We start from the raw sequence: 72,089 nt of genomic DNA on the forward strand, positions 1-72,089 counted from the left end.
AGATATTTACAATAAGCAGACCTCAGTGCAAGAAAGAGTCTTTCCAACACTGAAATGCACAAAGGCCGACTTTAACATTAAAATGTGTAAAAACAACTACAAGATATTTACAATAAGCAGACCTCAGTGCAAGAAAGAGTCTTTCCAACACTGAAAAGCACAAAGGCCGACTTTAACATTAAAAGGTGTAAAAACAAGTACAAGATATTTACAATAAGCAGACCTCAGTGCAAGAAAGAGTCTTTCCAACACTGAAAAGCACAAAGGCCGACTTTAACATTAAAAGGTGTTCAAACAAGTACAAGATATTTACAATAAGCAGACCTCAGTGCAAGAAAGACTCTTTCCAACACTGAAAAGCACAGAGGCTGACTTTAACATTAAAAGGTGTTCAAACAAGTACAAGATATTTACAATAAGCAGACCTCAGTGCAAGAAAGAGTCTTTCCAACACTGAAATGCACAAAGGCCGACTTTAACATTAAAAGGTGTTCAAACAAGTACAAGATATTTACAATAAGCAGACCTCAGTGCAAGAAAGAGTCTTTCCAACACTGAAAAGCACAAAGGCTGACTCTAACATTAAAAGGTGTTCAAACAAGTACAAGATATTTACAATAAGCAGACCTCAGTGCAAGAAAGACACTTTCCAACACTGAAATGCACAAAGGCCGACTTTAACATTAAAAGGTGTAAAAACAAGTACAAGATATTTACAATAAGCAGACCTCAGTGCAAGAAAGAGTCTTTCCAACACTGAAATGAACAAAGGAAAAAATTAACATTAAAAGATGTAAAAACAAGTACAAGATATTTACAATAAGCAGACCTCAGTGCAAGAAAGAGTCTTTCCAACACTGAAATGCACAAAGGCCGACTTTAACATTAAAATGTGTAAAAACAACTACAAGATATTTACAATAAGCAGACCTCAGTGCAAGAAAGAGTCTTTCCAACACTGAAAAGCACAAAGGCCGACTTTAACATTAAAAGGTGTAAAAACAAGTACAAGATATTTACAATAAGCAGACCTCAGTGCAAGAAAGAGTCTTTCCAACACTGAAATGAACAGAGGCCGACTTTAACATTAAAAGGTGTTCAAACAAGTACAAGATATTTACAATAAGCAGACCTCAGTGCAAGAAAGACTCTTTCCAACACTGAAATGCACAAAGGCCGACTTTAACATTAAAAGGTGTTCAAACAAGTACAAGATATTTACAATAAGCAGACCTCAGTGCAAGAAAGAGTCTTTCCAACACTGAAAAGCACAAAGGCTGACTCTAACATTAAAAGGTGTTCAAACAAGTACAAGATATTTACAATAAGCAGACCTCAGTGCAAGAAAGACACTTTTCAACACTGAAAAGCACAAAGGCCGACTTTAACATTAAAAGGTGTAAAAACAAGTACAAGATATTTACAATAAGTAGACCTCAGTGCAAGAAAGACTCTTTCCAACACTGAAAAGCACAAAGGCCGACTTTAACATTAAAAGGTGTTCAAACAAGTACAAGATATTTACAATAATCAGACCTCAGTGCAAGAAAGAGTCTTTCCAACACTGAAAAGCACAAAGGCCGACTTTAACATTAAAAGGTGTTCAAACAAGTACAAGATATTTACAATAAGCAGACCTAAGTGCAAGAAAGAGTTTTTCCAACACTGAAAAGCACACAGGCCGACTTTAACATTAAAAGCTGTAAAAACAACTACAAGATATTTACAATAAGCAGACCTCAGTGCAAGAAAGACTCTTTCCAACACTGAAAAGCACAAAGGCCGACTTTAACATTAAAAGGTGTAAAAACAAGTACAAGATATTTACAATAAGCAGACCTCAGTGCAAGAAAGAGTCTTTCCAACACTGAAAAGCACAAAGGCCGACTTTAACATTAAAAGGTGTAAAAACAAGTACAAGATATTTACAATAAGCAGACCTCAGTGCAAGAAAGAGTCTTTCCAACACTGAAAAGCACAAAGGCCGACTTTAACATTAAAAGGTGTAAAAACAAGTACAAGATATTTACAATAAGTAGACCTCAGTGCAAGAAAGACTCTTTCCAACACTGAAAAGCACAAAGGCCGACTTTAACATTAAAAGGTGTTCAAACAAGTACAAGATATTTACAATAATCAGACCTCAGTGCAAGAAAGAGTCTTTCCAACACTGAAATGAACAGAGGCCGACTTTAACATTAAAAGGTGTAAAAACAAGTACAAGATATTTACAATAAGCAGACCTCAGTGCAGGAAAGACTCTTTCCAACACTGAAATGAACAGAGGCCGACTTTAACATTAAAAGGTGTTCAAACAAGTACAAGATATTTACAATAAGTAGACCTCAGTGCAAGAAAGAGTCTTTCCAACACTGAAAAGCACAAAGGCCGACTTTAACATTAAAAGGTGTTCAAACAAGTACAAGATATTTACAATAAGCAGACCTCAGTGCAAGAAAGAGTTTTTCCAACACTGAAAAGCACACAGGCCGACTTTAACATTAAAAGGTGTTCAAACAAGTACAAGATATTTACAATAAGCAGACCTCAGTGCAAGAAAGAGTCTTTCCAACACTGAAAAGCACAAAGGCCGACTTTAACATTAAAAGGTGTAAAAACAAGTACAAGATATTTACAATAAGCAGACCTCAGTGCAAGAAAGACTCTTTCCAACACTGAAAAGCACAAAGGCTGACTCTAACATTAAAAGGTGTAAAAACAAGTACAAGATATTTACAATAAGCAGACCTCAGTGCAAGAAAGACTCTTTCCAACACTGAAATGCACAAAGGCCGACTTTAACATTAAAAGGTGTTCAAACAAGTACAAGATATTTACAATAAGCAGACCTCAGTGCAAGAAAGAGTCTCTCCAACACTAAAAAAAAAAAAGTCCGACTTTAACATTAAAATGTGTTCAAACAAGTACAAGATATTTACAATAAGCAGACCTCAGTGCAAGAAAGAGTCTCTCCAACACTAAAAAAAAAAAAACGCCGACTTTAACATTAAAAGGTGTAAAAACAACTACAAGATATTTACAATAAGCAGACCTCAGTGCAAGAAAGAGTCTTTCCAACACTGAAATGAACAGAGGCCGACTTTAACATTAAAAGGTGTTCAAACAAGTACAAGATATTTACAATAAGCAGACCTCAGTGCAAGAAAGACTCTTTCCAACACTGAAATGCACAAAGGCCGACTTTAACATTAAAAGGTGTAAAAACAACTACAAGATATTTACAATAAGCAGACCTCAGTGCAAGAAAGACTCTTTCCAACACTGAAATGCACAAAGGCCGACTTTAACATTAAAAGGTGTTCAAACAAGTACAAGATATTTACAATAAGCAGACCTCAGTGCAAGAAAGAGTCTTTCCAACAATGAAAAGCACAAAGGCCGACTTTAACATTAAAAGGTGTTCAAACAAGTACAAGATATTTACAATAAGCAGACCTCAGTGCAAGAAAGACTCTTTCCAACACTGAAAAGCACAGAGGCTGACTTTAACATTAAAAGGTGTTCAAACAAGTACAAGATATTTACAATAAGCAGACCTCAGTGCAAGAAAGACTCTTTCCAACACTGAAAAGCACAGAGGCTGACTTTAACATTAAAAGGTGTTCAAACAAGTACAAGATATTTACAATAAGCAGACCTCAGTGCAAGAAAGAGTCTTTCCAACACTGAAAAGCACAAAGGCTGACTCTAACATTAAAAGGTGTTCAAACAAGTACAAGATATTTACAATAAGCAGACCTCAGTGCAAGAAAGAGTCTTTCCAACAATGAAAAGCACAAAGGCCGACTTTAACATTAAAAGGTGTTCAAACAAGTACAAGATATTTACAATAAGCAGACCTCAGTGCAAGAAAGAGTCTTTCCAACACTGAAATGAACAAAGGAAAAAATTAACATTAAAAGATGTAAAAACAAGTACAAGATATTTACAATAAGCAGACCTCAGTGCAAGAAAGCGTCTTTCCAACACTGAAATGCACAAAGGCCGACTTTAACATTAAAATGTGTAAAAACAACTACAAGATATTTACAATAAGCAGACCTCAGTGCAAGAAAGAGTCTTTCCAACACTGAAAAGCACAAAGGCCGACTTTAACATTAAAAGGTGTAAAAACAAGTACAAGATATTTACAATAAGCAGACCTCAGTGCAAGAAAGAGTCTTTCCAACACTGAAATGAACAGAGGCCGACTTTAACATTAAAAGGTGTTCAAACAAGTACAAGATATTTACAATAAGCAGACCTCAGTGCAAGAAAGACTCTTTCCAACACTGAAATGCACAAAGGCCGACTTTAACATTAAAAGGTGTTCAAACAAGTACAAGATATTTACAATAAGCAGACCTCAGTGCAAGAAAGAGTCTTTCCAACACTGAAAAGCACAAAGGCTGACTCTAACATTAAAAGGTGTTCAAACAAGTACAAGATATTTACAATAAGCAGACCTCAGTGCAAGAAAGACACTTTCCAACACTGAAATGCACAAAGGCCGACTTTAACATTAAAAGGTGTAAAAACAAGTACAAGATATTTACAATAAGCAGACGTCAGTGCAAGAAAGACTCTTTCCAACACTGAAAAGCACAAAGGCCGACTTTAACATTAAAAGGTGTAAAAACAAGTACAAGATATTTACAATAAGCAGACGTCAGTGCAAGAAAGACTCTTTCCAACACTGAAAAGCACAAAGGCCGACTTTAACATTAAAAGGTGTAAAAACAAGTACAAGATATTTACAATAAGCAGACCTCAGTGCAAGAAAGAGTCTTTCCAACACTGAAAAGCACAAAGGCCGACTTTAACATTAAAAGGTGTAAAAACAACTACAAGATATTTACAATAAGCAGACCTCAGTGCAAGAAAGAGTCTTTCCAACACTGAAAAGCACAAAGGCCGACTTTAACATTAAAAGGTGTTCAAACAAGTACAAGATATTTACAATAATCAGACCTCAGTGCAAGAAAGAGTCTTTCCAACACTGAAATGAACAGAGGCCGACTTTAACATTAAAAGGTGTAAAAACAAGTACAAGATATTTACAATAAGCAGACCTCAGTGCAGGAAAGACTCTTTCCAACACTGAAATGAACAGAGGCCGACTTTAACATTAAAAGGTGTTCAAACAAGTACAAGATATTTACAATAAGTAGACCTCAGTGCAAGAAAGAGTCTTTCCAACACTGAAAAGCACAAAGGCCGACTTTAACATTAAAAGGTGTTCAAACAAGTACAAGATATTTACAATAAGCAGACCTCAGTGCAAGAAAGAGTTTTTCCAACACTGAAAAGCACACAGGCCGACTTTAACATTAAAAGGTGTTCAAACAAGTACAAGATATTTACAATAAGCAGACCTCAGTGCAAGAAAGAGTCTTTCCAACACTGAAAAGCACAAAGGCCGACTTTAACATTAAAAGGTGTTCAAACAAGTACAAGATATTTACAATAAGCAGACCTCAGTGCAAGAAAGAGTCTTTCCAACACTGAAAAGCACAAAGGCCGACTTTAACATTAAAAGGTGTAAAAACAAGTACAAGATATTTACAATAAGCAGACCTCAGTGCAAGAAAGACTCTTTCCAACACTGAAAAGCACAAAGGCTGACTCTAACATTAAAAGGTGTAAAAACAAGTACAAGATATTTACAATAAGCAGACCTCAGTGCAAGAAAGACTCTTTCCAACACTGAAATGCACAAAGGCCGACTTTAACATTAAAAGGTGTTCAAACAAGTACAAGATATTTACAATAAGCAGACCTCAGTGCAAGAAAGAGTCTCTCCAACACTAAAAAAAAAAAAGTCCGACTTTAACATTAAAATGTGTTCAAACAAGTACAAGATATTTACAATAAGCAGACCTCAGTGCAAGAAAGAGTCTCTCCAACACTAAAAAAAAAAAAACGCCAACTTTAACATTAAAAGGTGTAAAAACAACTACAAGATATTTACAATAAGCAGACCTCAGTGCAAGAAAGAGTCTTTCCAACACTGAAATGAACAGAGGCCGACTTTAACATTAAAAGGTGTTCAAACAACTACAAGATATTTACAATAAGCAGACCTCAGTGCAAGAAAGACTCTTTCCAACACTGAAATGCACAAAGGCCGACTTTAACATTAAAAGGTGTTCAAACAAGTACAAGATATTTACAATAAGCAGACCTCAGTGCAAGAAAGAGTCTTTCCAACAATGAAAAGCACAAAGGCCGACTTTAACATTAAAAGGTGTTCAAACAAGTACAAGATATTTACAATAAGCAGACCTCAGTGCAAGAAAGAGTCTTTCCAACACTGAAATGAACAAAGGAAAAAATTAACATTAAAAGATGTAAAAACAAGTACAAGATATTTACAATAAGCAGACCTCAGTGCAAGAAAGCGTCTTTCCAACACTGAAATGCACAAAGGCCGACTTTAACATTAAAATGTGTAAAAACAACTACAAGATATTTACAATAAGCAGACCTCAGTGCAAGAAAGAGTCTTTCCAACACTGAAAAGCACAAAGGCCGACTTTAACATTAAAAGGTGTAAAAACAAGTACAAGATATTTACAATAAGCAGACCTCAGTGCAAGAAAGAGTCTTTCCAACACTGAAATGAACAGAGGCCGACTTTAACATTAAAAGGTGTTCAAACAAGTACAAGATATTTACAATAAGCAGACCTCAGTGCAAGAAAGACTCTTTCCAACACTGAAATGCACAAAGGCCGACTTTAACATTAAAAGGTGTTCAAACAAGTACAAGATATTTACAATAAGCAGACCTCAGTGCAAGAAAGAGTCTTTCCAACACTGAAAAGCACAAAGGCTGACTCTAACATTAAAAGGTGTTCAAACAAGTACAAGATATTTACAATAAGCAGACCTCAGTGCAAGAAAGACACTTTCCAACACTGAAATGCACAAAGGCCGACTTTAACATTAAAAGGTGTAAAAACAAGTACAAGATATTTACAATAAGCAGATGTCAGTGCAAGAAAGACTCTTTCCAACACTGAAAAGCACAAAGGCCGACTTTAACATTAAAAGGTGTAAAAACAAGTACAAGATATTTACAATAAGCAGACGTCAGTGCAAGAAAGACTCTTTCCAACACTGAAAAGCACAAAGGCCGACTTTAACATTAAAAGGTGTAAAAACAAGTACAAGATATTTACAATAAGCAGACCTCAGTGCAAGAAAGAGTCTTTCCAACACTGAAAAGCACAAAGGCCGACTTTAACATTAAAAGGTGTAAAAACAAGTACAAGATATTTACAATAAGCAGACCTCAGTGCAAGAAAGAGTCTTTCCAACACTGAAAAGCACAAAGGCCGACTTTAACATTAAAAGGTGTAAAAACAAGTACAAGATATTTACAATAAGTAGACCTCAGTGCAAGAAAGACTCTTTCCAACACTGAAAAGCACAAAGGCCGACTTTAACATTAAAAGGTGTTCAAACAAGTACAAGATATTTACAATAATCAGACCTCAGTGCAAGAAAGAGTCTTTCCAACACTGAAATGAACAGAGGCCGACTTTAACATTAAAAGGTGTAAAAACAAGTACATGATATTTACAATAAGCAGACCTCAGTGCAGGAAAGACTCTTTCCAACACTGAAATGAACAGAGGCCGACTTTAACATTAAAAGGTGTTCAAACAAGTACAAGATATTTACAATAAGTAGACCTCAGTGCAAGAAAGAGTCTTTCCAACACTGAAAAGCACAAAGGCCGACTTTAACATTAAAAGGTGTTCAAACAAGTACAAGATATTTACAATAAGCAGACCTCAGTGCAAGAAAGAGTTTTTCCAACACTGAAAAGCACACAGGCCGACTTTAACATTAAAAGGTGTTCAAACAAGTACAAGATATTTACAATAAGCAGACCTCAGTGCAAGAAAGAGTCTTTCCAACACTGAAAAGCACAAAGGCCGACTTTAACATTAAAAGGTGTTCAAACAAGTACAAGATATTTACAATAAGCAGACCTCAGTGCAAGAAAGAGTCTTTCCAACACTGAAAAGCACAAAGGCCGACTTTAACATTAAAAGGTGTAAAAACAAGTACAAGATATTTACAATAAGCAGACCTCAGTGCAAGAAAGACTCTTTCCAACACTGAAATGCACAAAGGCCGACTTTAACATTAAAAGGTGTTCAAACAAGTACAAGATATTTACAATAAGCAGACCTCAGTGCAAGAAAGAGTCTCTCCAACACTAAAAAAAAAAAAGTCCGACTTTAACATTAAAATGTGTTCAAACAAGTACAAGATATTTACAATAAGCAGACCTCAGTGCAAGAAAGAGTCTCTCCAACACTAAAAAAAAAAAAACGCCGACTTTAACATTAAAAGGTGTAAAAACAACTACAAGATATTTACAATAAGCAGACCTCAGTGCAAGAAAGAGTCTTTCCAACACTGAAATGAACAGAGGCCGACTTTAACATTAAAAGGTGTTCAAACAAGTACAAGATATTTACAATAAGCAGACCTCAGTGCAAGAAAGACTCTTTCCAACACTGAAATGCACAAAGGCCGACTTTAACATTAAAAGGTGTAAAAACAACTACAAGATATTTACAATAAGCAGACCTCAGTGCAAGAAAGACTCTTTCCAACACTGAAATGCACAAAGGCCGACTTTAACATTAAAAGGTGTTCAAACAAGTACAAGATATTTACAATAAGCAGACCTCAGTGCAAGAAAGAGTCTTTCCAACACTGAAATGAACAGAAGCCGACTTTAACATTAAAAGGTGTTCAAACAAGTACAAGATATTTACAATAAGCAGACCTCAGTGCAAGAAAGAGTCTTTCCAACACTGAAATGAACAGAGGCCGACTTTAACATTAAAAGGTGTTCAAACAAGTACAAGATATTTACAATAAGCAGACCTCAGTGCAAGAAAGAGTCTTTCCAACACTGAAATGAACAGAGGCCGACTTTAACATTAAAAGGTGAAAAAACAAGTACAAGATATTTACAATAAGCAGACCTCAGTGCAAGAAAGAGTCTTTCCAACACTGAAATGAACAGAAGCCGACTTTAACATTAAAAGGTGTTCAAACAAGTACAAGATATTTACAATAAGCAGACCTCAGTGCAAGAAAGAGTCTTTCCAACACTGAAATGAACAGAGGCCGACTTTAACATTAAAAGGTGTTCAAACAAGTACAAGATATTTACAATAAGTAGACCTCAGTGCAGGAAAGACTCTTTCCAACACTGAAAAGCACAGAGGCTGACTTTAACATTAAAAGGTGTTCAAACAAGTACAAGATATTTACAATAAGCAGACCTCAGTGCAAGAAAGAGTCTTTCCAACACTGAAAAGCACAAAGGCCGACTTTAACATTAAAAGGTGTTCAAACAAGTACAAGATATTTACAATAAGCAGACCTCAGTGCAAGAAAGAGTCTTTCCAACACTGAAATGCACAAAGGCCGACTTTAACATTAAAAGGTGTTCAAACAAGTACAAGATATTTACAATAAGCAGACCTCAGTGCAAGAAAGAGTCTTTCCAACACTGAAAAGCACAAAGGCCGACTTTAACATTAAAAGGTGTAAAAACAACTACAAGATATTTACAATAAGCAGACCTCAGTGCAAGAAAGAGTCTTTCCAACACTGAAAAGCACAAAGTCCGACTTTAACCTTAAAAGGTGTTCAAACAAGTACAAGATATTTACAATAAGCAGACCTCAGTGCAAGAAAGAGTCTTTCCAACACTGAAATGCACAAAGGCCGACTTTAACATTAAAAGGTGTTCAAACAAGTACAAGATATTTACAATAAGCAGACCTCAGTAGAAGAAAGAGTCTTTCCAACACTGAAAAGCACAGAGGCCGACTTTAACATTAAAAGGTGTAAAAACAAGTACAAGATATTTACAATAAGCAGACCTCAGTGCAAGAAAGAGTCTTTCCAACACTGAAATGAACAGAAGCCGACTTTAACATTAAAAGGTGTTCAAACAAGTACAAGATATTTACAATAAGCAGACCTCAGTGCAAGAAAGAGTCTTTCCAACACTGAAATGAACAGAGGCCGACTTTAACATTAAAAGGTGTTCAAACAAGTACAAGATATTTACAATAAGCAGACCTCAGTGCAAGAAAGAGTCTTTCCAACACTGAAATGAACAAAGGAAAAAATTAACATTAAAAGATGTAAAAACAAGTACAAGATATTTACAATAAGCAGACCTCAGTGCAAGAAAGCGTCTTTCCAACACTGAAATGCACAAAGGCCGACTTTAACATTAAAATGTGTAAAAACAACTACAAGATATTTACAATAAGCAGACCTCAGTGCAAGAAAGAGTCTTTCCAACACTGAAAAGCACAAAGGCCGACTTTAACATTAAAAGGTGTAAAAACAAGTACAAGATATTTACAATAAGCAGACCTCAGTGCAAGAAAGAGTCTTTCCAACACTGAAATGAACAGAGGCCGACTTTAACATTAAAAGGTGTTCAAACAAGTACAAGATATTTACAATAAGCAGACCTCAGTGCAAGAAAGACTCTTTCCAACACTGAAATGCACAAAGGCCGACTTTAACATTAAAAGGTGTTCAAACAAGTACAAGATATTTACAATAAGCAGACCTCAGTGCAAGAAAGAGTCTTTCCAACACTGAAAAGCACAAAGGCTGACTCTAACATTAAAAGGTGTTCAAACAAGTACAAGATATTTACAATAAGCAGACCTCAGTGCAAGAAAGACACTTTCCAACACTGAAATGCACAAAGGCCGACTTTAACATTAAAAGGTGTAAAAACAAGTACAAGATATTTACAATAAGCAGACGTCAGTGCAAGAAAGACTCTTTCCAACACTGAAAAGCACAAAGGCCGACTTTAACATTAAAAGGTGTAAAAACAAGTACAAGATATTTACAATAAGCAGACGTCAGTGCAAGAAAGACTCTTTCCAACACTGAAAAGCACAAAGGCCGACTTTAACATTAAAAGGTGTAAAAACAAGTACAAGATATTTACAATAAGCAGACCTCAGTGCAAGAAAGAGTCTTTCCAACACTGAAAAGCACAAAGGCCGACTTTAACATTAAAAGGTGTAAAAACAAGTACAAGATATTTACAATAAGCAGACCTCAGTGCAAGAAAGAGTCTTTCCAACACTGAAAAGCACAAAGGCCGACTTTAACATTAAAAGGTGTAAAAACAAGTACAAGATATTTACAATAATCAGACCTCAGTGCAAGAAAGAGTCTTTCCAACACTGAAATGAACAGAGGCCGACTTTAACATTAAAAGGTGTAAAAACAAGTACATGATATTTACAATAAGCAGACCTCAGTGCAGGAAAGACTCTTTCCAACACTGAAATGAACAGAGGCCGACTTTAACATTAAAAGGTGTTCAAACAAGTACAAGATATTTACAATAAGTAGACCTCAGTGCAAGAAAGAGTCTTTCCAACACTGAAAAGCACAAAGGCCGACTTTAACATTAAAAGGTGTTCAAACAAGTACAAGATATTTACAATAAGCAGACCTCAGTGCAAGAAAGAGTTTTTCCAACACTGAAAAGCACACAGGCCGACTTTAACATTAAAAGGTGTTCAAACAAGTACAAGATATTTACAATAAGCAGACCTCAGTGCAAGAAAGAGTCTTTCCAACACTGAAAAGCACAAAGGCCGACTTTAACATTAAAAGGTGTTCAAACAAGTACAAGATATTTACAATAAGCAGACCTCAGTGCAAGAAAGAGTCTTTCCAACACTGAAAAGCACAAAGGCCGACTTTAACATTAAAAGGTGTAAAAACAAGTACAAGATATTTACAATAAGCAGACCTCAGTGCAAGAAAGAGTCTTTCCAACACTGAAAAGCACAAAGGCCGACTTTAACATTAAAAGGTGTTCAAACAAGTACAAGATATTTACAATAAGCAGACCTCAGTGCAAGAAAGAGTCTCTCCAACACTAAAAAAAAAAAAGTCCGACTTTAACATTAAAATGTGTTCAAACAAGTACAAGATATTTACAATAAGCAGACCTCAGTGCAAGAAAGAGTCTCTCCAACACTAAAAAAAAAAAAACGCCGACTTTAACATTAAAAGGTGTAAAAACAACTACAAGATATTTACAATAAGCAGACCTCAGTGCAAGAAAGAGTCTTTCCAACACTGAAATGAACAGAGGCCGACTTTAACATTAAAAGGTGTTCAAACAAGTACAAGATATTTACAATAAGCAGACCTCAGTGCAAGAAAGACTCTTTCCAACACTGAAATGCACAAAGGCCGACTTTAACATTAAAAGGTGTAAAAACAACTACAAGATATTTACAATAAGCAGACCTCAGTGCAAGAAAGACTCTTTCCAACACTGAAATGCACAAAGGCCGACTTTAACATTAAAAGGTGAAAAAACAAGTACAAGATATTTACAATAAGCAGACCTCAGTGCAAGAAAGAGTCTTTCCAACACTGAAATGAACAGAAGCCGACTTTAACATTAAAAGGTGTTCAAACAAGTACAAGATATTTACAATAAGCAGACCTCAGTGCAAGAAAGAGTCTTTCCAACACTGAAATGAACAGAGGCCGACTTTAACATTAAAAGGTGTTCAAACAAGTACAAGATATTTACAATAAGCAGACCTCAGTGCAAGAAAGAGTCTTTCCAACACTGAAATGAACAGAGGCCGACTTTAACATTAAAAGGTGAAAAAACAAGTACAAGATATTTACAATAAGCAGACCTCAGTGCAAGAAAGAGTCTTTCCAACACTGAAATGAACAGAAGCCGACTTTAACATTAAAAGGTGTTCAAACAAGTACAAGATATTTACAATAAGCAGACCTCAGTGCAAGAAAGAGTCTTTCCAACACTGAAATGAACAGAGGCCGACTTTAACATTAAAAGGTGTTCAAACAAGTACAAGATATTTACAATAAGTAGACCTCAGTGCAGGAAAGACTCTTTCCAACACTGAAAAGCACAGAGGCTGACTTTAACATTAAAAGGTGTTCAAACAAGTACAAGATATTTACAATAAGCAGACCTCAGTGCAAGAAAGAGTCTTTCCAACACTGAAAAGCACAAAGGCCGACTTTAACATTAAAAGGTGTTCAAACAAGTACAAGATATTTACAATAAGCAGACCTCAGTGCAAGAAAGAGTCTTTCCAACACTGAAATGCACAAAGGCCGACTTTAACATTAAAAGGTGTTCAAACAAGTACAAGATATTTACAATAAGCAGACCTCAGTGCAAGAAAGAGTCTTTCCAACACTGAAAAGCACAAAGGCCGACTTTAACATTAAAAGGTGTAAAAACAACTACAAGATATTTACAATAAGCAGACCTCAGTGCAAGAAAGAGTCTTTCCAACACTGAAAAGCACAAAGGCTGACTTTAACATTAAAAGGTGTTCAAACAAGTACAAGATATTTACAATAAGCAGACCTCAGTGCAAGAAAGACTCTTTCCAACACTGAAAAGCACAAAGGCCGACTTTAACATTAAAAGGTGTTCAAACAAGTACAAGATATTTACAATAAGCAGACCTCAGTAAAAGAAAGACTCTTTCCAACACTGAAATGAACAGAGGCCGACTTTAACATTAAAAGGTGTAAAAACAAGTACAAGATATTTACAATAAGCAGACCTCAGTGCAAGAAAGAGTCTTTCCAACACTGAAAAGCACAAAGTCCGACTTTAACCTTAAAAGGTGTTCAAACAAGTACAAGATATTTACAATAAGCAGACCTCAGTGCAAGAAAGAGTCTTTCCAACACTGAAATGCACAAAGGCCGACTTTAACATTAAAAGGTGTTCAAACAAGTACAAGATATTTACAATAAGCAGACCTCAGTAGAAGAAAGAGTCTTTCCAACACTGAAAAGCACAGAGGCCGACTTTAACATTAAAAGGTGTAAAAACAAGTACAAGATATTTACAATAAGCAGACCTCAGTGCAAGAAAGAGTCTTTCCAACACTGAAATGAACAGAAGCCGACTTTAACATTAAAAGGTGTTCAAACAAGTACAAGATATTTACAATAAGCAGACCTCAGTGCAAGAAAGAGTCTTTCCAACACTGAAATGAACAGAGGCCGACTTTAACATTAAAAGGTGTTCAAACAAGTACAAGATATTTACAATAAGCAGACCTCAGTGCAAGAAAGAGTCTTTCCAACACTGAAATGAACAGAGGCCGACTTTAACATTAAAAGGTGAAAAAACAAGTACAAGATATTTACAATAAGCAGACCTCAGTGCAAGAAAGAGTCTTTCCAACACTGAAATGAACAGAGGCCGACTTTAACATTAAAAGGTGTTCAAACAAGTACAAGATATTTACAATAAGCAGACCTCAGTGCAAGAAAGAGTCTTTCCAACACTGAAATGAACAGAGGCCGACTTTAACATTAAAAGGTGTTCAAACAAGTACAAGATATTTACAATAAGCAGACCTCAGTGCAAGAAAGAGTCTTTCCAACACTGAAATGAACAGAGGCCGACTTTAACATTAAAAGGTGAAAAAACAAGTACAAGATATTTACAATAAGCAGACCTCAGTGCAAGAAAGAGTCTTTCCAACACTGAAATGAACAGAGGCCGACTTTAACATTAAAAGGTGTTCAAACAAGTACAAGATATTTACAATAAGTAGACCTCAGTGCAAGAAAGACTCTTTCCAACACTGAAAAGCACAGAGGCTGACTTTAACATTAAAAGGTGTTCAAACAAGTACAAGATATTTACAATAAGCAGACCTCAGTGCAAGAAAGAGTCTTTCCAACACTGAAAAGCACAAAGGCCGACTTTAACATTAAAAGGTGTTCAAACAAGTACAAGATATTTACAATAAGCAGACCTCAGTGCAAGAAAGAGTCTTTCCAACACTGAAATGCACAAAGGCCGACTTTAACATTAAAAGGTGTTCAAACAAGTACAAGATATTTACAATAAGCAGACCTCAGTGCAAGAAAGAGTCTTTCCAACACTGAAAAGCACAAAGGCCGACTTTAACATTAAAAGGTGTAAAAACAAGTACAAGATATTTACAATAAGCAGACCTCAGTGCAAGAAAGAGTCTTTCCAACACTGAAAAGCACAAAGTCCGACTTTAACCTTAAAAGGTGTTCAAACAAGTACAAGATATTTACAATAAGCAGACCTCAGTGCAAGAAAGAGTCTTTCCAACACTGAAATGCACAAAGGCCGACTTTAACATTAAAAGGTGTTCAAACAAGTACAAGATATTTACAATAAGCAGACCTCAGTGCAAGAAAGAGTCTTTCCAACACTGAAATGCACAAAGGCTGACTTTAACATTAAAAGGTGTAAAAACAAGTACAAGATATTTACAATAAGCAGACCTCAGTGCAAGAAAGAGTCTTTCCAACACTGAAATGAACAGAAGCCGACTTTAACATTAAAAGGTGTTCAAACAAGTACAAGATATTTACAATAAGCAGACCTCAGTGCAAGAAAGAGTCTTTCCAACACTGAAATGCACAAAGGCCGACTTTAACATTAAAAGGTGTAAAAACAAGTACAAGATATTTACAATAAGCAGACCTCAGTGCAAGAAAGACTCTTTCCAACACTGAAATGCACAAAGGCCGACTTTAACATTAAAAGGTGTTCAAACAAGTACAAGATATTTACAATAAGCAGACCTCAGTGCAAGAAAGAGTCTTTCCAACACTGAAAAGCACACAGGCCGACTTTAACATTAAAAGGTGTAAAAACAACTACAAGATATTTACAATAAGCAGACCTCAGTGCAAGAAAGACTCTTTCCAACACTGAAAAGCACAGAGGCTGACTTTAACATTAAAAGGTGTAAAAACAAGTACAAGATATTTACAATAAGCAGACCTCAGTGCAAGAAAGAGTCTTTCCAACACTGAAATGAACAGAAGCCGACTTTAACATTAAAAGGTGTAAAAACAACTACAAGATATTTACAATAAGCAGACCTCAGTGCAAGAAAGACTCTTTCCAACACTGAAATGCACAAAGGCCGACTTTAACATTAAAAGGTGTTCAAACAAGTACAAGATATTTACAATAAGCAGACCTCAGTGCAAGAAAGAGTCTTTCCAACACTGAAAAGCACACAGGCCGACTTTAACATTAAAAGGTGTAAAAACAACTACAAGATATTTACAATAAGCAGACCTCAGTGCAAGAAAGACTCTTTCCAACACTGAAAAGCACAGAGGCTGACTTTAACATTAAAAGGTGTAAAAACAAGTACAAGATATTTACAATAAGCAGACCTCAGTGCAAGAAAGAGTCTTTCCAACACTGAAATGAACAGAAGCCGACTTTAACATTAAAAGGTGTTCAAACAAGTACAAGATATTTACAATAAGCAGACCTCAGTGCAAGAAAGAGTCTTTCCAACACTGAAATGAACAGAGGCCGACTTTAACATTAAAAGGTGAAAAAACAAGTACAAGATATTTACAATAAGCACACCTCAGTACAAGAAAGCATCTTTCCAACACTGAAATGCACAAAGGAAAAATTTAACATTAAAAGGTGTTCAAACAAGTACAAGATATTTACAATAAGCAGACCTCAGTGCAAGAAAGAGTCTTTCCAACACTGAAAAGCACACAGGCCGACTTTAACATTAAAAGGTGTAAAAACAACTACAAGATATTTACAATAAGCAGACCTCAGTGCAAGAAAGACTCTTTCCAACACTGAAAAGCACAGAGGCTGACTTTAACATTAAAAGGTGTAAAAACAAGTACAAGATATTTACAATAAGCAGACCTCAGTGCAAGAAAGAGTCTTTCCAACACTGAAATGAACAGAAGCCGACTTTAACATTAAAAGGTGTAAAAACAACTACAAGATATTTACAATAAGCAGACCTCAGTGCAAGAAAGACTCTTTCCAACACTGAAATGCACAAAGGCCGACTTTAACATTAAAAGGTGTTCAAACAAGTACAAGATATTTACAATAAGCAGACCTCAGTGCAAGAAAGAGTCTTTCCAACACTGAAAAGCACACAGGCCGACTTTAAGATTAAAAGGTGTAAAAACAACTACAAGATATTTACAATAAGCAGACCTCAGTGCAAGAAAGACTCTTTCCAACACTGAAAAGCACAGAGGCTGACTTTAACATTAAAAGGTGTAAAAACAAGTACAAGATATTTACAATAAGCAGACCTCAGTGCAAGAAAGAGTCTTTCCAACACTGAAATGAACAGAAGCCGACTTTAACATTAAAAGGTGTTCAAACAAGTACAAGATATTTACAATAAGCAGACCTCAGTGCAAGAAAGAGTCTTTCCAACACTGAAATGAACAGAGGCCGACTTTAACATTAAAAGGTGAAAAAACAAGTACAAGATATTTACAATAAGCACACCTCAGTACAAGAAAGCATCTTTCCAACACTGAAATGCACAAAGGAAAAATTTAACATTAAAAGGTGTTCAAACAAGTACAAGATATTTACAATAAGCAGACCTCAGTGCAAGAAAGAGTCTTTCCAACACTGAAAAGCACACAGGCCGACTTTAAGATTAAAAGGTGTAAAAACAACTACAAGATATTTACAATAAGCAGACCTCAGTGCAAGAAAGACTCTTTCCAACACTGAAAAGCACAGAGGCTGACTTTAACATTAAAATGTGTTCAAACAAGTACAAGATATTTACAACAAGCAGACGTCAGTGCAAGAAAGAGTCTTTCCAACACTAAAAAAAACAAAGTCCGACTTTAACATTAAAATGTGTTCAAACAAGTACAAGATATTTACAACAAGCAGACGTCAGTGCAAGAAAGAGTCTTTCCAACACTGAAAAGTACAAAGGCCGACTTTAACATTAAAAGGTGAAAAAACAAGTACAAGATATTTACAATAAGCACACCTCAGTACAAGAAAGCGTCTTTCCAACACTGAAATGCACAAAGGAAAAATTTAACATTAAAAGGTGTTCAAACAAGTACAAGATATTTACAATAAGCAGACCTCAGTGCAAGAAAGAGTCTTTCCAACACTGAAATGCACAAAGGCCGACTTTAACATTAAAAGGTGTTCAAACAAGTACAAGATATTTACAATAAGCAGACCTCAGTGCAAGAAAGAGTCTTTCCAACACTGAAAAGCACACAGGCCGACTTTAAGATTAAAAGGTGTAAAAACAACTACAAGATATTTACAATAAGCAGACCTCAGTGCAAGAAAGAGTCTTTCCAACACTAAAAAAAACAAAGTCCGACTTTAACATTAAAATGTGTTCAAACAAGTACAAGATATTTACAACAAGCAGACGTCAGTGCAAGAAAGAGTCTTTCCAACACTGAAAAGTACAAAGGCCGACTTTAACATTAAAGGGTGTAAAAACAAGTACAAGATATTTACAATAAGCAGACCTCAGTGCAAGAAAGAGTCTTTCCAACACTGAAATGAACAAAGGAAAAAATTAACATTAAAAGGTGTTCAAACAAGTACAAGATATTTACAATAAGCAGACCTCAGTGCAAGAAAGAGTCTTTCCAACACTGAAATGAACAGAAGCCGACTTTAACATTAAAAGGTGTTCAAACAAGTACAAGATATTTACAATAAGCAGACCTCAGTGCAAGAAAGAGTCTTTCCAACACTGAAATGAACAGAAGCCGACTTTAACATTAAAAGGTGTTCAAACAAGTACAAGATATTTACAATAAGCAGACCTCAGTGCAAGAAAGAGTCTTTCCAACACTGAAATGAACAGAGGCCAACTTTAACATTAAAAGGTGTTCAAACAAGTACAAGATATTTACAATAAGTAGACCTCAGTGCAAGAAAGACTCTTTCCAACACTGAAAAGCACAGAGGCTGACTTTAACATTAAAAGGTGTTCAAACAAGTACAAGATATTTACAATAAGCAGACCTCAGTGCAAGAAAGAGTCTTTCCAACACTGAAATGCACAAAGGCCGACTTTAACATTAAAAGGTGTTCAAACAAGTACAAGATATTTACAATAAGCAGACCTCAGTGCAAGAAAGAGTCTTTCCAACACTGAAAAGCACAAAGGCCGACTTTAACATTAAGAGGTGTTCAAACAAGTACAAGATATTTACAATAAGCAGACCTCAGTAAAAGAAAGACTCTTTCCAACACTGAAATGAACAGAGGCCGACTTTAACATTAAAAGGTGTAAAAACAAGTAAAAGATATTTACAATAAGCAGACCTCAGTGCAAGAAAGACTCTTTCCAACACTGAAAAGCACAAAGGCCGACTTTAACATTAAAAGGTGTAAAAACAAGTACAAGATATTTACAATAAGCAGACCTCAGTGCAAGAAAGAGTCTTTCCAACACTGAAAAGCACAAAGTCCGACTTTAACCTTAAAAGGTGTTCAAACAAGTACAAGATATTTACAATAAGCAGACCTCAGTGCAAGAAAGAGTCTTTCCAACACTGAAATGCACAAAGGCCGACTTTAACATTAAAAGGTGTTCAAACAAGTACAAGATATTTACAATAAGCACACCTCAGTGCAAGAAAGCGTCTTTCCAACACTGAAATGCACAAAGGAAAAATTTAACATTAAAAGGTGTTCAAACAAGTACAAGATATTTACAATAAGCAGACCTCAGTGCAAGAAAGAGTCTTTCCAACACTGAAATGCACAAAGGCCGACTTTAACATTAAAAGGTGTTCAAACAAGTACAAGATATTTACAATAAGCAGACCTCAGTAGAAGAAAGAGTCTTTCCAACACTGAAAAGCACAGAGGTCGACTTTAACATTAAAAGGTGTAAAAACAAGTACAAGATATTTACAATAAGCAGACCTCAGTGCAAGAAAGAGTCTTTCCAACACTGAAATGAACAGAAGCCGACTTTAACATTAAAAGGTGTTCAAACAAGTACAAGATATTTACAATAAGCAGACCTCAGTGCAAGAAAGAGTCTTTCCAACACTGAAATGAACAGAGGCCGACTTTAACATTAAAAGGTGAAAAAACAAGTACAAGATATTTACAATAAGCACACCTCAGTACAAGAAAGCGTCTTTCCAACACTGAGATGCACAAAGGAAAAATTTAACATTAAAAGGTGTTCAAACAAGTACAAGATATTTACAATAAGCAGACCTCAGTGCAAGAAAGAGTCTTTCCAACACTGAAATGCACAAAGGCCGACTTTAACATTAAAAGGTGTTCAAACAAGTACAAGATATTTACAATAAGCAGACCTCAGTGCAAGAAAGAGTCTTTCCAACACTGAAAAGCACACAGGCCGACTTTAAGATTAAAAGGTGTAAAAACAACTACAAGATATTTACAATAAGCAGACCTCAGTGCAAGAAAGACTCTTTCCAACACTGAAAAGCACAGAGGCTGACTTTAACATTAAAATGTGTTCAAACAAGTACAAGATATTTACAACAAGCAGACGTCAGTGCAAGAAAGAGTCTCTCCAACACTAAAAAAAACAAAGTCCGACTTTAACATTAAAATGTGTTCAAACAAGTACAAGATATTTACAACAAGCAGACGTCAGTGCAAGAAAGAGTCTTTCCAACACTGAAAAGTACAAAGGCCGACTTTAACATTAAAGGGTGTAAAAACAAGTACAAGATATTTACAATAAGCAGACCTCAGTGCAAGAAAGAGTCTTTCCAACACTGAAATGAACAAAGGAAAAAATTAACATTAAAAGATGTAAAAACAAGTACAAGATATTTACAATAAGCAGACCTCAGTGCAAGAAAGCGTCTTTCCAACACTGAAATGCACAAAGGAAAAATTTAACATTAAAAGGTGTTCAAACAAGTACAAGATATTTACAATAAGCAGACCTCAGTGCAAGAAAGAGTCTTTCCAACACTGAAAAGCACACAGGCCGACTTTAAGATTAAAAGGTGTAAAAACAACTACAAGATATTTACAATAAGCAGACCTCAGTGCAAGAAAGACTCTTTCCAACACTGAAAAGCACAGAGGCTGACTTTAACATTAAAATGTGTTCAAACAAGTACAAGATATTTACAACAAGCAGACGTCAGTGCAAGAAAGAGTCTCTCCAACACTAAAAAAAACAAAGTCCGACTTTAACATTAAAATGTGTTCAAACAAGTACAAGATATTTACAACAAGCAGACGTCAGTGCAAGAAAGAGTCTTTCCAACACTGAAAAGTACAAAGGCCGACTTTAACATTAAAGGGTGTAAAAACAAGTACAAGATATTTACAATAAGCAGACCTCAGTGCAAGAAAGAGTCTTTCCAACACTGAAATGAACAAAGGAAAAAATTAACATTAAAAGATGTAAAAACAAGTACAAGATATTTACAATAAGCAGACCTCAGTGCAAGAAAGCGTCTTTCCAACACTGAAATGCACAAAGGAAAAATTTAACATTAAAAGGTGTTCAAACAAGTACAAGATATTTACAATAAGCAGACCTCAGTGCAAGAAAGCGTCTTTCCAACACTGAAAAGCACAAAGGCCGGCTTTAACATTAAAAGGTGTTCAAACAAGTACAAGACATTTACAACAAGCAGACCTCAGTGCAAGAAAGAGTCTTTCCAACACTGAAAAGCACAAAGGCCGACTTTAACATTAAAAGGTGTTCAAACAAGTACAAGATATTTACAATAAGCAAACCTCAGTACAAGAAAGAGTCTTTCCAACACTGAAAACACAGAGGCCGACTTTAACATTAAAAGGTGTTCAAACAAGTACAAGATATTTACAATAAGCAGACCTCAGTGCAAGAAAGAGTCTTTCCAACACTGAAATGCACAAAGGAAAAATTTAACATTAAAAGGTGTAAAAACAAGTACAAGATATTTACAATAAGCAGACCTCAGTGCAAGAAAGAGTCTTTCCAACACTGAAAACACAGAGGCCGACTTTAACATTAAAAGGTGTTCAAACAAGTACAAGATATTTACAATAAGCAGACCTCAGTGCAAGAAAGAGTCTTTCCAACACTGAAAAGCACAAAGGCCGACTTTAACATTAAAAGGTGTAAAAACAAGTACAAGATATTTACAATAAGCAGACCTCAGTGCAAGAAAGAGTCTTTCCAACACTGAAAACACAGAGGCCGACTTTAACATTAAAAGGTGTAAAAACAAGTACAAGATATTTACAATAAGCAGACCTCAGTGCAAGAAAGAGTCTTTCCAACACTGAAAACACAAAGGCCGACTTTAACATTAAAAGGTGTAAAAACAAGTACAAGATATTTACAATAAGCAGACCTCAGTGCAAGAAAGAGTCTTTCCAACACTGAAAAGCACAAAGGCCGACTTTAACATTAAAAGGTGTTCAAACAAGTACAAGATATTTACAATAAGCAGACCTCAGTGCAAGAAAGAGTCTTTCCAACACTGAAAACACAGAGGCCGACTTTAACATTAAAAGGTGTAAAAACAAGTACAAGATATTTACAATAAGCAGACCTCAGTGCAAGAAAGAGTCTTTCCAACACTGAAAAGCACAAAGGCCGACTTTAACATTAAAAGGTGTTCAAACAAGTACAAGATATTTACAATAAGCAGACCTCAGTAGAAGAAAGAGTCTTTCCAAGACTAAAAAAAAACAAAGTCCGGCTTTAACATTAAAAGGTGTAAAAACAAGTACAAGACATTTACAATAAGCAGACCTCAGTGCAAGAAAGAGTCTTTCCAACACTGAAAAGCACAAAGGCCGACTTTAACATTAAAAGGTGTTCAAACAAGTACAAGATATTTACAACAAGCAGACCTCAGTGCAAGAAATAGTCTTTCCAACACTGAAATGAACAGAGGCCGACTTTAACATTAAAAGGTGTAAAAACAAGTACAAGATATTTACAATAAGCAGACCTCAGTAGAAGAAAGAGTCTTTCCAACACTGAAAAGCACAAAGGAAAAATTTAACATTAAAAGGTGTTCAAACAAGTACAAGATATTTACAACAAGCAGACCTCAGTGCAAGAAAGAGTCTTTCCAACACTGAAAAGTACAAAGGCCGACTTTAACATTAAAAGGTGTTCAAACAAGTACAAGATATTTACAACAAGCAGACCTCAGTGCAAGAAAGAGTCTTTCCAACACTGAAAAGCACAAAGGCCGACTTTAACATTAAAAGGTGTTCAAACAAGTACAAGATATTTACAACAAGCAGACCTCAGTGCAAGAAAGAGTCTTTCCAACACTGAAAAGTACAAAGGCCGACTTTAACATTAAAAGGTGTTCAAACAAGTACAAGATATTTACAATAAGCAGACCTCAGTGCAAGAAAGACTCTTTCCAAGACTAAAAAAAAACAAAGTCCGGCTTTAACATTAAAAGGTGTAAAAACAAGTACAAGATATTTACAACAAGCAGACCTCAGTGCAAGAAAGAGTCTTTCCAACACTGAAAAGTACAAAGGCCGACTTAAACATTAAAATGTGTTCAAACAAGTACAAGATATTTACAATAAGCAGACCTCAGTGCAAGAAAGAGTCTTTCCAACACTGAAAAGTACAAAGGCCGACTTTAACATTAAAAGGTGTAAAAACAACTACAAGATATTTACAATAAGCAGACCTCAGTGCAAGAAAGAGTCTTTCCAACACTGAAAAGTACAAAGGCCGACTTTAACATTAAAAGGTGTTCAAACAACTACAAGATATTTACAATAAGCAGACCTCAGTGCAAGAAAGAGTCTTTCCAACACTGAAAAGTACAAAGGCCGACTTTAACATTAAAAGGTGTAAAAACAACTACAAGATATTTACAATAAGCAGACCTCAGTGCAAGAAAGAGTCTTTCCAACACTGAAAACACAGAGGCCGACTTTAACATTAAAAGGTGTAAAAACAAGTACAAGATATTTACAATAAGCAGACCTCAGTGCAAGAACGCGTCTCTCCAACACTAAAAAAAACAAAGTCCGGCTTTAACATTAAAATGTGTTCAAACAAGTAAAAGATATTTACAACAAGCAGACGTCAGTGCAAGAAAGAGTCTTTCCAACACTGAAAAGTACAGAGGCCGACTTTAACATTAAAAGGTGTAAAAACAAGTACAAGATATTTACAATAAGCAGACGTCAGTGCAAGAAAGAGTCTTTCCAACACTGAAAAGTACAAAGGCCGACTTTAACATTAAAAGGTGTAAAAACAAGTACAAGATATTTACAATAAGCAGACCTCAGTAGAAGAAAGAGTCTTTCCAACACTGAAAAGTACAAAGGCCGACTTTAACATTAAAAGGTGTAAAAACAACTACAAGATATTTACAATAAGCAGACCTCAGTGCAAGAAAGAGTCTTTCCAACACTGAAAAGCACAGAGGCCGACTTTAACATTAAAAGGTGTTCAAATAAGGACAAGATATTTACAACAAGCAGACCTCAGTGCAAGAAAGAGTCTTTCCAACACTGAAAAGTACAAAGGCTGACTTTAACATTAAAAGGTGTAAAAACAAGTACAAGATATTTACAATAAGCAGACCTCAGTGCAAGAAAGAGTCTTTCCAACACTGAAAACACAGAGGCCGACTTTAACATTAAAAGGTGTTCAAACAAGTACAAGATATTTACAATAAGCAGACCTCAGTGCAAGAAAGAGTCTTTCCAACACTGAAAAGCACAGAGGCCGACTTTAACATTAAAAGGTGTTCAAACAAGTACAAGATATTTACAATAAGCAGACCTCAGTAGAAGAAAGAGTCTTTCCAACACTGAAAAAAAACAAAGTCCGGCTTTAACATTAAAAGGTGTAAAAACAAGTACAAGATATTTACAATAAGCAGACCTCAGTGCAAGAAAGACTCTTTCCAAGACTAAAAAAAAACAAAGTCCGGCTTTAACATTAAAAGGTGTAAAAACAAGTACAAGATATTTACAATAAGCAGACCTCAGTGCAAGAAAGACTCTTTCCAAGACTAAAAAAAAACAAAGTCCGGCTTTAACATTAAAAGGTGTTCAAACAAGTACAAGATATTTACAATAAGCAGACCTCAGTGCAAGAAAGACTCTTTCCAAGACTAAAAAAAAACAAAGTCCGGCTTTAACATTAAAAGGTGTAAAAACAAGTACAAGATATTTACAATAAGCAGACCTCAGTGCAAGAAAGAGTCTTTCCAACACTGAAAAGCACAAAGTCCGGCTTTAACATTAAAAGGTGTTCAAACAAGTACAAGATATTTACAATAAGCAGACCTCAGTGCAAGAAAGACTCTTTCCAAGACTAAAAAAAAACAAAGTCCGGCTTTAACATTAAAAGGTGTAAAAACAAGTACAAGATATTTACAATAAGCAGACCTCAGTGCAAGAAAGAGTCTTTCCAACACTGAAAAGCACAAAGGCCGACTTTAACATTAAAAGGTGTAAAAACAACTACAAGATATTTACAATAAGCAGACCTCAGTGCAAGAAAGACTCTTTCCAAGACTAAAAAAAAACAAAGTCCGGCTTTAACATTAAAAGGTGTAAAAACAAGTACAAGATATTTACAATAAGCAGACCTCAGTACAAGAAAGTGTCTCTCCAACACTAAAAAAAACAAAGTTCGACTTTAACATTAAAAGGTGTTCAAACAAGTACAAGATATTTACAATAAGCAGACCTCAGTGCAAGAAAGAGTCTTTCCAACACTAAAAAAAAACAAAGGCCGACTTTAACATTAACAGGTAATGTTAAATGGTAAATGGCCTGCATTTGTATAGCGCTTTACTCAGTCCCTAAGAACCCCAAAGCGCTTCACACTACATTCAGTCATTCACCCATTCACACACACATTCACACACTGGCGACGGCAAGCTACATTGTAGCCACAGCTGCCCTGGGGCGCACTGACAGAGGCGAGGCTGCCGGACACTGGCGCCACCGGGCCAGTGTGTTCAAACAAGTACAAGATATTTACAATAAGCAGACCTCACCTCAGTTTAAGAAAGGGAATTTGGGGGGGGGGGGGAATCACCTTCCACTTCCCTGACCTGCTTCACCATCCAGTTCTTCATGAGAAGAGGGGGAGGGTGAGAGGACGATGTACTCACCTTTACTGACACGCTCGGTATCAGTGTCCCATGCTTCATCAGAAGAGATGGCACTCAGGGGACTGTCATCAAGGATCTTGATGACTTCAGAAATGCTTCGTTCACGGGACGTTCAACAATGTAGTCAAGATAGCCTGTAAGGAAACGAGTTTAAAATAACATTAGTAAACACCCAGTGCTAAAGCTACAGGCTTCATTTATGTCAGACTGAATGACACTTTACTTGTTCATGTGAGAAGAAAACAAGATTTCAACTATGTCCACAATCATTAAGTGAAGATCCATTTTTTAAAGAAGAGCACCAAATCTCTGCCAAGGCAGCTCACTCTGCGCACACTACACTTTTAAGGTGACAGCATTGTATTTTGTGTTCATTTTGTTTATTTGTTCTCTTTAAACCTTTATGCAAACACTACGTTGGAGTAGGGTAATGGATAATAGGTAGTGATTTGTAAAGAACTGGACATGAATAGCTTATTATATAAATATAGTATAGTAAATTTATAACTAACTTCGCAGCTCATTCCCTTATTTTTTTTTTAAAATTCTTTCATTAACGATGTAAAATATAACGCAACATTTAAACTCCCCATGTACCAATTCCATGTCCTAAATATTGCAATACAAAAAAGGCAGTAGAACTCCAAGCACAATTTTAAAAATAAAACACATTTTTGTAACAGTTTCAGTATTATTTTTTTTTATCATCGCATTATGTAGCTGGGAAAAAGTTATAGTTTATTTAAATGAAGCCTTTGATCCAGAGAAGAAAATGATGTTAGGACCTACAGGGGACCTGGTATGTTCACTCCTATATGTTCTACCATTGTGAGGATATGCTGTTACCATAGAAACCGATATACACATATATATGTATATTTGGGGGAGGGGGGCATTTTACGAATTTTAAGCTAATTTTAACCATTGCACTGGAAAAAAGTGTCAAATTTGAAGGCTTCAAATCAAAGTAACACCTTTTTTCACATTCATACACCAGTCGGGAATAAATTATACACCTCTCCTGGAAAATTTAAAGCATACAAGCAATTTACCGGAAAAGTCTTGGAATACACTTATTTTGATCACATTAAAACTTGATATTCAAACTGGAACTTGTTAAATTATTATAGTCATCTAGTGACTCTTAAAATAACTGAAGAAATTTTGAAATGTACCTGGTGACTGTCGACGACTGGGGGTCCACGACGAGCCATCTTCAAGCTTTGCTGTTATGATGAAACACAAGTACAAAAGATCCAAAGATGCAGTAGTTGTTGTCGCTTTCTAGTAAAAATCCGCTTTCTGTAGAAATATTCTCCAAACGTTGTCTATCCACAAGCTGAGCTTGGAGCAGGTCAAGACAAGTCCAAGAGCAAGTGTAAAGGGACGACAGGAACGGTTCCACTGGAACCTTGTGCAGCATTCATATAGCTACAGCGGGCCTTAGTTACGGTTGCTAACATGCATGTGCACGTGATAGAACTATATGAATTGAGCCCATCGCAGTGTAATTTACAGTAAAGTTATGGTCATTTGTAGTTACTGCCTTTGTCACCCTTTATGTGGGATGTCTAATAACCATGTAGGTATATCCAGAAATAAACACAGATATTAGAAAGCAGTAAGTCAGTGCCTGAGATGTTTGCTTGAGTGAAAATCATTAGCATAGCTCATGCTAATATTACATTTTCACATTTTTCTTTTCAAAGGTAACAAAAACTTAGCGTTCTCGCTACTTACCATGCTGTAATACAGGTATATCCTAGCAATGACAACATTTAACAAATGTATTTTAAAATGCTAGCCCTGCTAATTAGCCTTAGGATTGCTTGAGGTCTTGTTTCCAGCTGACAAAAATCCTTAGAACCTAGAAACTATTATTCTTACCACTGTGCTGTGTTTATGTCATAGCAAGAACCTATAAAGATTATTGACATTTGGGCTACGTCCACACATACACGGGTATTTTTGGAAACGGAGATTTTCCGTTTTCGTTTTAAAAAATAATCCCATCCACACGTAAAGGCAGAAATTAAGGAAAACGCTGCTAGGAACATGGGAAAGCAACAGGTGGCGATATATTCCTAACCGTGCAGAAATGTTGGCCAATCAGAAGTCTAGAAGCCTCAGTGGGAAAAAGTAAACAAAGCTGGGGCATTGAAGCAGAACCTAGTTGTATGTGTGGAGGGACAGTAACTGTGTGTGTATATGTAAGCATTCAAACACTGCAGAGAGTACAATTAACAGTAATAGTATTGTAGAAATTAATTTCACCGAAACAATAATGTGGAGCACAGTGTGACGTCAAAAAATGCGCACACCTTTGACACTGCATTTTCTGGGTTTTTCTCGTCCACACCTAAACGCAAAAACTGAGTTTTCAAAAATATCCACCCTGGCCGGAGTTTTTAAAAATCTCCATGTTCAGTGACCAAAAACGCCGTTTATGTGTGGACGAAAGGTGGTAAACGCATAGAAAAATCTGCGTTTTCAAAAATAACCGGGTACGTGTGGATGTAGCCTGTATGATTACAGCAGCTGTGTGTTATGTCGTGGCATGTTTTAAAAATGCCACCTGAAATTTATGCAACCAGTGCAAGGAGGGGGGTTCTTGAGAGTTTTGTACTTTCATCTGATAACACATACTGTTTATGTATATTTAACACAACAGGCAAGGGATTGTGGTATAATTATAATTAACACAGATTGTGTAGTCTTTAAATAGACGAGCATTTTTAAAAGCACATATTATTTGAACACTTCAGTAACTTATTTTTAGTTTTGCTGCATATAAGTTGAATGCAACTAAATCACATTACCTTAACTTATTTCTAATTCAACACGTAATATAAACACTGTATGCTTATTTTGAAAAATAATAATTAAAACACTCCTTGTAATGCGTTGAAATCAGCCCAACTTTTATTTTTTAATTTAAATAAAGCATTTCAGCCAACATATTGGACACTGTTCTGCTGAACAACACACATATTTCCAATATTGTAGCTGGTGTTACTTAATAATTGATTATTTTATTTGTCACACAATTTAAAACTTTAATAACCTTTCAATAAAACAAAGTCTCAGATTTAATTATTCTGAAACTAAGTTCAAGCTTCCCATAACTTTTTATTGCAAGTTACATTACTAATATAATAAATATAAATGTTTTTATTGTTCATCCACAAGTGTAGTCTCTGGCTCAAACAACACAGAAGCTTGGTATGTTCGTTTGTCAGTCGAGGCATTACTGCTTGAATGCCTGTCATGAATTTAGCTCATCAAAATGCAATTGTCTGAAGAAAGTCTTTAACACTGTCCCAACTTCCCTTAAGTACAGTGGCAGTAGATGTGGGCTGGAGATGCAATGAACCTGCAGGTGACCACACCATCTGTGATCGAGAGCTCATCTCTCCTGGTGTCCTGCAAGGAAACAACAATATTCTTTAGAACACCAAGTTATATTTGGTCTACTTATTTCATTTATCTGTGGCCGGGTTGTGGGAGCAGCAGCCTAAGCAGAGAACTCCAGACCTCCTTCTCCACATCCAGCTTATCTACGGGAACTCCATCATGTCTTGGGTCTGATTCAGGGCCTCCTCTTGGTGGGAGACGGCCAGTACACCTCACCTGGGAAACGCCCAGGAGGAATCCTTGTCAGATGCCAGAACCACTTTAACTGGCTCCTTTCGATGTGGATGAGAGAAAAAAACAAAAAACAAAACATGTTCTGTCTGTATATATAGACTGTATATATAAGACATCAACAGGGCGTTTTTACCTAGAGAACTGATGATCACTGGATTCTTTTTCTCATTTTCAGATCATTGTAAGTACAAATGATTGTGCGTGAAAATTCAAAGATCATCAGTTTGTGAAATAGTCAGAACAGCCCGTCTGTTTATGTTTTTTTAAACATAATGTGTGTGTGTGTGTGTGTGTGTGTGTGTGTGTGTGTGTTTGCAAAATATATACAATGTGCAGGGGTTCAGGGCTCCAAAGGAAGGAAATTGCACACAACCACACTCTCTTCTGTTTACACACACTGCTCTTCTGCCACTGACTCCTTCTCACTCCATGGCACTCAGCCGAACTCGGGAATCTGGGACAGGTTACAGGGGCAGGTCCAGGGAATCTATTTACAGAGACAAATAGTTAGAAAAAAGCTAGAGAATCACAAGGAAATAAGATGAGGAATTTGCCGGGGCTACACAAACTCAGGTTGTACAACGATCCAGCATTGAGACGCTCTGAGTCACAAGTAGTTGCTAGGGAAACTAGGTCAATGACCAGCAGTTGGTGATAATCAGTCCAGGTGCGTGGGCCAAGGGCAGGAGCCCATAATGAGCTCTGCCCAGACAGACAGGAGGCAGTGAGAGAGAGAGCAAGAGAGGAAACAAAAAAACAACAAACACGTCCAAGAGTGAGCTAGCTGGGGAGAAACAGGGATCCAGAACATTATCATTCCCAACGTGTAAAATACTGGGATTTGTCGCACCCCTAGGGGTCTCATACTGAAGCAAAGGGTACCTTTCCACGTCCTTATTATCTGCTCTGGGTTCTCAATTGACTCCAATATAAACCCACCGGCGGTAATTTTAGCAGCCTCAAGTAGTAGTAGGATTGCGAAATGGACATCATTCAGCCCTGGAAATGGCCATTTTGTTGAGACCAAATTTCCAACTTATTAGTTTACCTGTAACAGGTTCTATTACAGTGAGTGTATTAAAGTGTATACTAGCTTCAGAGATTGGATTAGAATCTGTGTGAAGTCGTGTAGGGGGCAGATGTGTTTACCTGTAATTTGATTTGTTGTAGAGAAGAACAGAGGGTTGAGGGAAGAGCATTATGAGGAAGACTAGGTCTTTTTTTTTTTTTTTTTTTAATAACTTCTTTCTAGGGTTCTGGCTACTATGGTGTGTCAGGGTTTGTCATCACTGTACTATGACAGGGGCTTCAGGTGCAACAGGCACCAAAGGGACAGGGAAACATTTACAATGTGGATAGAAGTGCTTGGAAATAGCGACGGTGCTGATTGGATGCATTTTGAATTTCCAGCAAAGACCGATATCAAAAACACAACATGAGCACACAGCAGAGATCATTCACTTTAATTCACACATCTGTGTGGCATATTGATAAAATACTTCACGTAGTAACAGATCAGTTTGATCCAAATGGAGAAGCTAAAATGATGCCTGTGCCAAGACTGGAGCTGGAAACATGGATTTACGAGTGTTCCTTTCCTCTCCTCCTTTGAATCCATAACTGCAATAATGTATAACAGTAGCATATCAACGGCTATGATCCCATAATAGAAGGAAGTGTGAAATCAGATGGTAAGCAAAACAAGCAGTACTAGTATTTAAAAGTATATTTCAATGCTATGACTTTTGTTTAAAGTCAGCAATCTGCGCAGAAAACTTTACTGTGACCAGCAAACAGTGTGGAGACATGTCAAGAAAACTGAGAAATGCACCGAATATCTTTGTACTTTTTCAGAAGGAGATGTAGACCTGTTTAAGGATTTAATGAGCATATTCAAATTATTTTATTTAAGCATTAAAAAAAATAAAAATCACAAAGAATGAAGTGCTGAATGTCTACGTAAAAAAACAAAAAACAAATCAAAACAAAACAGGATATTTAAGTGAGATGACAAAAGGCAAAGAAACTCTGAAACTACAAAACATCACAACACAGGAATTTATCAGCCTGTAGAATATGCACATGGGAGGAAAGCATATGAACAAGGCATGAAGGCTTCAGCTGCACATGGGGAACATTGAATTACTTTATAAATGTCTCAGTCCTTTAAAACAATGTGCAGAGAAAGTTTAAATGTAAAATGCAGAGACTGCAGCTATTAAAAATCATCACTGTGCAACTGTGCTTCCCTTTCAGTGTTTCTTAAATGTATAAACCCAACCTCAAGCATAGCATGAGAGATGATGTGAAATGTGTTGCTTGCATTTATTAAAAAATCCTTCAAGCAAGAGGGAAACCGCCCCCCCCCCCCCGAAAGGGATACTAAGTTAAAACCCTAAAATCTTCTTTGTACAATGGGCTCATTAAACCATCCTCAAATATTTGTATCTTTTGTTGCAGTCCTTGAAACCCTTCGGTGTGTGCTTCATAACAGATACAGCCGTCTGACGCTTCAGTCCTTTCAGTGTTTGCCGTCTGTCTGGCAAAGGCGAGTCTGCAGCTCAACCACGACACGTCTCATCATGCCTCCCAACTGATCGTGCATCTCAACAAGCTGCTGTGGTGAGCAGACGCTCAGTTCCTGTGGTGTCATTCTGCAGGACAGTGTCTCTATTTCTGATGACAGACTGTCTCGGGGTAGCTGGCATTCAATTGTCTCATCTCCATCTGGCACCTCTGGTGTCAGATTCCCAGAGGCGTCCTGCTCAGGTCTCTCATCTGCACAGACAGGCTCGTCCACCAGCTCTGTTGCTACAAACACAAAGGGGAATTCTGTTTACATAATTCTAAAGAGATCAAGAGATTATTTGCATGGCATCACTCAGGACATTAACTTGTCACTGATGTAATACACAATTTTTACATACCCAGTGTGTCGCCTGACGGCTTATCCTCTTCTGTGTTTTGAGGGACACTTGTCTCTTCCAGTTCAGAAGTCATCATCTCTGTTTCATCAAAGCTCTTCAATTCATCCCCGCCCCGTCCTTTACGCTGGAAAATGACAGTGAGACATCAGGCACATGTGGAAAAGCTGCAGTAATGTTAGTGTTTGTGCTGGGTGGTGTTAGCCTACTGAGGTACCTGTTGTTCATAAATTTTGAGTGCTTTTTTCACATTAGAGATCTTCGGGGAGCGAATTGGCAGAGTCTTGATTTCACTGGGAGTCAGTGCACTCAGGTCACCGATCGTTTTAATGTTTCGGGCACGAACAAGCTGCCCAAAACCTCGAGACCTATGAGGAAGATTGAAGGTAAAATGAGTCTTGGTTACTTTGGTCAGAGATTAACAGAGAATAAATATTTGACCAAAATTTTCCTTTGGTGAACCCCGTGCTGTCCTCACCACATGTTAGAGGAAATCTGAGGCAGCACAGCTTCCACAGGTGTAGAGCAGCCAACCAGGGCAGGGTAGATGCAGTCTCTGGAGACAGGTCGAGGTTCCTGGCCCATTTCAGAAATCTGACAAAAAAGGTTCTATGTACCATTAGGATGAAGTCTGATACCTATGTGAAGCTGGAATAATCAACATGTTAATGCTACTGGGACTGAAATTCTGGACCTATGCCAGCGTTTTTTGGGTCATTCCTTCTCTTTCTGGTAAGAAAACAACAACAAAAATGATTCTAAAAACATGAGTGAAGCCTCATGCAGGATTCCAGATTAGGGCTGCCACGATTAGTCGACTAGTCGCAATTACGTTGACGACTAATTTAAAGAGAGATCAGCGTTATCAATAACTATTAAAGACCAGAGTATTAATAATCTCCAATGGCAACAGCACTCCTTTCTGAACTTCTTTAAGAAGAAATCTGATTGGTACATTAAAGTTCTTTCATATTTGTACCTGACCAGCCAGCATGCTACCTGGGCAGCTAACTGGCACCATCTAATCCAAAAGAAAAGCCACATGTATTTTTCAGAAGTCTGAAACTAAGCTTTAGAAGTAAAGAACACACTGGGCTAAAATGTTGTTTGTGTGTGGCAGCTTACTGGTGAGAAATATCACGTTTGTGTGCTTACCAGACATTTCTTGGAGCTCTTGTAACCTGGGCTGTGAAGATTTCTAGGATTCAGTATCACCAAGCCCTTTGTTGGAGTAGTGACATGCTAAAAGAAGCAGAAGACCGTCAGGGTTTGCATGGTTGTAAAATATCGCAATTACAAACACTGATGCTCAAACATACCTTTGGCTGTGGAATATTAGTAACCCTTGACCTTCTAGGTGAGCTGGTTCTGATGGCTGGGCTACGACGATCGATGTCGTCTGCAGTTTCCTGCTGCTGGATTGGATTAGCAAAGGACACACGCCTGGACTACAAGTCGACAACAAAAAAAAAAGTTACAAATATTTCAAGCCAATGTTCATTTGAAATACATTTTACCAAAATGTGTTCATCACTCACTTTAACAAGAGGTGAAGGAGTGTCCACTTCCAGTGGTCTCTTCTGGCCCTTCTTAAGAATACTGGTAGAGGGTGAAGCAGAAGGAGACCAGGTACCTCTGGTCTTGCCACTGCTGGGGCTATGTCCAATATCTGGAGCCATTACAGTCTCCAGGTCCTTCTGTTTCACTGGAGAATCAAGAAAATCGCCTTTACTTGTAGGTTCTGATTGCAATGAAGTCTTACAAACATCAGTCAAAGCATCAGTGCTGGCAGTATTCTGTTCATCCTCCACAATCTCACTTTGACCATCTTTTTCATTCTCCTGTGGTGGTGTGGTCTCTTTCTCAGCACTGGCCTCTGAATGCTGAATTGAAGCAGCATGTTGTTCCTCCTCAGAAAGGTCACCAGTAACTTTTAGACTCTCCATTTGCGTGTCCGTGTTCTCCTCAGGAGGTCCTCGGGGACCTGAATTTAAATCCAACATTTGTTTTTCTGTCACCACTTCATCAGCTTTCTCCTCTGGTGACTCCCTGACTTGCACACTGTGCGTTGCCTCATTAGGAGGTGCAAGTGTCTGTTCATTACACACTTCGACAGATTCAATCATTTCCAAGTCCCCTGTGTGATTTTGTGTGGTGGAATCATCACCATTTGTTTCAGAGTCTCTTTGCTCTGTGTCACTAGCTGGCACAGTCCTTTGCTTTGAGTCATCAGCTTGAGGTTCTGGACCTAGAACATCATCTACTTCCATCGGCAACTCTTCTTTACTTTGAGCTTCAATTTTATTTGTATGCTGGATCAACTCAGAACTAGGTGAATCTTGGGTTTTTGATTCCTCCAAATCAGTGACATCTTTTGCTTCGGTGATTTGACTATCCAACTCCTGAGAGGCATCGGTGTCAAACTTTTCCATATCTTTCTCAATAGTGTCCTTCGATTCGACTGCAAGAAGTCTCTGAAGTGATGCTCGGGGCCTCCCTCTTTTCTTTTTGGGAATGACTGAGTGTTCTCTGACCTCAGAGGATTCAGATTCTGAGGACTCCATACTTGCCATTAACGCTGGAGAGGACCTTCGTCTGGAATATCTGCCCCTGCCTTGAGAGGACTCTGAACCGGAAAGATCTAATGACTGAGAACTCTCTGGTGTAGAGCTAGGACTTGATTTTAGTTGCTCCTCTAATAACTTGCTCCTTCTAGTCCTTCCTCCAATTCGAGCGTCTGCCTGGCCGACTACAGAATTTGTTATGTGAGAATTAGACCTCATTTGCCTTCCTGATGAAATTGTATCGTCATTTTTGTCTTCAGATTCTGACACTTCAGATGATACCTTACTTCTTCTTGATCTACGTTTAGATGGGCTATCAGTAGATGAAGGTGTGATCACTTGAGAGTCTTCTCTACTTTCTAGTTCGTTGTCTTCATCCTTGAGTAGTTCTTTGCCTAAAATATTTGTCGTGCTTGAGCCAACTTGGGACTTATTAGTTGGAGAAGTAGTGACAACTTGAGAATCCTTTTTGGCGTCTCCATTAGGCTCAGACTCCTGCGACTGGCCTTTAACTTGAGGTGAAGAAATAACCATTTCAGAGCCCTTCGGTTTCTCGCCATTGTTTTCTGACTTTTGGGACTCACCGCCAGTTTGAGGAGAAAGAATGATTGCTTTGGAGTCTGTATCTGACTCCTTGTCTTTTTCAATGTGGTTTACTTGCTCATCTGTGGCAGTTTGACAAGACTCCTTTGTGTCAGGCAAAACGTTTTTTTCCAATCCATCTTCATCACTGAATGCTTTGCTCTGTTGACTAAGCCCACCCTGTGATTGGCTTTCATGATTCGACTGCTTGTCTGATCTTAAATCAGTTTGGCTGGACTCATTGGTGCTTCTCCTTTTACGTCCAGGTTTATCAAGTAACTCCTGTGAACTGGTGTTCAGTTTGATCTTCTTGCGAGCTCTACCCTGAGAATTGGTTTGGCTCGACTCACCCGAGTCCCTCTGAGCTCTTGAGCGCAATCCTTCTCTACCGGTATCCTCTGCAGCTTGCTTACTTCTTGTGTTTGGTCTGCTCTGCATCAGAGACTTTGGAGAATCACTGATAGGCTCTTCTCCAGAACGTCTCTTTTTGACATGTGAGTATTTGGCTTCCCGTTCCTCAGGGTCCTCTCCAGGGAGCTGAGGTCTGACTCTCTGGCGTCCAGATCGTCTGGGTTCACTGGGAGATGTCTGACTTGGAGATGACTGAGAATCCTCCAGAGCTGATTGAGATTCCTCTTCCTGACTTGAGGGAATTATATCCTGTGAAATAGAAGGTCTTTTTGTGCTCTCCATTTCAGTCTGTGTATCTGGGATGACATTTTCATCCTCCATTGAGTCACTAGACAGTCTCTCAGTCAGCTTTACGGGCTCAGTTTTTGTTCTACAGTCTTTGGGTCTTCGAGGGGACTCGTCGGCATTGTTAACTGAGCACTGAGAGCTAGATTTTCCTGTCTGAATGGATTGGGAATCCTGAGAGTTTGGACAAGTGACAGGAGATGAGTCCCGAGAGGCTGATGTCTTGCTGGTTTTAGAGGGTTCTTGGCTATTGGATATCTTTAAAAGAGGGCCTGTAAATGAGGACGCAGTGCTGGGGCTGGCGGGTTTTCCCTCAACATACTTCTCCAGAGTAATGAAAGACTGACGACGACTGTTGGGTTTCTGGGGAGTCCCTGAAACCAAATCGGATGAGGGAGAGATGTTAGGGCTTGTGCCTTCTTTAGACTCTTTGTCTACATCTTCACCCCTATCGTCACTCTTTGCATGCTCCTCCATCGAAACATCTGCACACTCTGGGATAGTCTCTTGCTGCTTGCCATTTTCTGTCAACTTCTCTGCATCTGTTGGGCTGGCATAGTCTTGCGTCTCTTTCGTTTGAATTTCAGCATCTTCTTTTTCAGTGTCCATCTGAGGAAGGTAAAAGAAACAAAAATATAAAAGTTATCAACTCTCTCTACAGATGTACACCAGAACTAACTGATCAATATATCTATATAGTGTTCATTTGGCAATTGCACAGTTTGGTTTCAATGTTGAGCTGCTTGGTGCCTATAGAAAAGAACAAAACAATGTCTATGTTATCTATGTATGTACTCATTGCTGTTAGCTTATGTAGTCAACTAAAAGTGGAGTTGTGTGTTTTGTTACCTTGTCAGTAGTCTTTTTGTTTACAACATCGACTTGTTCAGTTGGCAATTTGTCCCTGTGGAGGAAAATATAAATAAATTCTCTGTTAATTCTGAATATGTTTTATTGCAGGGATTTATTGTGATTCTGAGAACTTACAAAGAGTCTTCTTGACTCTGCGTGTACTGTGTGAAGGCCGTGGTATCCAGAGAGGCATCAAGGTTGTTGTACATGGCAGGAATGTCAACTCTTTAACAAAAAGCATTTGCTTTACATAAACAATCATGTGAAATCCAAATGAGCAAATGAAAACAGGCTGAAGAGGGCAAACCTGACCTTTTAGTCCTTTTCACCTCTTTCTGATGCTCTGTCAGAACTCTCTCCTTCGCCTCAGGAGGAATGAACACAAAGTCGATGGATGCCTCTTCTTCCAAGACCTCCCTGCGGGGTGGCTTGGGTGAACCAAAGTCCAGTTTTGTCTGAAGGGAAACAGATGAAATCAGTTTTGCAATTAAGGGCGACAATAAGGGATTATTAATTATAACATGTCTAATTGATGTTGTGTTTTTAATATGAGTATCTAAACAAATCAATATGGATAAGCTGGCTGGTTAATTGTGTCTTTTTTTTCCTCCCCCCCAATGTGTTTATTTCATCCAACATGTCCCTCAGGAAATTATCAAGTTTGATTCTAAAATTACAGAAACTGGCTTGTTAGTCTTCATTGAGCTCTTCTCCTTCAGCTCAGCAGTCTTTCCCAGCAGCGAGTCCCTCTTCCCCACAGATGAAACCGGCATCCCGCTGAGCTTTGTCTCCAACTGAGAATTCTCACTCTGAACACAGAGACAGAGAGAAAGTGCTGAATAAAGCTGAAATCACAAAAGTGAAAAACAAAGATAACTAGGGCAACTCACTGAATATTGTCCACTGAGCTCATCGGGATAACTGACGACCTCGAAGCCAGGAAGAATGATGGGGGTCTTCTGTTTCACCTGGCTCAGTACTGGCCTGTGTTTATTTTAAAAAATATTAGGATAATATTAGCGACATTAGAGTCTTAAAGCCATAGGAATGCCCCTGCAGGGACTAGGAGCCTCTGTAGGAGTACTTTTTCCACAGTAGTAGTTTTTAAATGCAATAAAAATTGTGAACTCATTAAAAAAAAATTAATGAAGACAATCACCTCATCTCATCAGGATACGTGAGGCTGACTGCATTGGCAAAGGTGGAGTTCCAGAACTGGGTGACTGAGGTGCGGAGGTGCTTGTTCTTGTGCGGAAACACCACACAAAGCAGAGGAGAGAGCAAAGCCAGGAGTTCATCATTGTGGGCCAGAGAGGAACGGCTTTGCAAGCAGTTGAAAACCTCACCAAGAAGCTTCTCCAACTGTAGGAAGGGAAGAGAAAAGGACAGACATTAAAACTAAACCCTAAAATGACAAATGCTAAAAACCTACTTGGTCAGCTGATGAGGAGCCCACCTTTCCCAGAAGCTGTGAGGTGAACTTGGATGGCTCACTGGCTGCATTTTTATAAAGGAGAGTGAGGGGATGAATCAGAGAGTTCAGAGCCTCCTGGACAACATTTGCCAGAACGAGGTTTGTGAAGAGAGCAGAAAGGACGGACAGCAGGGCCGAGCCTACTGCCTCAGAGGAAGTCTCAGGGTCCTCCAGATAAACCTCTAAACACTGTACCAGCAGGGACTGGAACATAGACAGGTTGCCCAGGGCTTTATTCCTCTTTCGCATCCAATTCACAGGAGTATGGGGGGCTGGAAGAAATGACAGGTTTAGAAACTAAGTGCATGTGTGTAATTTGTATAAAAGATGAAGTAAAGCTCGTTTCAGTTCTTACACTTAAGCTTCTGCTGAAACTGAGGCGTGTACGGAGAGAAGTCCACACACTCGACCATGACATGGAGGATACTGGCAACAGCATTACACGTCGAAGGAACCTGAAGGATCAGAGTCAGATTAGAGTTCTTCTAAAGGCTGCAAGCAATATTCTTACCTCTGTGGAATTTTTTTAAATCATGACAGATTGATGAATCAGCTTATTTTCCAAATATTCACATCTCTGAAAAGGTTTATTTTTTGTCCATATTTGTTATGGAACATGAAATAAAGTCATGTTTATTAGGTTTGAGCTTGTTATACTCGGCTGGAAAGCTTCTATGTAAAGCTGTTTATACGTCACCATGTACTCACCCTTAGGGCTTCTCTGTCTATTGCAGCATCCATCTTTGCACAGAGCTCCTCGCAGCAGATGTTCTCCTCAGCTGTGACCACCAATGCAGAGCAGCAAGCAAATACTTTGTAGAGCTTGGACCATGAAGAAAGCATCGACTTCTGAGCCAGCTGAAGAAATTAAAGGAATGAGAATGAGGTCATTGAAGCGGACTGAATGGAAAGCATGACTTTGTTATTTCTTTATGGTTGTTCCATTTGCACCAGACCTGTGGCAGTGGTGTGCCGTGTAAGAGATGTGTAATGGGGAGCATCAGGGCAGAGTGCATAGCACTGAAGTTGTGCTCCAGAGCGTCACCTTGGTTCACTTCATTAGTCTGTCAAAATAAAAGAGTCAAAGGAAGTTAAACGCTGGTGCTACATTTGTTAAATAAGACTTTAACAGGACGTTAAGGTACAAAAAAACAAAACAAAAAAACTTTACACTGCGTTCCAAATTTTTATGCAAATGATGTTTTTCTCTGATTTTTTTTTTCCTCTGAATAGTCGATTCAAATGACAGTCAGCATAATTTTAGAGTCATCAACCATTAGAGTACAACTCAAATGTTACTCAACAAAACTGCCAATGAAAAAGTATGTTTTTCAAAAATAATAGACTCAAAATGCACTGTTCCAAATTATTACGCACAGAGTTTCAAAACATTTTATAGATAGTAGAGAATTGAAAATGGTAATTTGTTGAATTTGCAGCATTAGATCAATTTTACTGAAATCAAAAACATCTTAACAGGTCAAAGCTACATATTAACATAGGACCCCTTATTTGATAGCAGTTTTACAATTCTTGCATCCATGGAACTTGTGAGTTTTTGGAAAGTTTCTTCTTGAATGTCTTTGCAGGATGTCAGAATAGCCTCCCAGAGCTGCTGTTTGGATGTGAACTGCCTCCCACCCTCTTATTTTTTGGTTTGAGGATGCTCCAAAGGTTCTCAATAGGATTGAGGTCAGGGAGGAATGGGGACCACACCATGAGTTTCTCTCCTTTTATGCCGATAGCAGCCAATGATGCAGAGGTGTTCGCTGTAGCATAAGATGGTGCATTGTCTTGCATGAAGATGGTTTTGTTGCAGAAGGCACAGTTCTTCTCTTTCTACCATGGAAGAAAGTGGTCAGTCAGAAACTCCACATACTTTGCAGAGGTCATTTTCACACCTTCAGGGACCCAAAAGAGGCCAACGAGCTCTCTCCCCGTGATTCCAGCTCAAAACATGACTCCACCACGTCCTTGCTGACGTTGCAGCCCTGTTGAGACATGGTGGCTGTCCACCATCCACCACTGCATCCATCTGGACCATCCTGGGTTGCATTGCACTCATCAGTGAACAGGACTGTTTGAAAATTAGTCTTCATGTAGTTCTGGGCCCACTGCAGCCGTTTCTGCTTGTGAGCATTGGTTAGGGGTGGCCAAATATAAGGTTTATGCACAACTGCAAGTCTCTGGAGGATCCTACACCTTGATGTTCGCAGGGCTCCAGAGGCACCAGCAGCTTCAAATATGTGTTTGCTGCTTTGTTAGCAGCTGCTCTCTTAGTCTGATGCATTTGTCTGGCAGAAACCTTCATCATTGTGCCTTTATCTGCACGAACCCATTTGTGCTCTGACTCAGCCACAAATTTCTTACATTATGGTGATCATGCTTAAGTTTTCGTGAAATATCTGAGGTTTTCATTATGTGTCCAAGGCATTCAACTATTTCACGCTTTTCAGCAGCAGAGAGATCATTTTTCCTTCCTATATTGCTTGAAAATGGTGGTCTGCTTAATAATGTGGAACATCCTTCTTCAGTAGTTTTTCCTTTAATTGGGCTCACCTGGCAAACTAATGATCACAGGTGTCCAAGATTGAGTTTAGTCATCCAAAGAGCCCTGAGACACAATTTCATCCATGGGTTTAATTGAAAAACAACTTATTTAACCTTTATGACACTTAAACACAATTGGCATAATAATTTGGAACGCGGTGTATATTCTAAACTTATTTGGTCTTAAACTTGCATTTTTCTACATCCATATATTAATAAGTGGGCCACCAAGCAAGGCTTTGTTCTTCATACTCAGGGTTTCCACCATTGCAGTGCAAACCCTAAAGTTGCTTCCAGCTTTGGAGAATTATGTTGCGTTTTTCAATGGTCTCGATGCAAACAGCCTCCAGCGCCTCCGAGAACACTCGCAGCTCGGCATTGTTATCAAGCTTTGCCCGGTGAAGCAGGCCCCGTGTCCATGCAAAGATGGAGGCTGTAGGAAACAGACACACAGTGAAAGAGCATGCATTAGATAACTAACCTAGAGATAACCTTAGAGATAAAATCACATACGATCACTTTTCCACAATCTGAGCCTACCAATAGGATTGGTGGAGGTTTCCTTTCCCTGCTGGTGTAGTCTGTAATGTCGAGTCACTGTGCCATGGGCAGCCTCTGACTCTACTGTACGTCCATCAGGACAGACAAGCACACTGGTCATCATACCCAGGGAGCCGTAGCCTAAAACAAAGGGACAACCAAAAACTACATTAACATCTGAATATCATTAGTCTACAGTACACTGCAATTTTTTTAGGCTTTTATTATTTAAGTTTCTGCATGGTTTTTCACATAACTTCTGATCTGAACCTCCTTTTTAAACCAACCTTGTGCCACAGAGTCAGACTGTACATCTCCATCATAGTTCTTGCAGGCCCAAATGAAGCCTCCCTCAGATTTCATGGCTTGGGCCACCATGTCATCAATGAGACGGTGCTCATACCAGATGCCCTTGGCCTCAAACTGAGCACGATACTCTCTGAAGCACACAAGAAGGTGGACAACACAGTTCTGGCCCATGTCTGCTACAAGGATGTTTGCATAAGCTGCTTGTGCATGTGCTGTCCTTACTTCTCATAGATCTCCTGAAAGATGTCTTTGAAGCGTCCATCGTACTTCTTCAGGATGGTGTTCTTGGTGCTGAGGTATAGAGGCCAGCCTTTGGACAGAGCAATCTGGAAAGAGCTATTAGCAAAATCCCTGATGGACTTATCTGTGTTGTACATTCCCAAGGCCACACCACCTGTGCCTGGATAGACACAAACAAATAGACATACAGACAGACTAAATTCACATGAATTATCGCCTTTAAAGGCAGACAATCTTGGACAAACTTGGAAAAATGTAGAAAAGAAACCAGTGTTACCTCTTACTCCGTTTAAAATTTATTTCAGTTCATTCAGTGTTAAACCTGAACATATCAATATTTACAAGAGCATGAACAAAGATATCATCTTTCACAGTATTTCACAATATAACCCATACAATATAAGGTTAATTGTACTAACAGACTTTTTAAATTTTCTACCAAACTTGCTAGTTTTGAAACTGTACTATAAAACAAATATGGAGGAAACAAGCTGTCAGCTCTTCTAAATCCTTGTTTTATACACTCTGTGGGGTGGACATGCAAGATATGGGTTTATACTACAGAGAAGCTTGATGATAAGATGGAGACAGTAAAGAGTAGATTCAATAGAATATTTGTTTATTTTAAACAATCAGATGGTTTGGAAATATATATATATATATATATATATATATATATATATATATATATATATATATATATATACACACACAGTGGGGCAAAAAAGTATTTAGTCAGCCACCGATTGTGCAAGTTCCCCCACCTAAAATGATGACAGAGGTCAGTAATTTGCACCAGAGGTACACTTCAACTGTGAGAGACAGAATGTGAAAAAAAAAATCCATGAATCCACATGGTAGGATTTGTAAAGAATTTATTCGTAAATCAGGGTGGAAAATAAGTATTTGGTCAATAACAAAAATACAACTCAATACTTTGTAACATAACCTTTGTTGGCAATAACAGAGGTCAAACGTTTACTATAGGTCTTTACCAGGTTTGCACACACAGTAGCTGGTATTTTGGCCCATTCCTCCATGCAGATCTTCTCGAGAGCAGTGATGTTTTGGGGCTGTCGCCGAGCAACACGGACTTTCAACTCCCGCCACAGATTTTCTATGGGGTTGAGGTCTGGAGACTGGCTAGGCCACTCCAGGACTTTCAAATGCTTCTTACGGAGCCACTCCTTTGTTGCCCGGGCGGTGTGTTTTGGATCATTGTCATGTTGGAAGACCCAGCCTCGTTTCATCTTCAAAGTTCTCACTGATGGAAGGAGGTTTTGGCTCCAAATCTCATGATACATGGCCCCATTCATTCTGTCCTTAACACGGATCAGTCGTCCTGTCCCCTTGGCAGAAAAACAGCCCCATAGCATGATGTTTCCACCCCCATGCTTCACAGTAGGTATGGTGTTCTTGGGATGCAACTCAGTATTCTTCTTCCTCCAAACACGACGAGTTGAGTTTATACCAAAAAGTTCTACTTTGGTTTCATCTGACCACATGACATTCTCCCAATCCTCTGCTGTATCATCCATGTGCTCTCTGGCAAACTTCAGACGGGCCTGGACATGCACTGGCTTCAGCAGCGGAACACGTCTGGCAGTGCGGGATTTGATTCCCTGCCGTTGTAGTGTGTTACTGATGGTGACCTTTGTTACTTTGGTCCCAGCTCTCTGCAGGTCATTCACCAGGTCCCCCCGTGTGGTTCTGGGATCTTTGCTCACCGTTCTCATGATCATTTTGACCCCACGGGATGAGATCTTGCGTGGAGCCCCAGATCGAGGGAGATTATCAGTGGTCTTGTATGTCTTCCATTTTCTGATGATTGCTCCCACAGTTGATTTTTTCACACCAAGCTGCTTGCCTATTGTAGATTCACTCTTCCCAGTCTGGTGCAGGTCTACAATACTTTTCCTGGTGTCCTTTGAAAGCTCTTTGGTCTTGGCCATGGCGGAGTTTGGAGTCTGACTGTTTGAGGCTGTGGACAGGTGTCTTTTATACAGATGATGAGTTCAAACAGGTGCCATTCATACAGGTAACGAGTGGGGGACAGAAAAGCTTCTTACAGAAGACGTTACAGGTCTGTGAGAGCCAGAGATTTTCCTTGTTTGAGGTGACCAAATACTTATTTTCCACCCTGATTTACGAATAAATTCTTTACAAATCCTACCATGTGAATTCATGGATTTTTTTTTCACATTCTGTCTCTCACAGTTGAAGTGTACCTCTGGTGCAAATTACTGACCTCTGTCATCATTTTAAGTGGGGGAACTTGCACAATCGGTGGCTGACTAAATACTTTTTTGCCCCACTGTAAATCTGTAGGGCATAAACAGACTTCTACAGTAAACTAACTCTAGAACAGGACATTGAGTCATTTCCTCAACATCCTATTGACACAATAATATACACGACATGAAACTACAAAAATCTGAGTAGTTTTACATCTTAAAAGATGGAAAAAGGTGTCTATGTGTCACATATTCATTTGTAGGTTGCCATTTTTAAATACTGTTGGAATGAAATTCTCTATAATTACAACCTTATTTTTTTGGAGACTTTGAAAAATTTACATGAGATGTGTGAAATCTTGACTAGAGATTCACAGATCATATATCCCCCCCCCTTAGCATGCATACTTCAAAGTTTTCAGTAAGTGGGACCGATAGGGTACCTGATCTCCATGGGCATGTCTGCCGATGATGATGGGCTTGGTCCAGCCGGACACCAGGCGGGGGATATTCTTACATATGATGGCCTCCCTGAACACCGTGCCCCCGAGGATGTTACGGATGGTCCCGTTGGGTGAGCGCCACATCTGCTTGAGCTTGAACTCCTCCACACGTTTCTCGTCTGGCGTGATGGTGGCGCACTTGATGCCCACATTGTAACGGTGGACTGCCTCTGCTGCCTCAACTGTCACCCGGTCATCAGTTGCATCTCGGTTCTCCATCCCAAGGTCATAGCTTTGCAAGGAGAGATTAAGAGAACATGATTAATGGTGCCGAGAGAAAGCTAATACATAATTTATAATGTCTTGTAAATGTACCTAGACTGTCAATAAAAACCTCAAAGTTTTAGTACAAAAAGCAAAGAATACTTTAAGCATTTTAGCTGCTCCTTCACAAGGTGTCACCAGGACGCAGCTCCACATGTGTGACTTAGTAAACTTTTATGCCCAATGCCCTTCATCACACATTGCCAAGGGTTTTTGCCTCTTTTTGCTTGTTAGGGTATGATGTAAACCACTATACTGGGGAGCTAGTGGTAGTAACTACTACAGGGCTCAAATGATTAGTAAATATAACTGATTAGTAATTATAATTGAGAATATTTGTGTGCTTCTAAGAATTAGAGTATGAGATTAAGAATGAAGACAGGGACCAAACACACACAGAGAACATTGATAATCTCAGCAGCAGAGGCACTGAATGCTATGAGCGTTACAAGTATTTACACATAACTTAGCAGCAGACCCCAGTGCACTAACTACCGAACACTATGCTATTGATTTAGCTGAGTGAAATGCAAGGCGGAGAATGTCAAAGTGCACCTACTGTGATGTGGAACACAATAACTGTGTCAAAGGACATGAATGACTTGAATGAGTGGTGAAAGTGAATCTGATTATGGAATAATTTGAACTGCTGCCAGAGCTTTTTGCACTTCATTATGAAGGCAATTTTCTTGCCTGCAGGCCCTGACACAGCATTCTTATGAAGGAGACTTTCTATTAACCCTCTGTTCCATTTTCTTTTAGGCGCTGCCACTGCAACGAAGCAACACGAAGAAAGCCAAAAAAAGGAATCAGTTGTGCAACGAAACCAGGCACTCTGCCAGCATAACTGGATCGGTTTGCTCCACTTGTTATACTTGAGAAACCTCACAGCTTTAACAAACAGTTAGAGGAGGGGATGAAAACCAGCTCAGTGTCCTTAGACTTCTCTTTGGCAATTATCTTGTGTGCTGGCTTTGTATGAAAGTGGCCTTGACCTTTTACCCACTTCCCTCCTTCCTCAACTGAAAATCCAAGCCACATGAATGAACCGATGAGGTTCATTCTTTGGAATCTTTGCAGAAAACCTTGCACATGTTCCAAACTATGTGCTTCCAAGAATTCCGTGCCCAGTGAACCACCTGACTGTGTGGTGGGACTTTTAACCATTGTACTATCGTGGATGGTTAACAACAGTGCAAAGTCCATGAAACAGATAAGTAGAGGAAGGTCAAATTAAGAAACCGATGACGCAAATGGATGTTATACTACCAATTATCGTTATTACTTTGTTTGGACATTTCTGATCTACAATATCACCCATCATTGCATTTGATTTAATAATACTTGTTGAAACTTTTCATTGTCTTCTTGATTACAAGACTTTTGTAAATAGCTTTTAATGCAATGGTGATTTTTTTTTTCTGAGGTAGCAGCTGCAGTTAGTATATTCTGCTTTGCAGCTGAACCATTAGACACCTTTCGGGTGGGGGGGAATGTATTTTCAGGGCAAAGGTCAATGATGGGGGATGCATTAAAGCAAGAATTCAAGCCAAACAAGAAGTACCAGGCATGCAGAAAGTGTTGCTTGAATTCCGTTTTTGATTCTGTTTTACTAAGACTATCCCTGCTGGGAGTACTTACCACTGCACCACTGTCATGTAAACAAAAGTATATTTACAAAGAAACCATTAAATGTAAGCGATCTGAGTGCACTGAGCTGCTAGAACAATGGGATCTTTACACAGTGTAGGAGTACAGGTGTATTCACCTGTGCACTTCAAGCTCCAGGTACGGAAAGATGAGTTTCTCCTTAATGAGCTCCCAGATGACCCGAGTCATTTCATCTCCCTGCATCTCCACCACAGAGCCAGCCTTGATCTTGGGAGACATCTGTCACAATAGAATGACCACGAAGAAGACAAAAACAAATAAGTTACTCTGACACTTATTCTGATAACTGAAGTGACTGGAGAGAGATTATTATTACACAACAATTTGTCAAATGACATGCTGATACCCAAGAGGGGGGAAAAGGTCTGTAGACTATGAATGAATTCATTCACAAGATGCTTAAAGTATCCAGAGCTATGACTCGGCGTAAATCCATAATAACCCTCTTCAATTATCCCAGTGGCCAAAAAAAAAAAAAAGGGGGGGGGGGGGGGGATTACCTCCTTGGTTATTATTTTTGTTATTACCATTGTTATTTTAATAATCTCGGTTGAAAAGACCTTATTGGTGGTGTTTCACAACAGATGATTTCACAACTTTCAAAGATTTCATTTTATAATCTCGCCTAAAGTTCACTTAAAGAAGAAGCGACTTGAGTTAAGCAAAGAAGGAATGCAGAGCACTAACAGGACAAGGTAAAAAATCTGATAAATAACAATCTGAAACATGAAACCAGGAAGGAGGTGTTGGCTGAGGATATCAGGCCTGAATGGCCACTATGTCGGTTTGCTTAAGCTACCCGCAATTTAATTTGAATGAACAGCCGACACAAAAGTGTATTTCATAGCAAAGCAAACAGAAAAACGCGTTACTTCAACTTTGTCACCACCACCCTTTTATTTTTCTTTGGACAGATGACGGCTAATGCCAGCAGCAGCAACAAAAACAAAAAAAGAAGGAGCCGCCGAGTATTTCTTTCTTTCCTGCACGACGCCATCATTGTGTTCTGCAGTAAGCGCTGTTTAATTCAGTGCTACAAACGCCTACCGTATTGAGTTTAAGATCCACGACACAACCAGAGATGAGGAAGCCGAACGATGACCTGCCGGAGAAGACGGCGTATCTAGCTGCTAGGTGCCAGTTTCTATTCCGCGAGCTCATTGGCAAGAGTCTTGGCCAATCAGAGAAGAGCGGAAAACATTTAACGCCAATCAGATAAATCCACACCGCAGAAGGGTAGGTCTGAAAGCGGTGATTGTCCATCTGATGAGGGTTTCCACGCCCACCGATACGCTTGTTCTATGCGTGGACTGTTGCACAATGGGTGCTATTTGACAGTTTGGTGGCAAAAGGCGGCACCACCAGTTATAATGGTCCATCTGAAAGGATATTAGTAAAACTGACAAACTACAGATTCAATATTTTGATTGGCTAGATCACAATTCTATTATTTTAATTTTAAAAAGAGAAACTGATCATAAATGAGTCTAGATTACACCAGAGCCCATATACAATTTCCAAGAAAGTAGGAAACTAAAGCTAAACGCTAATGGTAAAACACATATTATCATATGTGTCATTATTATTATTAACCACTTTTTAAAACAGCATACAGAATAATAATTTTGTTATAAACGACAAATTACAGACTCAGACCAAGTCTTTTGAACAACTTTCAAGTACTTTGTTCTCCAACGTGTGCCTTTCTGTTGTTTTATATATATTCCTCTAGTTTGTGCTTATTGCACAATCTTTGTGTTGGTGTTGTTCGCAAATCATCATAATTAATGCTGCATATCAGGATACTTTTCTTTCATAAACAATAACAATTATACACATTTTCTTTGGAAAACTGAAACTACTTGACGGTAGCATTAGCTAACCAATTAAGGATTTTGATTCTGATTTTCCTGCCCAGAACAGGCTAATTCTCTGTATAGAGAACCAGTGTTGACATACACCCTGCCATGACACCAGTCAGTCAGAAGTGCCAGCTTGATGCCGGATCCAGGGAAGACCTGTTTTCTATGGGCATGCACCAAACCACAATCGGGCCAGATGTGGCATGCCAGCGCAAAAACAGTGGCATCATTGCCAGACCTGGCTCATATCTGGATGACATATGGCTTACCATGCTAGAAGTCAACCAGCAGTGCCGGCTTGATGCCAGATCCGGGCCAGACCTGCTTGCTATGTAGGATTACATGCACTCGCAGTAGGTTATAAGTTATCTTTCTCGCCAAAAGAGAAAGGTTTCTTCATTTCTTGAATAACTTGAAAATCTTAGGTCAAACAGCTGCAAATCCTGGTTGCAAACAACGGTACTGAATTCTATAGTATTCATGGATAAATATGTTTGCCTGTGTCTTCTTTCAATAATTACAGCTATCTTTATGAAGTTGTACAAAAACACCTATAAGATTAAGCCATAAATAATATTGTCTGAGTCTGTTGGAGCTATGTGTTCTTTATTGTTAATATTTTGAAATTTGTTAAAATTTGTTGTTGGTTTACTTATATTTTTGGGTTATTCACAAGTTTTATTTGTAGGTTAATACTTGCTTCATTGTTTGGGTTTGTTTTGTTGTTTATCTCGTTAAGTCAGCCAGGAAGAACTGTAGTGCAATTTTTTTCTATAAATAAAGCGATTGGTATAGGACCAGCATGCACTGGGGTGGGACTATGGTTTTCTTTGACCAGAGCAGGAGAAGCAACAGGAAGCAACAAAAATGGTCTTGTTATTGTTTTCCAAACTGGATAAATAAACCATGGAATGCAACTTTCAAGTTTGGACAGTCGGCTCTTTTGCCTGCATACAAGATCTTATGTCAGTGCAGCAGTGGCTTGTGGATTAAAGGATGTTTGGTTGGCCAAACAAAAGGAATCGCCACTACAAAGTCTTCTTTCAAAAGTTATAGCTATCTTTATGAAGTTGTACAAAAACACCTTTTGTTGCCCAGACAAGGCAATTCTTACTGTTAGATGTATTTGAATGGCGTTCTAGAAAAGAACAGAGTATAGTTTTTCATTTTTGTGAATACTTGAAAATCTTAGCTCACACAGCTTTAAAACCTGTTTGCCCAACACGGGGATATTGAATTGTATAGGATAAAGCCATAAATATGTGTGTCTGAGTCTTCTATCAAAAGTTATAGCTATCTTTATGAAGTTGTACAAAAACGCTTTCTTTTGCCAAGACAGTGTGTTTCTCACTGCTACATGCATTTGAATGGAGTTCTCGCACGAAACAAAGTATAGGTTTTGTGGTGGATTTTTGTGTGATATGTATAACTATATAACTATATATGTGTAACTATATACACTCTACATCTATGTGCACTGAACATATATATTTTAACTTTCATGTAGAGTCTTAAGCACAAGACATTTTGCTTCACCGAGGTTTATTAAGGTGGTACAGTAACAGGGCAGTTAATGTAAGGGGAGAGTTCTCCTGAATAATTTACTCCCCAGTAACTAACCTTCCCGAATACACACTCAACGTCTTTCATGCAGCACAACCAAAACAGTAACATTTCCTGAACACATCACAATAAAATATCATCACACACACACACGCACGTAATTTGAACTACACTGAAGTGTTTTAAGAACCTATGTAGTTATAAGATTATATATTGATAATTAGGATTAATGTGTGACCTTTGACCATGCTGTGACCTATTGTCAGAAGGCAAAGCAAAGGGTTAACCTAAGGGTGTCCCTTTGGGCTGGGCCCCCAGCCAGAGCCCTGCCCGTACCCTGGCCTGTACCTGACCCCTTCAGCTGTGTTTGGGCGCGTGGGAAAGTTACCCAGCAGCAGGGGGCGGGGATACTGGTCCCTATATATTAGGGGACCAGAGGACACCCCCGGCTCTTTTTCCCCTCTGCTGTTTCACTCTGTCCGTCTCTGTGTTGCTCTGCTGTCTGTGCTTAAGGCTGTACACCCCGGGGTTTTGCTTTGCTTGCTTTCTGCTATGTAATTCTCTTGCTAAATGTCTGTATGTATTTTTCCTGCTGTTCATGTGATTCAGTGTATTAAACTCTGTTCCAAGAATTCTACTCTTTTCCAGAGCATCTTTTTGAGTGTCTTGACTTTAATTGGATCTAAAGAGGTTGGATCTCCACATCGTTGGTGGGAGAAGGTTATCAGGATGGTTTCGAAATTTGCGACCACAATTGGCGACGTACGAAGGGACAAGGAATTAAGGTGATTGCTGAGAGCCTTGGGGAATGCCAAAGCCTTGCACATCAGAGAACACCAAGCGGCCGCTATAATAAGCTAAGCAGAGTTTTTTTCCTGCTCAATGTTGGTGTTGTCTGAGTGCAGAAGGGGGGTTCCCACCTTGTTTCCAAGTAGATTTCACCTAACCTTGAAAAGGATTTTAATCAAAGGGTCGCTGTTATTCTAAGTGATAAAGTGTTACACTGTAAGAAATAATGTTAGTTGCAGATGCTGAAGGAGTGGAGTTTAATGCTCCTGTGCTGGAGTATGACTCCAGGGCTGTGTTGGGGGAGTTTGTGTTTATTTTTCCGCTATTCTTTAGTGTTAAGGAAGTGTATCTGAAGAATAGGAGTAAGTTGCGCAGAAGTAAAAAAGTTGAAGTGATGAAAAGTGATGATGAAGTGATGAAAAGTGATGATGAAGTGATGAAAAGTGAAATATATGTCGGCACCCTCAAGGTGGTTACCGCTGGAAACCTAGTTATCCATTTAGGTTGATAAGTTGACACAGGCTAACTAGGTTGTTAGATTTGTATTGTTTATTGTCATTTATGCTTAGAAATATTTAACCATATATGCTTAGAGGTGTATAATCGATTGTGTAGTGATAGGATGTGTGATCCTTAATAGTCTGCAAAGGCTTTGTGTGCATTCCAGAGTGTTCTGGCATTCACACCTACATCCTGGGAGCATGGGAGATGTCGTACCTTGTCTTATTGTTTTATGGTAGGATAAACGTAGCTATGTCAGTTTTAGGCTAAGAGCCTTTTGTTTAGATGGACGGCTAGACTCCTGGCACCAGCTTTGGGGAGTCTTCACAGGGTCACATCTTGATCCCACACACACACTCGCACACGCACACACACATACTTACACAACGCACAGGCAAGATACTCTTTTGGTACTCTGTTTGTATGTAGACGTCATATGTTAATGAACCTATGCATATTCATGTAACCTCAATAAAAGAGCAGTGTTACGGGGGAGTGGACGAGAGCGACTGGGGTCAAGCGAAGGAATGGCGTTTGTCGTGGTTCTCTCCCTCATGCATGAGTACCTCGAAGAACTTTGCCTACTCGTTTCTTGCTTTGCTGTGTAATTAAATTACCTTGAACGTTCCAGCGAATAGGTTTAAGCTACAAACCTATCATAGGTTAACCATTTAATTGGTTAACCTAGTTAACCCAAGTGAATTGCTATGTAGTCAAGTCTGCTCGGGCTTTGGGGGATTTTTGGAGATAAGAACTCAGCACGTAACGCGTGGGCTTGGGGCTGGCAGTGGGATTCTGAGGACCTTCGAGTCCACCGGTCTGGACGCGCTGGTAAATTGCGCGCTTTACTGTATGAAAGGCGACACCTTCGGCCAAAGTGTAAATATGTAAATAGCTGTTACTAACCCTTAAGTATAATCACTGCTGTAAATATTGCTAAGTAGTAGTCTAGTGTATAACCATGTATTGCTGTAAATATTGCTTAAAATAACTCTTGCTGTAAATAAGAGTCAGAGGAATACGCGTAAAGGATGGGTTTTGATAAATAAATAAGGAAAAGGGAAGTTAGTAGGTAGATGAATAAAAAAAATTGTAGAGGGACTGATTTGAGAGACTAAAAAAAACTGAGCTCTCTGTGCTGCAGAGCACCGTGTCTTCAGGCAGTTTGTAAATCATACCTAAGGTATGTGGACGAGTGAGAAGAGTATCAGAGTTTGCATGTGAAATGTATATTGAGTGTTTGTTATCACTCACCAAAGAGGAGTGCGAGAGTAGTAAATAATGATAATAATGATAGAAAGTTCTGCAGAGGGCTCATGAACTCACCCAAAAGCATACAGAGAGTGCAAGAGGCACCTGCATAATATGATGTGAAATAAATGATTGTTGGAAATAAAGTGTGTGAAGCTTAGAGGAGTTCAGAATAATTAGGCCGACATGTGGGGTGAAGTGGTAATGAGGACAAATATGAACAAAATTAACAATAAGAGACACCTGCTAGAGATCTGTTTAAAATGCTGCCGTCACAAATAAGTAGTTGGGAAGAGAAAAGAAAGTAGACAGGGTTTAAATGCAACTAACTGATGTATTAAACCCAGAGCATAATAGCTAAAATCACTGGATGGATGATAGTGAAGTGAAATAGAAGAGTTTTGTTGGAAATGGTGGTTTAATAAGTCAGAGAGAGAGTTTAGTGCCTGTTGAGTGTGGCAGAGGGAGACAGTAGCAGAAAAAAAAAGGAAAAGTGTTGTACTGAGAGAGCTTACATCAGCTGAGCTGCTGCTGCCGGAGGCGGCCTGTAAACAGCGTCACAGGGTGTAGCTGGCTCAAGTTGCTCTGACTGTGGAGTGTATGGGGTGGGCCCCGACATCCTGCCAAGAGTGTCCCTGACCAGTGCACAGGCTTTCAAATGATCTAAGCCAAATGCAAGTGTGTGAGAAGAAGAGTAAAAGACTGACCTGAATGTCTCAAAGAGGTTATTGTTATGCGAGCTTGTGCGAGGCTCAGAGGAGTCACCTGAGACAGGAAGCAAAATTGTTTGCTTAAAAAAAAGAAAAAAGATGTAACTTGTTTGTAAAGTTTAGGGCCCACGTCAGTGAAGATGCTTAAACAAGTGATCAAATGCTGAGTACTATGAACAAAAAACAACAAAAAAATATGAAAAAGAATAGTGCCCATGAGAGTCAGGAATGGGAAGAAAGAAGCTCTAAATTTGAGAATAAAATATTAGAAGAAACACCTGGGAGGAAAGTGATAAGGCCAGTAAACTGGTTCTCGGGTAAATTAAAATAAATATAACAAACTATTAAAATAAGAACAGGGAAGTAAGACAGAACTGAATGAGAGAGTGTCACGGACGAGAATGCGGTGGACTCAAGAGCAGACTCAATTTGCTTAGAACTGTGTATAATTTATTGAAAAGAACAAAACGTGAACGGAACTGGGTTTAACAAAAACCATACGCAGAAAACTAAAGGAAATCCGTGGGCGGAGAAACCGGCGTAGAGCACGGGGAGACTTCTAACGGGAACTTCTGTAAACACAGGGGAGAAATGTTACTGAATGGGAAACAAACAAGTAAGGGACAAAGGTACGGAGTGCCAGTGAATAGTCTTGGGCTTACTTGGCGACCCTAGTCATTTAACGGGGAAAAGGCTGCCAGGGGTGTATTCCAAAGAGGGTCAAGAGTGGAGAGTCCGGTCCAGATTCCGAGGAGGTGGAGAATACAGACTGAAGGGCAGGCTGAGGAGAAGTGGAGTATATAATCCTCGGGTTCCGAGCAGATGGGAGGACAGGATGGAGACCAAAAACAGCACTACTGGTGAGTGCGATGGGTGGAGAATCTGAAGAATACAGGAAACAAAAACATATTAACCCAAGGTCCAGATATACAGAATCAGAGCTCAGAGGAGGCCGAGTTTACCACAGATGGTAGCAGGACGAACTGGCGAGGAGTGGCAGGCCGTGCTGGCTTAAAAACCCTCTAGGTGGAGCCCCGGAGATTGACAACAGGTGATGAGCTGGCCAACTCCACTCCCAGGGACAAATGACAGGAACCTGGACCACGCCCAACCAGACACTCCCACAGCATATGACAGTGAGGGCCATAAGACATAACAGTAGAGAAGCAGTGGAAAGAACTGAGAATAATATAATTCAGTGAGTGTCAATAGAAAATTGTATTAGTTTAGTCAGTATAAGCTTTTAATGATATAAGTTTATTTGTGATAGAATGCTGCATGATGATCTTTTCCTTGCCTAGAACTGATTGTTCTTTATGAAACGTGTTCTGATATTTGTATCTGAATCTTTCCACAGCGATAGTAAGAAGTTGAACAAGCAGTTCTGACCTTGCACACACACACACATACATACACACACAATCACATACGCACATGCTCATGTCACTGAACGAACGTATTAATTCCTATTGTATAAATAAAGAAAGCAGACGGGGACAGAGCGCAAGTCCGTGAGTGTCTCTTACGTGTAGGAGCGCTCTGTCACTTGTCCTCGCGAGTAAAGACAACTGCAGTGTTTGTGTTTTCTAACTCTGAAGAGCTGCGGGGTGATTTTAAGAAATCCCCTGTCAGTGAGTAAACAAAAAGCCTAAATACAACGACAACTGATTAAAGTGTAATGGTAACAATAACAAAACAGTAATTAGAAAGATGTAATAAATAATGCCATTAAGTAGTAAAGTAAGAGGAAGAGTAGGTATGAATGCAAAGTGACTACACCTGAGCACTTTAGAAAAAAAAAAGTTTAAATCTAAAGAAAAAGAATATTTGGCTGGGAAAAGAAACAATAGAAATAAAAATGTGGGATGCATGGCTGGTTAAGCTGCAGCTGTGGATCATTAGAACTGCTGATCAAAAAAAAAGAAGCATGATTAGATATTGTATGGAGGAAGGGATTATTAAAGGGATCTTTGGTATCTAAAACACTTGCCTTGATGCTGGTCAGACTGTGTGTAATCCTTCTTCTATAGCTATAAGAGAATTAACATTTAGAAGAGTGTCAGAGGTGCGTGACATTAGAGGGCCTTAACCCTTTAATGCCTCGAGTGTCAGGCTTGAATCAAGAAGTATTTAAGTTTTAAGAGTCCCAGAACATCAGAGTGATTTTTACCATCCAAGAAAGTAAATTAATAAATAAATTGCACTTTATGAGTTGAAGGAATAACTTGCAAAATGCTGTCCTTAGCAAATGCAATATGGTAACTCTTACACAGCTGCATCTTGTCACTTACAGGAAAGTTGAGCAGAAAAACATAAAACTGTAGTATATGATAATAAAGCCCCTCTGATCTTGTTTTAGTTTTACAAGGAAAATAAAAGCAAATATAGATAAATCTGTGCTGCCAGTAGGAAACAGAAAGCTCCCTGAATAAGCAGTGTGCATCATGCAGGTGGAAATACACAGGAGCAGGGTTTGGAGGGGATGACAGAGGCTGTGTTCAAGCAAAAGCTGGTAATTAGAAAGAAAACACATTGACCTAAAATGCAATAAGGAAAAATCAAAAGTTGAGCCTTTGTATTTAGAAAATGTTAGGAAAGTGATTATGGCTTAGAAGAGGGGAAGTAAACATGAGAAAGTCTGAGATATAGGAAGTCAGATAAAGGAGCTGAAGAGTGTGTGGGTGATTAGATGGGTGGGACAAAGAAAGCTGTGAGTCAGAGGAAAAGAAGGTAAATAGAAGTATTCAAAGAACAGGAGTAAGATAACGAAGACTAACATGAGGTCGAGCTCACAGGCGAAAGAAAATAGTGGAGCAAATGAAAACAGTTACTAACTAACTGATGTATGCACATACTTGAAACAATGACTCTCCTGCTATGAGAGAGAAAAAAAAGAACTCCTTACAGATGAAGGAGCTCACCAACTGAAGGGGAGAAACACAGATCACCAGTGGAAGACACCAGGCCAAGAGCCTGTGGAGAAGAGCAACACTGGCACTGCGAAGGCCTACGTCACTGATGAGGCCTGCACAAAGGTGGAGAGGAGGAGTCAGCTGGATGACGACATCCAATGGCTGGCACGTGTGAAAACCCATGAACATCAGAGAGGATCTTCCAAGTGAAGATCCACAATTCATGAAAGTCTCCTCGAGTCCAATGAAAGACTGTATCTGCAGAGGGCTGGAAAAGTGTATTAAAACACACTTTTAGTCAGCTGATATATTTATCAATCTGCTGGGTGGCCTCTAAGAACCAACATCGTCTGCATCTGGGATGTTCTCTGTGTGGATGTTCCTGGAGAACTCCAAGAGAAATGTAGGCAGCACCATAACAACAAGAAATTTACTGCCAAGAGAAATCTTCAGTACATGGACTGTGACTGATACCAGAGTACCTAACTATCCATGATATCTGCAGTGAACAACATGAAGCAGCTGCATCAGTAATGCTCCCAGCAAACTAATAAGTTTAAAGCCCTGGGCTCCACTCCTTGTGTTACTCTCCCAGTAGGAAAAGAACACACATAATAAGAACTAGGCCACATGAAAGCATTAGATAGGAGATTATTAAAATATATTCATTACTAACACTCTTACATTAGAATATTAATGAAGGTTAGAAAAGTTTAATACATAAAGGGTGCAGAAATGACTCTCATTGACACTAGAACAGATACACACAGAGCATTAGAACCCCAGTAGGGCATGGGACAGATAAGTAAACTTAGAGAAGTTATTAATCCAGGAATGACACCTTATGAGCATTGCATTATTGAAGGGATGAAACTTACACATGGGGATTTACTAAAAGTTGGGATCCCTGATAACACAAAATGAGAAATTTAAACATCTGCTGTTTCTGACCCTGGTACACTGCTCTTGGGTATCCTCCTGACATGTATGTAACTGTGTGGGTGCAAATGTGTACATATGTGTGACTCTGAATGCAGATATGATAAATAATCTGTCTTTTATCTTTTTCAGTGCGGCTACATATAGACCAGTGGCAGCTACCTCTGTTCATGTATTGAAGCTAATAGTAAGATGCTAGCTCTAAATGTGCAGCACTAAAATATCCACAGTGCTATAATTCAGTGTGTGAGCAATTTGTAGTTCCTTTCAAAAGGAAGGAAAAATAAGAATGAAGGAGAAAGCAGCGAAGGATTCTGTCATAATCTTAACTGCATTGGGAAAAGGGGGGAACATATAGCTTAGCAGAGGTAAATGGTTAACTCTCCCCAAGAATGAACCAAGTAAAAAAATAAATACATTTAGGAGAAAATCTAAATTATCAGATATTTTAGAGGGAAAGAGGCTAAAGCCTGATCCCCGATTAAAGTAAGGCAGAGTTGAGTCAGCATGATTAAACCTCTATAGGTGAGCAACTATTGACCTAGTACAATACAAATTTGTACTAGGTTTGTACAGTCAAACAACAGTTTGTATTGACTGTTGACTACTTCAACAGTCAATACAAGCTGTTGAAGTAGACCTTAAGGAAAATGGGGTGTGAAGTAATTGTCTGCCTCAGAGTCCACCACCAAAATGTGTAACAAGGTCCAATTAGGGAATTTCTTATGAGTACTGTCTATAAACAATCCATGCACGGCTGAGAAAAGTTTTTTATTAGTCTGTTAAAAAGCTAAAGCTGTTTTAGCTTTTCAGTGGCTATTTTTCTATAAGAACAAAGGCTGTCAAGCTGTACAGTATTCAACTCAAGGTTGAACAGGCATGAAATTACAATGCCAGTCATCTAAAGGCACTTTATTATCTAAGGATAAACTGCAAAAATAAAACATTACAAAACAATTATTTATCTGACCCACTTTTAGCAAGAACTTTGGAGAAGAGGAACTCCCTTTTTAACAGGAATAAATGCCCGAACTGGGCACAGGGGGGAGTGGTCATCTGCTGCAACCAGCTGAGTAAGGAGAAGGAGACAGGACTAAAACATGCTGTGGAGGAGAGGCAGAGGTTGATAATAACTAATAACTAATAATAACCCCAAAGAGAGACCTAAAAACTGGAGGCCCAGCTTCCCATTCTACTTTTAAATATTCTAGTAAGCTTAAAGTTTGAGAGTGAAGTGGGAAGATATAGTACTATAGGATGGTAATTAAAAAACAGATTTAACAAGGAGCCTATGAAGAGAAGTCAATAGGAGAAATATATTGTCATTCTAGTCCCTTTCAGTAGTCATGTTGCAACATTTTGATGTAGTTGAATGCGTTTTATGGAGTCTTTACAACATCCTGATAATAACAAATTACAGCGGGCCAGCCTAGAAGTGATAAATGTATGAACTTGTCTTCCAGCATCACTCTGGGACACGACTTTAGAGATATTGCAGAAATCGAAGAAAGCAGTCCTTAATATTTGCATATTACCGCATATTGGGATTAAAAAAAAAAAAGGAAGACTAAGGTAATGCCATTCAGAGCATTCCTTTAGGTTGACTGACAGGTGTGTTGCCTGGCTTCATGGATGGATGAGAGAGAGGGTGTCATCAGCACGGCACCTAAAGGAGGCATGTGTTATGCAAACAGAAACAAATCCTGGTGTGAAGAAGATCATTTTTAACTTTCATCAAAGCTATCTCTATACAGTAATGTGCTCTGAAACTTGACTGAAACTCTTTAAATAAGGCATTCCTTTGTGGCTATTTTACAGCTGCTCTAGTGGGGATTTTAGAGATGAAAGGAAAGTTGGAGATTGGCCTATAATTGGCTAGGACAGCTGGGTCAAATGATGGTTTTTGAGTGATGGTTTAACTACTGCCAACATGGTCAAATGAGCTTGCAAAGAAAAGCGTTTGGACTTCTTTAAGTTGCTTGAAGACGTTTCACCTCTCATCCGAGAAGCTTCTTCAGTTCTATCCCAATCAGCCAGGGTTTCAGGTGAGCTCATTGTGAAACCTGGCCCCACCTTATTATGCAAATTCCTGAGGTCAGATGGCCCAGGATGTGAGTGGGCGTTAAGGCGTCTGGGGAGGGAACTCAAAACTGGATTATAGATGGCAGTTGGTGTCGTAAACCACCGCCTCTGTTAAATGATAAGGTGGGACCGGGTTTCACAATGAGCTCACCTGAAACCCTGGCTGATTGGGACCCACACCCATTTTCACACCTTGGCTCAGGCAATTAGAGGATCATCAGGGGGTCCTTTTGTCCCTCTGTGGGGGGATACTCCCACTAGGTTTAAATCTGGGACTCTCCACCATTTGACCTTAGAACTGAAGAAGCTTCTCGGATGAGAGGTGAAACGTCTTCAAGCAACTTAAAGAAGTCCAGACGCTTTTCTTTGCAAGCTCATTTGACTACGATGACCTGGATGACTGAGAACCTTCACAGACATACTGCCAACATGAAGAACAGTAAATGGCCTGCATTTGTATAGCGCTTTTCTAGTCCTTAAGGACCCCAAAGCGCTTTACACTATATTCAGTCATTCACACACTGGTGATGGCAAGCTACATTGTAGCCACAGCTGCCCTGGGGCGCACTGACAGAGGCGAGGCTGCCGGACACTGGCGCCACCGGGCCCTCTGACCACCACCAGTAGGCAAACATGGGGTTAGTATCTTGCCCAAGGATATTTGGCATGCAGCCAGGAGGCAGCCTGGGATCGAACCACTGACCTTCTGATTAGTGGTTGACCTGCTCTGCCACCTGAGCTATAGCCACAGTGTGGTCAATGTGGCATTGTCTAACTTAGCTTTGAAAATTCTGATTCTGTGGCTATAGAGGTGTGGAAAGTTTGATCAGCCATATAGCCAGCAACATTAAGTCGAGGGCTAAAAGCGCTAATGATGAATTGTGAATAGGCAGCCGGTAACAGAGTTCAGCATATAAATGTGACATGTGCTCAAATAGTGTTTAAGAACAAAGAGGATCTTAGAGAAGCCAACAGATCCCCAATAGTGTACTGTATGAAGAGGCAGTAACCCAGCTAGTAATCGCTCTAAAGCTCCCTGGTCCTGTGGCTGTCATTAGATGTCTTGATCACCAGAAAACAGACACATTAATAGCTAAATGAAACAACCTTGTAGAGCTTAACTATGCATTTCCTAAATTGATAGCTGGGTAAAGATAAATAAAGCTTTCTCTTTATAACAGCATTTGGGACAAACATTTCAAAGTGCTTCACAAAATAAAGCAATGAATTGGAATTTGTTAAGTAATAGGTTAACTGGGTACAAATATTAACTTTAGTACTAAGGTGCATGCAGTCGTGAACTAACAAGACTAAAACAACTAACATTGCATGGCATGTGTTGGTAACTGTGAACACAACTAATGCACTCTGCAAAGATATCTTTCTGCAGGTGGAGATGGCGTCTGGATAACAGACGGCGATGCAGAGGTCCTGGATCAGGTGCTGGTGATCTGATGATGAGTGCGAGGGGACAACGGAGTGAAACAGGCTGCTCCAGACAGCTGAACCATGACCCATCCAGTAGCTGCTGAATCTGCTGCAGAGCCTACAGCCCAACTACTACCCATCGCCAACCCTGACTCTAATCAAGAGTAGGACCAAGTCGTCTCAAGTATTCTTAGAAGCTATGCAAGATCCAGCCGTCAAGAAGCACCAAGAGAGACTTTTCTCGGACTCATAAATTGGTTGAAATATGGGACTGACAAAGGGACACAAGTTGAGTAAAGTTTGAAGCTGACTGCAGAGAAATATCACCCTTGAAGCTATCAAAGGACATTTCAAAGCCCACACTGAGAAGTCTGTTCAGAAAAAAAGCTGCACCTGACCAAGATGAAATCCAAAATTGGGAATTAATTGTTTAATTGTATTATTTTTAATGTCACATATGGTGTTGTGTATGTATTATGTGACTCTACTGATGTGTTTTATGCCTTAACTTTCATTTTCCTGTAATTAGGCTGGCTTTTAATAAGTTGCTTGAGTATTCTGTTAAGGATACTGTGTAGTCTGATTTGCAAATGAAGAGGAATCAAATGTCTTAAATTGGTTAACCAAGAGAAGTGGAGTCTTGGAAAATGTTATGTTGATAACTATGAGGTTTTTGATAGAAGGAAGGGCTTATTCATTTGACCTACAACTGTGTGGGATCTTTATACAAATTCTTATGTTCTATTTAGAGCTTGCTTTAAAGTATGTTAGCAAAAAACAGCGCACGCATTAGTTTTCACGATTTTTGTTCTTCTTTAGTTATGGGGTCTTTTTCGGTGGTACCTCCAGGTACCACTGGGGGGGATTGTGGTGGTTTTTTGTGTGATATGTTTAACTATGTAACTATATACACTATATATCTATGTGCACTGAACATATATATTTTAACTTTCATGTAGAGTTTTAAGCACAAGACATTTTGCTTTTACGTTTATTAAGGTGGTACAGTAACAGAGCAGTTAAGGGGAGAGTTCTCCTGAATAATTTAATCTCCACACATCACAATAAAATATCATCACACACGCACATATTTTTGGGTTTATCTTATAGAATTCAATATCCCCATGTTGAGCAAACAGGTTTTGCAGCTGGGTGAGCTAAGAAACAGTCTGTTCAACACTGAAAAGCACAAAGGCCGACTTTAACATTAAAAGGTGTTCAAACAAGTACAAGATATTTACAATAAGCAGACCTCAGTGCAAGAAAGAGTCTTTCCAACACTGAAAAGCACAAAGGCCGACTTTAACATTAAAAGGTGTTCAAACAAGTACAAGATATTTAATATAAGCAGACCTCAGTGCAAGAAAGAGTCTTTCCAACACTGAAAAGCACAAAGGAAGACTTTAACATTAAAAGGTCTAAAAAACAAGTACAAGATATTTACAATAAGCAGACCTCAATGCAAGAAAGAGTCTTTCCAACACTGAAATGCACAAAGGCCGACTTTAACATTAAAAGGTGTTCAAACAAGTACAAGATATTTACAATAAGCAGACCTCAGTGCAAGAAAGACACTTTCCAACACTGAAAAGCACAAAGGCCGACTTTAACATTAAAATGTGTTCAAACAAGTACAAGATATTTACAATAAGCAGACCTCAGTGCAAGAAAGACTCTTTCCAACACTGAAAAGCACAAAGGCCGACTTTAACATTAAAAGGTGAAAAAACAAGTACAAGATATTTACAATAAGCAGACCTCAGTACAAGAAAGAGTCTTTCCAACACTGAAATGCACAAAGGCCGACTTTAACATTAAAAGGTGTTCAAACAAGTACAAGATATTTACAATAAGCAGACCTCAGTGCAAGAAAGAGTCTTTCCAACACTGAAAAGCACAAAGGAAGACTTTAACATTAAAAGGTCTAAAAAACAACTACAAGATATTTACAATAAGCAGACCTCAATGCAAGAAAGAGTCTTTCCAACACTGAAATGCACAAAGGCCGACTTTAACATTAAAAGGTCTAAAAAACAAGTACAAGATATTTACAATAAGCAGACCTCAGTGCAAGAAAGAGTCTTTCCAACACTGAAATGCACAAAGGCCGACTTTAACATTAAAAGGTGTTCAAACAAGTACAAGATATTTACAATAAGCAGACCTCAGTGCAAGAAAGACACTTTCCAACACTGAAAAGCACAAAGGCCGACTTTAACATTAAAATGTGTTCAAACAAGTACAAGATATTTACAATAAGCAGACCTCAGTGCAAGAAAGAGTCTTTCCAACACTGAAAAGCACAAAGGCCGACTTTAACATTAAAAGGTGTTCAAACAAGTACAAGATATTTACAATAAGCAGACCTCAGTGCAAGAAAGAGTCTTTCCAACACTGAAATGAACAGAGGGCGACTTTAACATTAAAAGGTGTTCAAACAAGTACAAGATATTTACAATATCTCAGTAAAAGAAAGACTTTTTTTTTTTTTTTTTTGCCTGTCCCGTTTGGCTCTTTTGCCATCAGAATTGTTGTCTAAAGGCAAAGAAAGATGCCCAACGGATTTACTTTACCAAATTGACCATCCCAGCCTTGCCGTAATGGTCCATTTGATTCACCTTTTATTGTTTATTTTATTTTCACTTACTGAATACGGGACAGACTTGACTGGGGGAAAGAAGGGGAGAAAGAAAGAGGGAAAGAGAAACAGCTGAGAAGAGGGACGGGGGAGAAGGGAAAAAGACAAAAACCAACAGAATGAGCAGAAAAAAAAATAAGAAAAAAAAATGCATATATCGATCACCTGGGTCACCTGCTGAGAAAGAAAAAAGAAAACAAGCAGAAGAGAACAAGAGTAGTAGAATAAACAACATCACAATGATATATGGGAATATGACAGTAAATACTAAATATTAAACATTATTGTGCAGCACATAAGATCAACAGAACACAGTGTGCTTTGAGGTAGGAGCCAAAAAGGGTGTAGTTTGTGGGTGTGATCACCCGTGTGTACACCTGTGAGCATGGACGCGCTTGTTTTTTTTTTTTTTAAAAGGTTCCTTCATGTAATGATCTGCTAGAGGGTGTGGGGGGGCCACAGCCCCGTCCTCCAGGGCATGAAGCAGGTATGGAGGAGATCAAAACTCCAGACATCCAGAGGCCCCCAGAACACAAGAGACCAAGGAAGACCAACAGAGGGGCAGCCGCGCCACTGTCCCAGAAAGAGCTGAGGAGAGTCCCAGATGAGGGCTCACTCAGCAGCCGCGGAGCAGAAGCCAGGGGGAGTTGCAGTGACGCGCCCGTGAGCTCCGCCGGCAGCCAGCCGTGCCTGAGTGACCGGGGGCACCCCACCTCCGAAGTGGCCCGAGCGAGCCCCAGGCTCCAGGCCCCGATATGCGGCCGCCAAGGAGTGAGCCGGTGTGTACCTGGACGCCCATCCCCGGACACAAAGAACCACCAACGCACCGATGTCTGAGGGAGTCCGCCACTGGCAGGGGAAGTGGTGGTGGGGGGAGATAGGCCTCCAAACCTTGGAGGGCCTAAGATGTCCCCAGAGAGGTGGCGCCTGACACCCAACCTGACATATAGACACAGAAATACAGACACACACATATACAAACATCCATCCCACCCTCATGCTCTCATATGCACTTACTCCACACTCAACCAACGTGGAGACAGACATAAAGAGACGCTGTACACACGATCACACTCCCCAAGCGTACTCTACAAACCGGGTCTAGGTACCCTTGCCCCTGGAGGGGGGAACTGCACCCAGACCCAGGTGGTGTTACCCTTTTCCCTGCGGTGGGGGGAGGCAGACCGCCCCGACTCCGCAGCAGCAGGGAGGCCCCACACTCCAGACCGCAGTCGGACGGCCAACTCCTCCTCCTAGCCCCCCCGCTCCAGCAGGTCGCAGAGAATGGGGGTGAGAGAAGACTCCAAACCTCCCTCCACCCGCTCATTGTAGTGTTGATGCATGTGTGTTCTAAGGTGCATTTAAAACCCAGGAGGGCATGGAGCTACCTGCCAGAGAGCAGCAGGTAAGCGCATGGTCCCTCCTGCTAGCCCTCAATGTCTACGTGTATTTAAAATTGAGAGGTGGGCAACGACGCCAGGGGTGGGGTGTACACCCTGACGGTACTTTGGACTCCGTGTATCGTGCCCACCCCCAAGATCCTATATGTATGTGTAATGAGAGTGTGAGTAATGTGAATGTCTAAGTTGTGGGATAAAATTGAGGCACAGGCAGCCAGAAGGGGACGGGGGGGGGGGGGGGTAGCCTCCTCTGCACCCTGGTGACATACCCCTACTCCAAGGTCCTGCATGTGTGGGTGGTTGTGGTGGAGCGGGAAGAGGGAGGCAGCTGGAGATGGGGAGGGAAGGAAGGGAGGGGCAAGTGACCCCTCCCTGGGGCCAGCTCCCCCGCTGACCCCAGTAGGCACCCCATACTCCGCGACCCGCCAGGGAAAGGGGGCCCAGGCCCATCCAGACCGGGGCCCAGCGCAGCAGCGCCTCCCGGCCCCACAGAGCCCGGGACAGTCCACCCAACCCCACCACAGAGAAAACTGCACCCACCCCACCATCCACTCTTCTTCCAGACTACATAAGACAATAAACACCCAGGCTGAGATCTTCCTCCACCTCTCCTGTATCTCCCCCTCCACCTCTCCTGTATCTCCCCCTCCTGCAGAGAGAGCCCCTGAGGAGAGGAAAGCTCCTGCAAGATGTGACAATCTTCCCCACCAGTTGAAGAGCCCCCCAGGTGGCTCGATGCACCGGCTGGGCCCCCATGCACCCACCCGCCCACAACCTCGGCAACACACCAACCAGGACCCGAGCCCCAGCCCAGAGACGGAGCGCCCCCAGAACCTCACGCCCATCCCGGACCCACCTAGGGGCAGCCAGGCTACCAGGTCAGTAACCCACGTCCGTCAGCACAGACCCTCCCCTAGCCCCGCTGCACGCAGCCGCGAGGAAACAGTCACCTGAGAGCCAACAGAGCCCCTAACCGGACATGACCGCTACCCCGGGTTGAGCCCCCCAAGGAAGATGCCTCCGGGGACCCCCCGACGCCCTAAGCCTGTCCCCACCCCCACACCAATCACAACAGTGAATGCGGGACCAAACTATGACCCCCCACCCCCACTAGGTGATGGAGCTGATCAAAGGAGCCCAGAGCAATTGATCTGATGTGGTGGCAGAGGCTGTATCAAGACTAATGTAATCTAATAGATAATTTCTATATTGGTTAGAATTAAGATTGTTTTTATTTTTCCAGTTCATGAGGACTGTTTTCTTGGCTATGCATAGGGCAGTGAAAACCATATGGGCAATATTCTTTTCTGTAGTGACATTATCTAAGCTGCCCAACAAACACACTAAGGGGGAGGTTGGAATGTTACATTTCAGACACTTTGATAAGTCTTCACATATCTCGCGCCAAAACTTCTGAACTGGTGGACAGAACCAAAGAGCGTGGATATAATTGTCCGGTGAATTGGTTTGGCAGTGTGAGCAGTTGTTGGTAGACGTAAAGCCCATCTTGAACATCCGATGACCTGTATAGTGCACTCTATGTAATATTTTGTATTGAATTAATTGAAGACTGGGATTTCTAATTAGATGAAAGGTTTTTAAGCAAATCTGAGACCAGAAGTTTAGGTCTAAGTTAACTGATAAATCCGCTTCCCATTTTGCAATAGGAAGTGATATTGATTCATCTATTTTAGAAAGCATTCTGTATATTTTGGATAGTAATTTGGGGGTTTTAAGAGTAAGAAATTGAACCACACTTGGTGGTGTTTGTAGTTCAACTTGACCCGGTTTAAATTTCTTTTTTACTATGGATTTAATTTGTTGATATTCTAAAAATCTTTTCTTGTTGATCCCATATTGTGTAACTAGTCCGTCAAATGAAATAAATTCTGTTCCTGCTAATATATGTTCTAAGTATTTGATTCCTTTACTACTCCAATCTGAAAAGTTTATCATATTATTGTTTTGTAATATGTCAGGGTTGTTCCAGATAGGTGTACGTTTGCATGGGATTAATGAAGACGCCGTCAATTTTAGAAACTCCCACCATGCTGTCAGAGAAAAGCTGATGTTGATGCTTTTAAAGCATTCATGTCGTTGGATGTTTGAGCTGATAAATGGTAGGTCTGAGATCTCTAGATTATTGCAAAGTGCTTGTTCTACATCTAGCCAAGGTTAATCTAAGAGGGTATGTTTTAGCCATCCTGAGATAAACTGAAGCCTGTTGGCTAAGAAGTAGTGCTGAAAGTTAGGCAGCTCTAGTCCTCCTTTATCCTTGGTCTTTTGTAGTGTTTTTAAGCTTATAAGTGGGGGTTTATTTTTCCAAAGGAATTTGGACATACATGAATCTAGAGATCTGAACCAATCTTGTGGCGGTTTGGTTGGGATCATTGAGAATAAATAATTTATTTTTGGTAAGACCATCATTTTTATAGCGGCAACCCTTCCCATGAGTGATATGGGTAGACATTTCCATCTAGCCAGATCATCTTCTACCTTCTTTAAAAGTGGGATATGGTTTAATTTAGTTAGATCTGCAAGCTTGGGAGAAACATTAATACCTAAATATTTTATATTTCCCGATTGCAGTGGTGTAGAAGAGGAATTATGGAGGGAGCAATTAATCGGTAGAACTGTAGATTTTGACCAGTTAATTGAGTAATCTGATATTCTTGCAAAAGAGTTTATCAATTCAATCACCCCAGAGATATTTGTTTGTGAATTTTGGAGAAAGAGTAACACATCATCTGCATAAAGGCTGATTTTATGTTCCACGTTCTTGCATTTTATGCCCTTAATTACTGAATTCTGTCTAATTGCTGCTGCTAGTGGTTCAATAAAAATTGCAAACAGTGAAGGGGAGAGTGGGCATCCCTGCCTGGTGCCCCTCAAGAGACAGAAGCTGGAGGATGTCTGGTCATTTGTTCTAACACAAGCTGTTGGGGAATTATATAATATTTTTAACCAGTTTATGAAAGAGGATCCAAAACCAAATTTGTGTAAAGTTGCAAATAGAAATTTCCAGTTAACTCTGTCAAATGCTTTTTCTGCGTCTAAAGAGAATATTGTAGTTTCTAAGTTTTTACTGTATGAGTAGTCTATCAAATTAAGTAATCTACGTGTATTTGTTGATGAGTGCCTACCTTTTATGAAACCAGTTTGGTCAGGATTAATTAAGAGGGGGGTTATTTTCTCCAGTCTCTTTGAGAGAGCTTTGCAGATTATTTTAAGGTCTACGTTTATAAGGGATATTGGACGATAGCTTGAGGGATATACAGGGTCTTTGCCTGGTTTTAGCAGGAGATTAATGTTTGCAGAATTCATATTTGATGGAAGTCTGCCCTTTTCTTTAATTTCCAACAACGTTCTGTAGAAAACTGGTGCTAGAATCGACCAGAATTCTTTGTAGAATTCTGCAGGAAAGCCGTCTGGACCTAAAGCCTTATTATTGGGCATACTTATCAGGGCTTCCTGGAGTTCACCTGGTGTCAGTGGTGAATCCAGTGCCATTGCTTGAGTGTCCAATAATTTTGGAAGAGTTATGTTGTCCAAAAACTGATCAATTTCTTTTTTAGATGGGTTTATTTGTGGTGAATACAACGTTTTATAGAAATCCCTGAAAATGTTGTTTATTTGTTTCGGGTCATATATTGTGTTCCCAGATGAATCTTGAAAAGCACATATAGTTGTTTTTTCTTTATTTATTTTTAGCTGGTTTGCTAGAAATTGACCGGATTTATTACCATGTTCATAATTTTGTAGGCGTAGTCTTTGTACTAAGAATTTTGTTTTTTTATCAATTATCTCATTTAATTCTAGTTTTGTTTTGCGTATTTTGTTCAATGTTTCCTGATCTTGGTGGGACGCGTAGGCTTCTTCTAGTGATTTGATGTTTTTTTCTAATTCCTGAATATTTTTGTTTTCTTTTTTCTTTTTATGTGATGAGAAAGAAATTATTTTACCTCTCATCACAGCTTTCCCTGCTTCCCATAGAACAGAAGCTGATGTTTCGGGAGTGTCATTATAGTCCAAATATGAAGTCCACTCTTTTTTAAAATATTTAATAAAGTCTTCATCTTTAAGTAGTGATATATTAAATCTCCAGTTTTTTCTTGACGTAGTATTATTCTTGTGCATTAGTGTTAAACATAAAGGACCATGATCGCTGACAGCTATAGGATGAATCTCAGTGTCTGAAATGTTGTTCAGCAGTGAGCTGCTGACCAAAAAATAATCCAGACGAGAGTAGGAGTGATGGACATGTGAGAAAAAAGTATATTCCTTACTGGTGGGGTGAAGGGAGCGCCATGCATCGCAAAGACCAAAGTCGCTCATATACTGTTTGATTATATTTATGGACTGCCAATTACGCTGAGTTCCCGCTGTACTGAGCCTATCCATGTCTTCATTTAGTCCAAGGTTGAGGTCGCCTCCAAGAACAAGTGTGCCATCTAAGTGTTCAGAGAGTGCACTGAAAAAACCGTGAAAGAATGAGGGATCATCAACATTTGGACCATATACACTTGCAATACATAGCTTTTTATCAAGTATAGATAGTTTAATGATTAAGAATCTGCCCTCTGGATCTATAACTGTATCGAGTACTGTGAAATTAATATTTTTATGTATTAAAATTGCTACTCCCCTTTGTCTAGAATTATAACAAGCTGAGAACACATTGGGAAACTCAGGTGTTTTAAGTTCATTCGAACCTCTAAGAGGTCTGTGGGTCTCTTGTAAAAGGACGACATCTGCCTGTAGTTTTTTGAGTTGGTTAAATATTTTTAACCTCTTTACTCTGGAGCCAGCTCCATTTATATTCCATGTAATGAACCTCAGTGTACCCATAGATGTTTGTGTATAACTAGGGATGTATGCTGTGTGCGTCGCTTAGACAGGTGGAGAGAATACGTCACTTGTTCATAAATAAAGAGAAGGAGAGAGAGAATAAATGTGTGGCGAGATGCTCCCTGAGTCTGACTTTGTGTATGCATAGTTACTAATATGAGTAGGCTTGGCTTATGTGTGTGTGTACATTAAAAGGTGTAAAAACAAGGACAAGATATTTACAATAAGCAGACCTCAGTGCAAGAAAGAGTCTTTCCAACACTGAAAAGCACAAAGGAAAAATTTAACATTAAATGGTGTTCAAACAAGTACAAGATATTTACAATAAGCAGACCTCAGTGCAAGAAAGAGTCTTTCCAACACTGAAAAGCACAAAGGCCGACTTTAACATTAAAAGGTGTTCAAACAAGTACAAGATATTTACAATAAGCAGACCTCAGTACAAGAAAGCGTCTTTCCAACACTGAAAAGCACAAAGGAAAAATTTAACATTAAAAGGTGTTCAAACAAGTACAAGATATTTACAATAAGCAGACCTCAGTGCAAGAAAGCGTCTTTCCAACACTGAAAAGCACAAAGACTTTAGCATTAAAAGGGGTTCAAACAAGTACAAGATATTTACAATAAGCAGACCTCAGTGCAAGAAAGAGTCTTTCCAACACTGAAAAGCACAAAGTCGGGCTTTAACATTAAAAGGTCTAAAAAACAAGTACAAGATATTTACAATAAGCAGACCTCAGTGCAAGAAAGACTCTTTCCAACACTGAAAAGCACAAAGGCCGACTTTAACATTAAAAGGTGTTCAAACAAGTACAAGATATTTACAATAAGCAGACCTCAGTGCAAGAAAGAGTCTTTCCAACACTGAAAAGCACAAAGGAAGACTTTAACATTAAAAGGTCTAAAAAACAACTACAAGATATTTACAATAAGCAGACCTCAATGCAAGAAAGAGTCTTTCCAACACTGAAATGCACAAAGGCCGACTTTAACATTAAAAGGTGTTCAAACAAGTACAAGATATTTACAATAAGCAGACCTCAGTACAAGAAAGCGTCTTTCCAACACTGAAAAGCACAAAGGCCGACTTTAACATTAAAAGGTGTTCAAACAAGTACAAGATATTTACAATAAGCAGACCTCAGTGCAAGAAAGCGTCTCTCCGAGACTAAAAAAAAAAACAAAGTCCGGCTTTAACATTAAAAGGTGTTCAAACAAGTACAAGATATTTACAATAAGCAGACCTCAGTGCAAGAAAGCGTCTTTCCAACACTGAAAAGCACAAAGACTTTAGCATTAAAAGGGGTTCAAACAAGTACAAGATATTTACAATAAGCAGACCTCAGTGCAAGAAAGAGTCTTTCCAACACTGAAAAGCACAAAGTCGGGCTTTAACATTAAAAGGTCTAAAAAACAAGTACAAGATATTTACAATAAGCAGACCTCAGTGCAAGAAAGACTCTTTCCAACACTGAAAAGCACAAAGGCCGACTTTAACATTAAAAGGTGTAAAAACAAGTACAAGATATTTACAATAAGCAGACCTCAGTGCAAGAAAGACTCTTTCCAACACTAAAAAAAAAACAAAGTCCGGCTTTAACATTAAAAGGTGTAAAAACAACTACAAGATATTTACAATAAGCAGACCTCAGTACAAGAAAGCGTCTTTCCAACACTGAAAAGCACAAAGGCCGACTTTAACATTAAAAGGTGTTCAAACAAGTACAAGATATTTACAATAAGCAGACCTCAGTACAAGAAAGCGTCTCTCCGAGACTAAAAAAAAAAACAAAGTCCGGCTTTAACATTAAAAGGTGTTCAAACAAGTACAAGATATTTACAATAAGCAGACCTCAGTGCAAGAAAGAGTCTTTCCAACACTGAAAAAACAGACGCCGACTTTAACATTAAAAGGTGTTCAAACAAGTACAAGATATTTACAATAAGCAGACCTCAGTGCAAGAAAGAGTCTTTCCAACACTAAAAAAACAAAACAAAGTCCGGCTTTAACAATAAAAGGTGTTCAAACAAGTACAAGATATTTACAATAAGCAGACCTCAGTGCAAGAAAGAGTCTTTCCAACACTGAAATGCACAAAGGCCGAC

General features: G+C 39.2%; 2 protein-coding genes across 3 annotated transcripts; both read right to left on the reverse strand.

The window, feature by feature from the left end:
• Positions 1 to 31,292: 31,292 nt before the first annotated feature.
• Positions 31,293 to 42,433, reverse strand: LOC146615842 (telomere-associated protein RIF1-like). 2 transcript variants are annotated; one of them, XM_085373706.1, is made up of 19 exons: positions 42,371 to 42,433; positions 39,706 to 39,813; positions 39,458 to 39,607; positions 39,105 to 39,204; positions 38,732 to 39,021; positions 38,435 to 38,637; positions 38,166 to 38,259; positions 37,953 to 38,084; positions 37,588 to 37,730; positions 37,411 to 37,500; positions 37,273 to 37,327; positions 34,401 to 37,032; positions 34,120 to 34,286; positions 33,901 to 34,029; positions 33,737 to 33,823; positions 33,060 to 33,175; positions 32,799 to 32,949; positions 32,585 to 32,708; positions 31,293 to 32,468 (listed from the first exon to the last, which is right to left on the reverse strand). In XM_085373706.1, exons 2-19 carry the CDS (start codon positions 39,763 to 39,765, stop codon positions 32,179 to 32,181), a joined length of 5,013 nt encoding a protein of 1,670 aa, XP_085229832.1. In that variant the 5' UTR covers positions 39,766 to 39,813; positions 42,371 to 42,433; the 3' UTR covers positions 31,293 to 32,178. The 2 variants fall into 2 exon arrangements, with proteins under 2 accessions (XP_085229832.1, XP_085229831.1); XM_085373705.1 differs by having other exon boundaries at positions 34,120 to 37,032.
• On the reverse strand, positions 40,852 to 48,194 carry LOC146615843 (isocitrate dehydrogenase [NADP] cytoplasmic-like). The gene is made up of 7 exons (XM_085373707.1): positions 48,108 to 48,194; positions 47,158 to 47,279; positions 45,055 to 45,357; positions 42,371 to 42,622; positions 42,127 to 42,278; positions 41,840 to 41,980; positions 40,852 to 41,732 (listed from the first exon to the last, which is right to left on the reverse strand). Exons 2-7 carry the CDS (start codon positions 47,277 to 47,279, stop codon positions 41,581 to 41,583), a joined length of 1,122 nt encoding a protein of 373 aa, XP_085229833.1. The 5' UTR covers positions 48,108 to 48,194; the 3' UTR covers positions 40,852 to 41,580.
• Between the last annotated feature and the right edge of the window lie 23,895 nt (positions 48,195 to 72,089).

The sequence above is a fragment of the Diplotaxodon limnothrissa genome, linkage group LG16 (assembly GCF_057381915.1).
Source record: "Diplotaxodon limnothrissa isolate DT_005_m linkage group LG16, D_limnothrissa_male_GT1.1, whole genome shotgun sequence".
Classification (NCBI taxonomy): Eukaryota; Metazoa; Chordata; class Actinopteri; order Cichliformes; family Cichlidae; genus Diplotaxodon; species Diplotaxodon limnothrissa.

What these genes read in the sequence shown, in the direction of transcription:
- LOC146615842 (XM_085373705.1), bottom strand. Translation starts at nt 39,765, where the DNA reads ATGCACTCTGCCCTGATGCTCCCCATTACACATCTCTTACACGGCACA. An exon ending in ACGGCACACCACTGCCACAG is followed by an intron (nt 39,608 to 39,705) that starts GTCTGGTGCAAA and finishes TAATTTCTTCAG; the next exon opens with CTGGCTCAGAAGTCGATGCT. An exon ending in CTCCTTCACCTCTTGTTAAA is followed by an intron (nt 34,030 to 34,119) that starts GTGAGTGATGAA and finishes GTCGACTTGTAG; the next exon opens with TCCAGGCGTGTGTCCTTTGC.
- LOC146615843 (XM_085373707.1), bottom strand. Translation starts at nt 47,279, where the DNA reads ATGTCTCCCAAGATCAAGGCTGGCTCTGTGGTGGAGATGCAGGGAGAT. An exon ending in TTTCAGGAGATCTATGAGAA is followed by an intron (nt 42,279 to 42,370) that starts GTAAGGACAGCA and finishes TGTGTGCTTCAG; the next exon opens with AGAGTATCGTGCTCAGTTTG. An exon ending in GTCTGACTCTGTGGCACAAG is followed by an intron (nt 41,981 to 42,126) that starts GTTGGTTTAAAA and finishes CCTTTGTTTTAG; the next exon opens with GCTACGGCTCCCTGGGTATG.